At 39.8% G+C, this 72,089-nt stretch overlaps 1 long non-coding RNA gene across 1 annotated transcript; it reads left to right on the forward strand.

Annotated features, from left to right (window-relative positions):
* The first annotated feature begins 35,039 nt into the window (after window positions 1-35,039).
* LOC144377993 (uncharacterized) lies at window positions 35,040-41,024 on the forward strand. The gene is made up of 3 exons (XR_013439377.1): window positions 35,040-35,765; window positions 38,459-38,526; window positions 40,218-41,024. It is a non-coding gene; the product is annotated as an uncharacterized LOC144377993 (long non-coding RNA).
* Window positions 41,025-72,089: the final 31,065 nt, after the last annotated feature.

Genomic DNA, 72,089 nt, shown 5'->3' on the forward strand with positions numbered 1-72,089 from the left:
TATTAAAACAATTTCTCTTCTGTTCATTTTACCCAGCAAAGATGTAGATACTTCTTCTCTGTGACTTGAAGTGATGACAGCTCATGAATTTTTGGAGTTTTCCCAGAACTTCTGTAATTATTACACAAAAAGTAACACATGTTGGGTACGTCACTGTTGCCGGAAAGAGGAATGAGAAACAAATCTGGGACAAGCCAACTGGAAATTCAAGGCATTTTTATAAAGCAGTTTTCTCTCTTCTCCCTCAGATACTTAGAGAAAAACAGGTGTGGTCTCCGCCACCCCATTTCCCCCCACATCTTTAATACTCTACATCACATGTTCCTTCTGTGTTTAAAGAACTATAAAGTCAGGCAGGTGTGGTAGTGCAGGCCTGTAATCCCAGCAACTTGGGAGGCTGAGGCATGTTTGAGACCAGTCTTGGTAACTTAGCAAGTTCCTGTTTCAAAAAGAAAAAAAATTAGAAAGTGCTGGGGATGTATCTCAGGGGTAGAGCACCACTCGGCTCAATCTCTAGTACCAAGAAATAAAAATAAATAAAATAAAATAGAAACTTAATCAAGTCATCATTAGAAGAATCCAAAATTGAAGCATGTATTGACCACAACTCTTTGCAAAAGTTCTGGCATTGGGGTTAGATGAAGTTCAAGTGGCCTAAGAGGCATTTCTTCCTAAACCAGGAGACATGCATGGTCCTGGGGTGGATGACTTGCTCAGCTGTCATTGGGAAATAAATGGACACACTTGATGGGATGACTTGGAGGATTTGATGTATGCTAGCACGTGGTATAATTTTTGGCTTGCACCCAGCCTATCAATTATATGCCACCCCACTATGTGTTCATGTGAACATCTTGTTTTGTAGCAAGATGCAAGTGTGTGTGTTATTGCTCCTGCTAAATGTAGAATCTTTGAGGACAATGGTTATAGTTTAGGATACCTGGCTTCTCCTGCTGTGTCAGAACATCTCCTTTTGTGGATATTCGGGGCACAATTTTCAAATGGACAGAGAGATGGACAGATGGATGAAGATCTTGACAGTCTGTGCTGAGGCACTCACTCTGGGGGGAGAGGGTGGGAGGTCCTGCCATGAGCTTTTGATACAATAGAGGGTGATTCTCAAAAGCTTTCCCTGTTGGATTCCTTCGAGTAACAAGCTCCCCTGGTGAACTTAAAGATATAATTAAAATTCCTTAAAATTTTATTTCCATACCTATTTTTAAGAAGGTCTGTGCAGGGTAAATCAAAATATGCATGCCTGCAGATGTCTGCCTTTGTCATTAGAAGAATGGAAGGCACGGCATGTTTAATGTTAATATTGTCAGATTATTTGCACCCCTCCAAAGCCTCCTACGAAGTCTCTTAAGGGAATCATTCCCTGGAGAGCTTCTCTTCTTTGCAGTAGACAAATCTGCTCCAATGGAGCCACATCCCTGGGTAGAGATCAGCCTTGCATTCACTTTTGACTATCCCAGCCCCAAAGCTATCTTGGCCCTCCTTGATCCATCTTTCCCGGGTCTCCTTTATATGTTACTTTCCATCTTCTTTCCACGTCCATATTAATTCGATGACACTTTGTAAGTCAGAGTTACTTGTTTGTCATGCTTGTTAACTGCTTATTCTCTGCCAGGTGTGCTATCACAGGAGGTACCAGAGCAGCTACTTTGCAGAATTGCTTCTTCCAAATCTCTACCTTTAAGGGTGGATAAGGAGGCTCACTGGCCTTTGAGACCTGAAACGCTCAGATGGTGACAAGGGAACTGGAAGTAGCTTAGTATATCCAGAGCATGTAGCAGGCCAAGGAAAGTTCAGGAATTAATGCAGAATATTGGATTTGGGATATGGAGAGGGTTGCAGTATTCCAGGGACCTAGAATTTCTTTCCAGAGGTATTAGGGAGTTATGAATGGATTTCATGGACAACTGTTGCTTTGGGGTAAGAACACCATTTGAGGATTGGTTGGAGGAAGGAAAAGTGTGAGAAGAAGAATGTTGAGAACTAATCATATCCCATGGGGATTTATTATTGCTTGTATGTGGAATAGAAAGTAAAAGGAATTGTCTAGCCTAATCCCCGAGGGTGACTGAAGATGGTACTGCATTTAATTTAAAATGAGTGAAAGGGAACAGGAGAGTGGGATAGTTGTACAGTTTGGACTTGAACCAATTAAGATGCGTTGTAGTGTTCTGCCCATCCTGTGTTCTTGAGTCTCATCGTTTTTTGAGTACTACCTTTGTCTGTAATTAATCTTCCTCGATCAGTGTTCCTATCTCCATGTTTTGGGGGTAGGAGGCCCTCAAACTAGGGAACACATTGTAGGACAAACTGTCTTCCTGTTGGTATTCTTCTTCTTTTGTGTTCAATCTGTGTTAATAGGGATAAAAAGAATGAGTCAAAAAAACTACATGTTCCCATATTCATCAGGGCTTTCAGTATATAAGGGAAGAAAAATGTGCCAACATTGGCTTTGGGGACCTTGATCTTGTCTCAGTACTGGGCCACTTTGCCTTTTTTTTTTTCCTTACCATTTGATAGAAGTTGTTTTCTCAGCTCAGGTATTTTTTCCCTTTTTTCTCCCGAGCTGTATTTGAATCCTTGCTACTGCTGGAGCTAGTTTCATAAGCGTTTGTAAAGTTCACAGATGCTGATGGGTAGGAGGACGAACTATTGTCCAATGTGGCATTGGTATCAAGGGCTTTGCATCTGTGATGATGCAGTGGTAATGGGGCTTTTGGAACACCAGCGAATGGAAGGCTGAGAATTTTGATGAAGCCTTTTTGGAGGGCTTTTTTGTAACATCTGTGAAAAAATTAAATGTTGATAGTCTTTCCTCCAGCGCTTCTTCTTTTAGGGACTTATATTTTAGATACACTTGTGCATGTCCCCAAGTGGCACTGTGTTGAGCAATTTAAATGACCATCAGGAGGGATTTGGGTACTTATAGTACATTCTTATGGTGAAACACTTACCTAACAGCCACCAAAACAAAGTAGGTCGAGCTAGAGGAGGAATTAAGATAATATGGATAAAATGGTCCTGTTCATGAATACAGTTGAGAATTTTGGAACTGGCTACCAAAGTTAATTGTGGGGGTATTACTGAGAAGTGAGATATATTGCATCTTTACATTCTTATTTCTAAAATTGTTCAATATTTTATGAAAGTATATCAAGAATCAAGTTTCTTATTACCAATATATCCATAATATGAAAACATGTATATATATTATTTTAAAAAATACATAATATATTTCATTTTATTAATATATAAAATAAAGTATGTATTTATAGTGAAAAAATTTTTAGTTGTACATGGACACAAAACATTTATTTATATGTGGTGTTGAGGATCGAATCCAGTGCCTCACACATGCTAGGCAAGCACTCTACCACTGAGCTACAACCCCAGCCCCCATGTATTTGTGTGTGTAAAATGCATATATTTTTTTGGGGGGGGTACCAGGGATTGAACCCAGAGGCACTTATCTTCTGAGCCACATCCCCAGGCCTTTTAAAATGTTTTTATTTTGTAAAAGGATCTCACTTAATTGCAGAGGGCCTTTTTTAGGGTTAGGGCTAGCTTTGAATTGTCAGTCCTTCTGCCTCCCAAGCCCCTGGGATTACAGGTGTGCGCCCCTGTGCCCAGCTTAAGAGGGAAGCCAGAGGGAAAGCAAAAGCCTTTTTCTCTCTTTAATTGGCTGTATCTAGTTTTTTTTTTTTTTTTAAGGTGGATGTTTTCACTGGCAATTCAAATTTTATAAAATGCTGATACAAACCATGCAGAAATTAATGAACTGATATTGACTCAGTGTGAAAATGAACATGGAGATTTATTGGGCAAAGAAGTAAATATTGACCCAGGCAGAGATAAGGTCAATATTTACTTTGACATTACATAAATCCTTATATTCATTAATCTATAAGTTTAGTGGATCTACAGAAGGCACACAGAGAGTTATATCTAAGTATATATTTTTCATATCTGTGATGGATCAAAGTCAAACATCTTTCTTTTTTTTTTCCTGGTTGTAAATTTGAAATGATGATTTTTCTCTCATCTTTGAAACTGAGTTCTTTGGGAGAGGCCTGGAGGAAGTGTGGCAGGGGGGAGGATGTGATTAATTTAAATGTTGGGAGGGAAAGTATACCTGGCCCACTACGTGCCTAACAGATTCCCAAATGCTGTGTGATGTCCTTAAAGGCTGCAGGTCTTACTTTGTAACCTGACAAAATGTACTCGTTTATTGTATCTGATTTGGTTCACAAAGCCCACTTTCTGCTGATATAAAACAAAGGAAAATTTTGTCTTTCCCTCCAGATATTGTTAAGCTACCTTTTGTAGAATTTTCTTTTGACAAATAAAATATCATTGGTATGTGTCATGTTGGGTACCACTTTGTTAGTCCTTGTTGAAATTATTAAGTTGAAGTCTTCCTACATTTCCTGGCAAGGTAGTCTTGGTGGTAGTGTAACAAGTTAAGGGAGGGCCAGCCATAGTGACACACGTTTTTAATCCCAGAAACTTGGGAGGCTGAGATAGTAGGTTCCCAAGTCTGCGGCCAGCCTTAGCAACTTATTGAGACCTTGTCTCAAATACAATGGAAGGGGCCTGAGAATGTGACTCAAGGTGAGTGCTTGCCTAGTACTGCCACAAATAAACAAAATAAATAAAATTATGGGGGAGCTTTTTTACTGGATTGTGAACTTTTAATATTGCTAGAATGTAGCTGGATTTAAGCATCTAATGTATGCATAAATTTTTTTCTTCTATTTCAATGCAGAAACTAATTTAATCACAAGGTTAAGTTACTGGGATTAAAAATGTGTCTTACGTGGTCTGTTCATCTGTTGATTTAGTCAGTTATCTGTTACTGTGACAAAAAGCCCAAGCCAATCAACTTACAAGGAGAAAGGTTAATTTGGTGCATAGTTTCAGAGATTCCTCTGTTGTTCTGGGCCCATGAGTAGACATTGTATCTTGGTGGTGGTGAGTGGTAAAGGAAGTTGCTTACCTCATAGTAGCTGGGAAGCCATTGAGAGGGTCTAGTATTCCATTCATTGGCACTCCCTTAATGAGATAACTTCTTCCCAATAGATCCCAACTTCTTCCCAATAGATCCATCCATCCATTCATTCATCCATCCATCCATCCATCTGTCTTTTGATGATGATCAAACCCAGGGCCTTAAATTTGCTAGGCAAGCACTCTACCACAGAGCTGTATTCTCAGCCCTTAGACCCTCTTCTTTTAAAGGTTTTACCTGCTTACAGCAATGTCACAGGTTAGTGACCAAGCCTTTAATACATCAGCCTTTTGGGGTGTTCAAGATCAAAACCATAGCACCTGGAGTCTTCTTTGAGTGACAGTGCTATGCTTCAGGGGTTTGTTGACTGATTCTAAAATGATCCTCACCTTTACCTCTCATCCGGTGATACTCTTTTATGACCAAACCTATTTGAGATCAGCAGCCTTCAGACTTGTATATTTGGGTTAATTTTCATGCTGTTAAAACAGAAATGTTTCTTTTAATTTAAACCCCATTTCCTATTACATAACAAAGACCTATAGATAAAAAAGAAAAAAAACTCAACAGTAGTATGCACGTAGTTTAGAATCTTCCCTTTTTGTGAAATACTTGGTAGTAACTTTTGAAATACTCACTTTTCATTAATTCTTCTCTACCATATATTTTCACTAACTTTAACATTGGATGTGACTATTGTGCTACAAGGATTTGACATAATAAATGTGATACAGTCATTTCTTCTTGTAAGGATTTTTAATCAAAGAGAAACTCTGGTAGGGATACATCTTTAGCACCTTGTGATTACTTGCTAATAGCTCTTTCCACCAAAAAGCAATTGGACTGGCTCAGAGTCTTTAGCAGGGAGAGGATGTGAAATCTTGACCATTTGCATTGCATCATTTCCTGGTACTCCTTCTATTTAGCAAGCCCTGCTAGTTTTCCATTTTGGGTGTGCTCTGTTTCCTATTAAAGTCTAGTTAAGACTTTATTAAAAGTGGGCCATTTTAAAGACAACATCTATCTAAACAGTTGTGCAGCTGGTATTCTAGTTGGGTAGGCATAGGTTTTCTTCTGTGGAAAATCTTCTCAGCATCTTGGAAGGACTTGGGAAAGCCACCTGTTTCCTGCCATGCAATCCAACTGGTTTGCAATATAAAAAAATACAAAGGGTATGGAGATTCCTTGAATTGGTTTACAAATTAAGGAAAATATTTAGTGTTCTGATTCAGAAACCACAGCTCATTGTAAGTCCTGGCTCTAGTATGTGTAAATAGGGAATAGTTACAAATCTTAACAGTTTACATGTGACCCCCTCCCTTCTGAATTGCTGCTCTGCCACTGCTCAAGAAAACTGCTTCCTCTATGGTGGGGGTCTCCTCAGGGTCCTGTAGTGGATGCCCACAGGCATCCCCACCACCCACCCCAAACCTCTGGTTCCTCAAATGTTTTAAATGTCATCCCTGCATGTCACGATGGAGGGAATTTCAGCGAGCAATAGGTTGAGGGTCCTGGATGTGTTTCTAACCCTGTCCTCCACATCTGGGCTTGAGATTGTCCAGGAAGTTGGGCAGGCCCTGGATACAGGTTTCTTGTACATGTTGCTTCACATTCTCCCAGTTTGCAGGCCATTCCCTGGGAGGAAAAAATAAGCTCCTTTGGAAGCTGTGTGAAACTTTGCTGCTCCCAAAGGTACAATTTAGTAGCTCTGCTGGTTATCACTGGCACTTTTCTCTGTCCCATCCCTTCCTGTAGTTCCAAACGTCAGGATATTGTTCTTCCTTTGAGCAGGATGTATGTGCCATTAGTACAATCAATATCGATTGGCTATTGAGAAATTTTTAACAGGGAAATGAAACACAAACCTCTGCTGAACTGCTCAACTCACATCTGTTAAGGATGAGCAAAGCCATTTTGGGGCTTGTTTCTGCTTCTGCAGCTCACAGTGCTAATGGGGGGTACTCTTTTCTCACTGTTGTTAAGTACATAGTCCCCACTCTCCTCTTGGGGAGTAGTTTTGACACTTTTTGAAGATCCTGTGGCTTTTATGTTCTTACACCACCTCCTAATTAGCTGTCTTATAAAAGCCTCTTCATGTACAGATTGCCCTTGTTCACACCATCCACTAGGGTGTGAAGAGGAAGTTTCCACACTCAAAGCCAATTGGGCCGCTCACCTGCTGTGCCAGGAAGAACTAGTCGAGGTTTCACTTCCCTTTTGTCACTTGAGTACACTGTCGCTGGCAACACGACCAGGATTTTTTTTTCTCCTAAAATCTCACAGAAGTCATTTCCAAGAGCAGGTTCTGAAAAAATAACCCTGACAGATATGGCTTAACAAGGCCCTTTGTTATCTCACATGTCACAAGGAAACTCTGGGCCACCTCTTTATCCTGACTCTGTCATCTGTAAGGTACACTGTCGTCTTCTGGATACTTGGCCCTGCTTTCGCAGATATGCTTGGTCTTTAGGATCACTTGGCTTTAGGAGTTCTAGAAGTTAAGTAGGTGACTTATCAAGTCCAGTGATAGAAAAGTGTCCCTTTCTTGGTTTTAATTTAAAAGCAAGTAATAAGCATTCCGCCCCCTGTGGAGTCAACCCATTGGCCAGACCTGCTCAGGCTAAACTATACCAGTTTCTGTCAAGAAGAAGGAGATTAGCATGACTGGCTTAGGCTGGTCAGGACTTAACTCCAAAGTCAGAGTAAATGGCTATTGGATAAATACCCTCTGGTTGCTGATACACTTGGCAACTTTTCCAGGTCTTTAAGGTTAGGCAACCCAACAGGGCTTCAGAATGAAGGAAGTTATAAATAAAGAAGCTTGTTTACTTTAGAAATAGAAATTTGATTTCAGAAGGCTGACCTCCTCATTGCAAATAATTTAAATCAAATCTCTGAATTTGGAGTGCTTTATACTGTTCAAGTTTCTCTGTCTACTTATGTAGCCAGGGGTCATATAGGTTGCTATCAAAATTTAAACTAATTAAAGTGAAATGAAATTTAAAATCCAGTTCTCCAGTCACACTGGGCACATTTCAAGTGGCTACCCGACTGCCCAGCCCAGGTGTAGAATGTTTTCATCCTTGCAGAAAGTTCTGTTGGACAGTGCCCTTCAGAGGATGTAGAAATTACAGAGGAGCCAGTAGGTAAACAGTTACTGAGCACTGACTCAGTCCCAGGCACTGGGCTGGTGTGCTGTTTCTTGTTTTTTCTTTTTTGAGACGGTTCTCTTTATGTTGTCCAGCCTGTTCTGCGACAACCTTGTGAGTAGCTGGGGCTTCAGGCACGGGTCACCACTCCCTGGCACTCTGTCTAAATTGATGTTCCTATCAATCCCCAGAGCTGTGCTCTTTTTGAGGAAGGGAAAGTGGCTTCTTGGGGAGCAAGTGAGAAGCCTCCCACCAACTGTCCACTCTACCTTCCCAATCACCAAGACTGAATTTGGGGAGTAGAACATTCTGCTCAATGGAAAGCATGAGGTCCAGATGTTGCTTTGTGATCTTCCCGAAAAGCTTGCAAAATGCCCCAAGTATGCAAACTTCTAAGATCAGGGTGGCCCATGTTGACCCCCCACCCCCCTTTGTGGGACTCAAGAAGTGAGGCTAAATTATAGCTCCTGTGCATCATTTTCACCAAGGTTCTCCATCTTGGGCTAAATAAATCAGCAACTTAACAGGAAGTAGGGTGTTTTGGGGGATGGCAGTTTCTCTTGCCCATCTTCATTCATTGAGTCATTCACTGAGAAAGTATTATGAGGCACTGGCCAGGTGGCCAGCTGAGTTCTAAACACGAGATGGCAACAAAGAACATAACATGAATTCCATTTCTACCTGGTGGAGATGGACATTGAAAAATACACAAAATTAATGTGCAGTCTCCTCACATAGTGCTTGAAGTAAGTCAGGTCATCCTATAGAGACTGGCAGAGGCCAGCAAGGTGCTCTTGTAACCTGGAGAGATCTCTTTAATGAGAGCAAACACCTAAATGTAATGAGGGACTGAGCCCTCTTATGCATCCCATGGGGTGGGCATCCCAGGCTAAGGGAAGGGGGACAGACACTGTGACCTTGGAAAGATTAAATTTGTTTAAGTTTAGTTAGGCCTCATTCTGGAACCCTCTGTCTCTGGAGTTTGATTGAGCAAAAAGTTTTCTTTTGTGCTGGAGAAGTAGTTCTCAATTAGGGACTATTTTATCCCCTCTGGTAACAAACATTTTTTGTGTGTGTAGGAGGTGCATACTGGGGATTGAACCCAGGGGTCTCTTGCCACACAGATACACTGCCAGTCCTTTATATTTTACATTTTGAGGCAGGGTCTCACCAAGTTGCTGAGGATGACTTGAACTTGCAATCCTTCTGCCTAAGCCTCCTGAGTTACTAGAATTACAGTCATGCTTTATTGAGGCCGGCCCCTGAAAATATATATATATATTTTTTGGTTGTGGCAATTGGGGGTAACTGAATAGGTAACTGTTATTTTGTGGTAGAGGCACAAAATCCTATTCAGCATCTTGAGATTCATAGAATGGTCCTTGTTCGAAAGGATATGTGGTCTCAAATGCCTAGAGTCCCAGGGTTGAGGAATCCTGGTCTAGAAGCCCACCAGAATTCATCCCTTCTGTGCACTTGGTCATCATGATGTTGTGAGAGTTAAACATTGACTAACCAGTTATTGACCCAGATTTTTCCTTGAGTGAGTGTTGTGTGGCAAGAGCAGAGCAGACTATATTGTGCAGGAGGGCTGATGCATTACAGTAGCAAGTGAGTGGCCTGGGATTCAGTCCAGTCTCTGGAGAATGGAGAATCCAAATGGAAAGTTGATAAGCTGAATATTGCAAAAGTCACTGCATGAAACCATCATGGCATGAATCACACTTCTGATCACCATGAGAATCCTTCATCTCCTGTCACGTGGAGGTGACAAAGGATGGTAGTGGTGAGATTGCTTTTATCATTGTTGTGTTATTTTTGAGATACCTGATGACTACTCATGTACCAACTCTTTGATCTAAGAGGCTGTTAAAAAATAATATCCATTTTAGTATCACTAACCATGAAGGACCCTAAAGAATCAGCTTACCATTTCATTGCAGTACCATGAGATAATTTATAGTCATCCAGTGGTAAACCTTGACAAGTCACTTCAAGGTTTCGAGAGGAATAGCACTTCTTAAAGGATGTCTTTAACAAAGGGGGTGCATTGGAAAATAGAGCTATGAATGGTGATTGACAGATCATTTTTTTTGGGGGGGTCATGTGCCACCACCTTAATATTTGATGAGTTCCATAAATGTAGTAATGGCCACAGATTCCTCTGAAAATCAAGTTTTCAACTTTGTGTCCAGGTTAGACCAAAATTGCATCTTGCTGGGGTTTAAAGGCAAGTCTGTTTATCTCTTCCTTTTTTAGTGCCTTAACTTTCCACAGCGCAGATTGGTCGTCATTGCCAGCCCTCTTGTACATGTGTGATTTTAAAGATGGATTCATCTGGTCACTGTTCCCGGAAGCTCAGAGTCTCTTTTCTTCTGAACGTGAAATTTTATTATCAGTGATAGCCACTGAAGGTCAAACATACCAAGACCAAATATGTTTATCATGCTGTTAATAGATAGACCCATAGGTCTATCTATTTCCAAGAGCTTGACAATGTATAAGATCATTCATATACCAGGGCCACCCAGAAATACACACAATACACACACACACACACACACACACACACACACACACACACAGAAACCACATACTTAATTGGAAGGATAGTATTATACCCAAGGATTGACATGTCATCTTTAATTGTCTGTAGATGTGTTATTCTAGCTCTCTCTGTTCCTGCAGTTAAAAGCTGAAATCTGGAAAATTGATGATGAAGGTTATAGGAGATGCATCTTTCTCATGCTCTGGATTTTTTCCCAATCCAAAAATTATGGGACAATTTAGTTTGTGCAGTCAATACTGTTAAGGAGACTTCATTTTTTGGAGACATTTTTACTTTTAAGTTTCTCCTTTAGATTTTGAGTCTAACATCCCTGATTGATACTGCATTTTTCAGGTCTCCATCTGTATAGAAAAGGGTTAAGTTTGGGATATCCCATTTCTCTGATAGAAATAAAGACTGCATTTTCAAAAGGAAAGATGGTGGCTGGGGTTGTGGCTCTGTGGTAGAGTTCTTGCCTAGCATGTATGAGGACCCTGGTTCAATCCCCAGCACTGTCCTTCACCTCCACTAAGAGGAAAACACTTGCTTATCAAAACTGTAGTGTTCAACATCATTAGTATATAAAAACATTTTTTAATTTAAATGCTAATAAAATAGCCAAAGATTATTAAAGCTTGCTATTTCAAAGCAAAAAGAATCACCACACTTCATTTCTTAAGTGTTAATTTTTTAGTGGTCTGAGAGCTATCTCATGTTATTTTATTTTGCTTATATTTCCTTTTTGCTTATTTAAATACATGGTGATTTTCTTGTACTAAATTATTTTTTTAAAATTCTCCTCACACAGATGATTCTAAAATGTATAAGATTCCTATGTAAATAATTTTCCTTACATTGGTTTCCAATGAGTTCTGCCATTTGTAGAATGCTTTACAAAATATTAAGAGCATTTGTAGTGTTCTTTAGTATTAATTACATGATACTTAGGTATTCTATTTTTAATTAGGTAAAGCTTTGATAGAAAAAGTGGAACACACACACATTTTCACTGTTCAAAGACGCTTTAGTGTATTGTGGAATACTTAAAATGGGAGTAAAAAGGAATATTTGATACTTTATTTCTTTTCTCATTACAGAAAAGAATAGATTTATGTGTCAGGACAGGCAATATGATAATTAGAAATATATTAATTGATTTTAGATTTTTGTCTGTAAAATAGTAGTCATAAATACAGTTACTAGAATCCATGTTTATGGTCTTGGAATTTGATTGAGACAGAGAGTTATTCATCAAAAAAGCCACCAGTCTCACCATTTATCACAACTGATCATGAATTTATATCTCTGCAACTCACAGGTGTGATGTATGTCTTCTTTTGGTAGGGACATTTACGACAGGAATTAATTTTAGACATTGGGAGACTTTTACAGGCATTTTAACTGTTGAGCCACCTAGATTTCAATAATTTCATTGGTTTCTTGGCATTCGTCTCCAGGAGGAGAGTCCTCTATACAAAACAGATATCATTAGTGCAGAATTGAGTCCTTCTCTGATGACCCGCCCTGCACTACTGATTCTATGTGGAAGTTTCTGGCAAGGAGCTGGGTACAGGTGGTTGGTTGCTCAGGGTGATTTCCCCAGGTCTGCACCTGAAAGATTAGTGGAGTTGGCTGTTAATAGGCCTTTCATGGAAGGAAGGTTTGGTGACTGAGGAAGATGAGGAAATGCTGAATAAAGACAGTAATGCTGCTTTCTTTATTGGAGGACATCTTGGCGCCTTTATCTGTACTCCTCATACAGAATTTGATGCTCTCCTTCACTGTGCACTTAGACATTCTTTTAAGAAAGAAAGGAGGGCTGGGGTTGTAGCTCAGTGGTAAAGTGCTTGCCTAGCATGTGTGTGTCACTGGTTTCAATTCTCAGCACCACATATAAATAAAATATAAAGGTCCATTGACAACTAAAAAAATATTAAAAAGAAAAGGAAATAAAGAAGAAAATGTGTGTGTGTTGTTTGTGTGTGTGTTCAAGTGTGCAGCAGGTGGGAGGTAAGAGGTTGATTCTCCTGAGCTGGGTCAATGTCTGCTTTCATTAGTGAATTCCCAACAGCTCAAAATTGTCCTACCCTTGAGGAGTGTGGTGACCAGGAAATTTCAGTCTGAAAAGATGAGTTTCCAGTGATTCCCACACTTAGCATAAAGAAGCTATAGGCAAGACTATGCCAGTGTACATCAGAAATGTTTTCCTCTTTTATTTGTTTGAAATGGAGCATTTGTATATTAAAGAATTCTTTGGGGGGTGGGACGCTGTTTAGTTTAATGTGATGAAAATCTGTGTTTAAATCACTATAAATGAAAACATTTACTCAAAATGACTATATTCAAATTTATGGACATATTTTTATGTATTCTCTTCCTTAAGAGTGTGATGATGTATGAGAGTTTTATTTCATATTGATTTTGGGGATCATAAAATCATCACCCCAAATGACTAGCTGAAAGGAATAATTCACCCCCGCACCCAGTTGAATTTCTGATAACTAGAAATTAAAGACTTTAGTGAAGCTAGACCATGTGTGATTGGCTCTTAGTGGTGAGGGTCCCAAGGAAGATTAAGTTTGGAAATTTAATTTTCCTAGGGAAGAAATAGACTTGCAGATTATTATAGAGGAAGAATACAGTAATGTGATTCTCTAATTTGTCCTTTCATTCTTTGTGACTGTGAAGAGTAGCACTTGCCTCCGTTGGGAAAAGTGTGTCTGTTGCCCCATGTCCCTCAGAGAGATAGGGGCAGAATCCCTCTTGGTGGAGAATCACAGGTATGAAATGCTAAGGGGTAACAATGACACAGGATAGTGTAGAATTTCTAACTGGTCAATGTGGCCATGATGTTTGACCTCCCAAGTTTTTGGAGATAATTGTAAAAAGCTCTTATTACATGTGGGCCAATTTTAACCCTTTCTTATCATTTGTCACAGCAAACGAGGTAGGTTGGTTTTTATTTCACTTTAATTTGTGCTATGTCAGCCGTGGGAAGCTTGGGTGAGGTGGATTATAGTTTAGATGGAAAAAAACTTTCAGGTCAGAGGTGTCAGTCTGTGTAATTATCATTTGAGTTTAATATTGTGGGATGAGTGAGTGGATGTGTTTTTCGACATTGGCTATGTTAGCAGGATTGTAGTTGATGGAATTTCTTCCCATTTATGGAAGAAATCTAATATTAATATTATAATATAATTAATATTACAATATAATTAATATCACAATATGGTTAATATTACAATATAATATTACAATATAATTGATATTAACATTACAATCCTGTTTTTTTAAACTATTTGAGTATGTTAGATGGCAGAATATGCATTTATATATACACGTGTGTATATGATATCCAGCTATGTGTGTGTGTATGTGTGTGTGTTTGTGTGTGTATACATACATTTGTTTTTTGTGGAGATTGGGGCTTATTAGTTTAATGATTTTCTTAAGTTTGCATAAATGTTCCCTGCCTCCCACATTTAATCTGTTTTCTTTCAAATCATCTCTAATATCGGGAGGAGTGGCTTCTCGATAAAGAGTTGGAAATGAACTGTGACTGGAGATATACTTTTAAAAATGGAAATTGCATTTGTCTGGGTTAGAATTTTATCTGGAATTATAACTTAAGAGCTCTTAAATTTATTTTCAAATTCTTATCTATCTCTTTTATCTCTCTCTTTCTCTCTTTTTTGTACTGGGGATTGAACCCAGGGGCACTTAAACACTGAGATACATCCTCAGCCCTGTTTTTGTAAATTTTTTTAGAGACAGGGTCTCAATGAGTTTGTTACAGCCTCACCAAGTTGCTGAGGCTGGCTTTGAACTCCAGATTCTCCTGCCTCACCCTCCTGAGCTGCTGGGATTACAGGGATGGGCCAACATGACTGGCTCAAATTCCTATCTTAATGCAATCAAAAGTTAGCTGTTTCAGGGCACAAGGAAAGCTTCCCCCCCCTTGTCACAAACTCTTCTTTGTCTGCCAAGGGGTGCTACCCCCTCCCCACCTGGGCATGGCTAGGGGTGCCCTTTGTCAATAATCTTTACTTAGGATCTTTTTGGTGTTCTGGGTCTAAAATGATGTCTGGCACAATTTCTGCTTTCTCCCTTTCTTTCCCTCTGGTGCAGATAAAGTCTGTCTTCTTCTGGCCCCAGATTGTATTCTAGCTCGGCTCCATCTCGCCATTGCTATGGTTGCTTCTGATTCTTCTGGACATTTTTCATTTGGGAGAGTTTGGCAGGTGGGGAGAGTTGAATTCAATGAAAAGAAATTGAACTCTTACCTGTTTTACACTAAGCAATGCCTTTAAAAATAAAAGAAAAAGAAAAGAACAAAGAAAATACAATGCATTATAATGAAGCTTTGGCAGTTTCTCATAATGAAGCTTTTAGTTTCTGTAATGTGGAGTTGAGTTCAGAAAAATCTGCCAAACCTCTTGCTCTTTGTGCAGCTTATGTTTATTCTGGCTTCTAATGAGACAGAAACAAGGGGCTGCAGAAACTTGAGAGCTTTCTTTTTAGTTATTTTTGTCGTTTAAAAAAAAATCTCTGACAAGAGTAAAAAATGTGCATTAATTTTATATTTCAGTAGTTATTTGAGTTTCCTTTAAACCTCATAAGCTGAGCATTCCATGTGACTTCTGTCTGTGTGTTAACTCACATTTAAAGATCATTAACATGCTTGGGCTCATTACTAGAATCCTTTGGCATCCTCATAACTTGTTTTTACAGTTTAATTGCTGCAGAGTTGAGATATACAGCCAATACCAAAAATAATTATTATGCCTCCACATCTCGTATTTCCTCTCTCAGTTTAATGGGTTTCATTGTGTTGTCTTTGTTTAGAGTAATTCTCCTTCTGGACCCCAGTAGACTGGAGGCAACTTGAGCAGGTGGGGGGTTGTGATGGCCTCTGAACCATCTTGAAGTTCCCTCTTTCCAGCTTCTCACCAGGACCCATCAGGGAAGAACCAGGATTTGCCTGAAGATTACACAATTGAAAGAGGGCGAGGAAGATAAGTAGGGAGGAGAGAAGTGTTTCCTCCATCAGAATCTATGAAGCACATCTGGAGTGTTTTGTGGGAGTTGGGGAAAGCTTCTGTTTTATTTCTGACCATCATTAGTGATAGGATTATCAAAATGAATTACAAATATGCTTCAGCATTACATCACTTCTTTTGCATAATGCCTGATTCTTGGATCTTTAATTTTTCCCCTTTTTTGGGGGGGGGAAGGAATACTAGGGATTGAACTCAGGTGCACTGGACCACTGAGCCCCATCTCCAACCCTATTTTGTATTTTATTTAGAGACAGGGTCTCACTGAATTGCTTAGGGTCTTGCCATTGCTGAGGCTGGCTTTGAACTCACAATCCTCCTGCCTTAGTCTCCTGAGATGCTGGATTTACATTTCTTTATATTTTATAAATAACATGCTTCATTTAATGAATTAATCAGTGGAATAATGGTTGATGAAATTGGCCATCCCCTCCTCTCATCCTGCCTTCTTGGGATAGCCATTCTAATGTTGGTTCATGCATACCATAGAGCATGCTCCCTCCCTCCCTCCCTCCCTCCCTCCCTCCCTCCCTCCCTTCCTTCCTTCCTTCCTTCCTTCCTTATTATTTGTTCTTTGATAGCATCATTCTCATATCCATAGAATCTGTAGTCATCTGAGTCAATACATAAAACAATCCTTTTGAAAAAAATAACTCTGAATATTTCCTCTTGATAGACATTTAATTGTCCATAATTCTTGGATATTTCCAAAACTCTGCAGTGTGCACTCTCACACACTTTATTTATTTATTGTTTGATTGATTGCCATTGATGGAGAAATGGTCAAAATGAGATTCCTGCATTAAAACATGTTGCTTTCTCCCCTGCCATTCAGTATTGGGCTTTTCGGATTTGATGATTTTCTCCATCAGAGAATGGGAGGAATGAATGAATGGTACAACTAATATTAGACTAAAAATGGGAGAATTGATCAACCATGAAGGAATTGCTTTTATAGGCAAAGGTAACATTTTAAATATCACATGTTGGTGTGCCAAGTTTAAAATCAAAACACACAGGTGTGTGTCTTATAAAGAAGAGGAGCCAGGCTGGTGTTAGAGGGCTGGGAGGTTTATCTTTGAGGGACTTGGTTGTACCCCATAAACTCTTCAGAAGGGTATCTGACAGATGTAGTCAGCCATGGAAATTTTTCAGAAGAAACTGACAAAGACTCTGTAGTTACAATTAACTAATTAACTAGAGAGATAGGAGATAGGGTTTTTACGAGAGAGAAAATTCGAGAATTGGAAGAGATCCTCTGGTTTGTTGCGTGTCTTATATGTTATTCATCTTTTTTAAAACATTTTTTTACTTGAACTGAAGGAAACAAGGGAGCAAGAGGAAAGATTAATACATAACTCATGACCAGTGAAAGCAAGGTAATAAAAAACTTCAGTTTGATGGGGGAGGAAGTGGTAGAAAGTTCTAGGGATGCTGTGGATTTGAAAAAATACGATACCATTTGAGTAAAATGAGAGGCTTTTGGGATCAAAGACAGTTATTGGATAAATAATTTATGGCTTTGTGTAAATGTATTTGAGGTGAATAATGTCTTTTAATATTTTCCGGCATTCTTAAGACAAAGATGTGGAAAAGTAAGACTCATAGAATCAAGAAACCTGCCCAACTATCGCTACTTTGGCTGAGAGCATTTAGAAGGGCTTAGCACATAATGTGTGCTTAGAAGGAAAAAAAAATTAGTTTGAGAAGGAAGGTTTTATAAAAGCAAAATCCAAAGCCAGAAAAATAACTTGAGCTGGGCACAGTGGCACAGGCCTGTAATCCCAGTAGCTCAGGAAGCCGAGGCAGGAGGTTCTCAAGTTCAAAGCCAGCCTCAGCAACTTAGCAAGGCCCTGAGCAACTTTCTCTATATAAAACATTAAAAAAAAAAAAAAAGACCGGGAATGTGACTCAGTGATAGAGTACCCTGGCTTTCAATCCCATGTTTAAAAAAACCCAAAAAACTCAAAGGTCAAGTGCAAATGAGTTTGGTTCCTAGAAATCCCTGAAGTATGAGACATTCATGCTAATCTTGCCAGTGTGTTGGGAAAGTGTACCTGGGCTTAGGTTGTGTGGTTAAGTGTTTATGTGCTTTGGCTAATCACTTTTGCTGATGATTGTATTAATACTCCATTTAAAGCTTCTTCACTGGCACTTAAACATTTGGCTTCTACCTAAGTAATGTGATAGCGAGGACTGGAACTATTGCATAAGAGTCCAGATGGGTTATGAAGTCCAGAGTGACACCTGAGGATGGACAGGCTCTGGGATGCTGGCAGCCTGGATTCAATGCAAATCTGTTCATTTCTGCCTTATTTTCCGATTATAAGGCTTGATATATCTTGACTACTCTCCTGGGAGATTCAAAGTTAAAATCATTGTTTTATAATTAGGCAGTGTTAAAATCGTTGTCAATTATAATAGAGTCAGCATAAAAGATGTGTTTTCTGGCTCTGTACTCACAGGCAGAGGGAAGTGAAGGATGCTTGCTGGCTGGTTTCTCTGCCTCACTCCCCACCCGCAGGTGGCTGTTGAGTTGCTTCTCAATTTATTAAGAAAACAGAGCCCTAAAAGGGTTTTTGGTTGAAACAAGGTTAAAATGGGTGACCAAGTGACCCAGGGATTGCATAATGTCAGACTTGTCCTCAAAATGGAGCATCTATTCTTTAGTCAATGTCCACTCTGTACAATTCCAAATTAAACCCCTTTCTTGGGCCTTCTCTAGTTTCAACGCCAGCAGAAGAATGGTGTTCCCCACTCCCAGTTAACATGGTTGATTAGTTTGTGATCCCGTGACATTTTATTTCTTAATGTTCTTTCAACATTTTCAAACTTGCAAGATGCTAGCAAACCTCGCAAAGAACCGTGCCTGCCTTCCCTGCTGATGTGTCCCTGTCTTGTGTCTTTAGTACTGCTAAAATAATGTTGCCTGAAAAATATGTTCCTCAGAATAGAAATCTCACTTTTTATCCTTTAGAGGATAGTAAAAATAGTCTTATCAAATGCTCAACCATCTTAAAAATAGCTTCACATCATAGCTCATTGCTGTCCATGACAGACACTAAAGGTATAGGCTGAGAATTCGAGGTTCCGATACCATCTGTGGATTAGGTTGGGCTTACAACTTCATATCTTCAGATTTTTATCCCCCAGTCTGCATCATGGGGAGTGATGTAGAGCCTCAAAGTCACAATTCGCTCAGAGATTGGTATTGCTGGCCATCCCCAAAGTGTCCTGCCAGTGCTTTCTTGGCAGGGATGTGAGCCACACAATGGATTTTACTTCATTAAAAGGTTGGATGATTTTTTCACCCCAAATTCTCATTATTACTGGGATTTTCAATTTAATTTCCTTGAACAGATCGTTATCAACACAGGTGTTTTCCCCTTCATTGCCAGGCATATTCAGGAATCCAAAGAAAACCCTTCATATTTATGAATCAGTTTGTGTCTTGCTCTTAAATTTTTTGAGAGTCCAGTTCCTCAGGCTCAGAAAATTTAAGTGGAGAGGTTACGATCCATACTGAACTAGGGAGATACCTTCTCTCCTAGGAATTTACAGGCTAGTATCTGTTATGGTTTGGGTGTGAGATGTCTCCCCAAAAGCTCATGTTACGAAATGCAAGAGTGCTTAGGGGTGAAAAGATTAGATTATGAGAGCTGTAATCTAATCATTAGATTAATCCATTTGATTGACTGATTTGAGTGCATTACTGGGTGGTAACTATAGGTAGACGGGGGCATGGTTAGAGGAAGCAGGTCACTGGTGGCATGGTCTTGGGGATTCTGTTTTCTGTTTCCTGGCTGCCAAGAGCTGAAAGCTTTTTTCCCACTGCTTCCCTCAGCCAAGATGCTCTTCCTCCCCTTGGGCCCAGAGCTATGAAGTTGGCCAATCATGGAATGAACCTCTGTCAGTGTGTACCCCAAATAAACTTTTCCTCTGCTCAGTTGTTCTTGTTTTAGGTATTTTGGTCACAAGTGACAAAAAGCTGAATAATACAGTAACCAGTTTCCTGCACAAGAAATTCTATCCTTTAACCAGAGCCTGTTGGAGACTGCCTGGTTGCAATGAACTGTAAACTCCTATTTTGCCACAATTTCTCTTGTACTTCATACTTGAGGACGAAAAATATTTGTCTCTTGAACATTCTTGATTTTTTTTTTCCTGCAGCTGAATCTTAACTTATATAGACTTTTTGAATCTTGGTTGGCTTCTTATTTTCTGTTAAAATCCTCCCTATCTTCAAGGAGTATCTCAAAAACTGTTTCCTTGCCTGAATGTTGCTAGAATTTTAAGTTTCACTCCATTCTCCATTTTGATTTAATAATTGCTTGTCCTCATAGCTTAGGAACTGGTTTTGTACTGAATTGTTGGTGACTTTTGACTAGTGTATGGTGCTTTGCATATAGGTGTGAGAAATTCTATTTTTTAAATACTGGGGATTGAACCTGGGGCACTTAGCCACTGAGCTACATCCCTGTTACTTTTTTATTTTTTTTAAGACAGCATCTCTTTGTGCTTCTAACGATGGCATGGAATTTGCAGTCCTCCTGCCTCAGCCTCCTAAATCCCTGGGAATTCAGGCATGTGTCACCACACCCAGCTCGTTTGTGAAATTCTTGAGGGTCAAGGTCTTACTCCTTGGAATCTCTGCTGGGCCTAATCTGGTGCGGCACATAGAAAAGTTCCTCAATATATGTTTGAAACATTTTTAAGTATCTCTGTGGAATGTTATAAATAACAGCTCTTCTACATCAATAACTAATAAAGTGTTTACTTGTGGGTTTATTGTATAAAGATCCATACCAACACTGGTCCAATAGAATTCTCTTTCATGAAGGAAATGTTCTATTCTATGCTAACACCATAGCCACTGGGCACGTATAATCATCAAGCACATTCAATATGGCTAGTGTAGCTGAGGAACTGAATCTACTTTCATTTAATTAACTTTAAATACCCACATGCTGCTAGTGGCTACCGTGTTAGTAAAGGCAGAGGAGTAAGCTTTTTCGATCTTGATCTTTTCCTGCTTTATTTCAGTAATCTTTATGAAGCACCTGTTAGGTGGCAATCCATTTTCTAAGCCCTGGGCATACTGAGAAGCATTCCAGGACTGGAGACATATTCATAGTACTGTAGAGGGACTGCCAAGATTTTATCGCTCCTTAATGTTAGACAGTAAATGTAGTGCTGTCAGGATGGACAGGCAGTTTGGGAGACATAGTAGAGACTGGTTTAAAGCCAAGGATTCTTTGTGGCGCAAACCTTGGAACTCAGGCCATGACAGGACAGGTCAAGGAGGTCTTCACAGAGAACAGTGAATACAGTTTACTGGCCATGGTGGCAAAGTCATTAGCTATAGGTTTATGAAACATGGCAAGTGGCAATCCAGTTACCTGTTTGTTTGGAAGAAAGTCTCCTGTAAAAGAGCATTGAATTGCTAATACTTTGCCCAGTACAAATACCTAAAATCCTATTAGTGCAGGATTTGACTCTCAGCCAAACACTTTTAAATATGCAGAGTTCCAACGATGTTATAGTTGGATCTCCAGTGTCTAGTGCAATACCTGTCACATCCAACTTACAAAGGAAATTTTCATTTACTTATTTCTATAGCAAATGCTTACTGGCCTGCTCATTAGCACCTCAGCTGTACTGGAGAATGTGACCCATTTGGTCCCTGCTGACATGACACACATCTCAGTGAGGCAGTCAGGCAAAGAAACTATTGGAACACTGTCAGCTTTGAGTCACTGTGACGTAAAGACCTGACAAGAACAACTTAGAGATGGAAAAGTTTATTTTGGCTCACAATTTCAGAGGTTCAGTCTATGGTTGGCTGACTCCAATGTTCTTGCTCCAAGGTGAGGCAGAGCATCATGGTGGAAGTGCATGGAGGGAAAAGTGGCTCAGCCCATAGCCACCAGGAAGGAAAGAGAGCTCAACTCACCAGGGACAAAATTATGAACCCTGAGCTCAGTACAAACATCTAAACCCAGTGACCTTATTAGTTCAGTTACACCCTACCTGCTTGTATAGTTACCACTCAGTTAATCCAGATGAGTGGATTAATCCACTGATAAGGCTGAAGCTCTCAAAATATAATCTTTTCACTCAAGTGAGCTTTTGGGGGACACCTCATATCTAAATCCTAACAAATGCATCAATGGATAAAACTCCTGTATTCTAGCCATAAAGGAAATGAATGGGTCTGTGATAGGTGGCAGCACTGGGAACTAGTTTTAGATGATGACCCACAGTCACGTGATCAATTAAGGGGAAAGAATTCCATGCAGAGGGGATGGCAAGTATAAAGTTTTGGCCGTGGTGGGGGAGGTCATTAGCTATAGGTTTGTGAAATATGGCAGGTGGCAATTAAGTGACCTGTTCTCCTCATCTTGGTTCTGAAGAAAGTCTCCTATAAAAGACAGAGCTCCGAAGTCCATGACTTTCCCAGTTCTGTGACTCTCAGCCAAATGCTATTAATTATTTAGGGTTTCCCCAAAAAGCTATATTTATCTGACAATTGCCACCACCGAGGCCATTGCTAAAACTTTTGGGGAAAGCACATGATGTGTTCCAGCATTTGATCGAAGACCTGGGAGGCTGAAGTGTGATGAAGTAGAGGGGAATAGTGGAAGATGATATCTGAGAAGGGAGAGGAGGAAGAAGGAAAGACCTAGGTCTTGCAGAGGACCTTGGAGGGAAGAAATTTCCAAAGTTGATAAACAGTTATTCAAGGTAAGGACCAGAGTTTGCATTTCTATCAAGGATGTTTGCACACATGGGCAACTCATTCTAAGGGAGGAAAGTTTGTAATGTTATACTTCATCTGACAAGTTACTGACCACTTCTTAGGGTTAGTCACATTGCTATTTTGAGGTACCCTCATTTTGGCCATAGTTTAAAATCCATTAGGAAACTTCAGAGTGCTACACACTCCTGGGAGTGCTTGAAGCTAAGTATGCTGGGGGGAACATTTGATGAATCCTTGGAAAGACAAAAGTGGAGGAGATAATGCTGCACAAGTAGGTTTTGACTCCACGTCTAATTTTAAGAGTTAGCCTCCCTGTGAGAGGCAGTAATTGGCCAGAAGAGTGTGATTGCTCCTAATTGCCTTCCTAATTACACATTGCCAGTGTTGGGGGCTGGAGGCCTGATGCTTGGCACTGTACATCATGGTTTACTTGTCCCAGGAGAGCTGAGACTAAAATATCTCCCAAAGATGAGTCTATTTTTACAACTCTTTGGCCATTGAAAAGGTAGGTCGAGATTGAGAAATGGAGGTTACATAAATATTATTTTGTTCATATGCACGATCCAGCTCTGAGAGGAAACGTCCCATCAAACCTTCTGGCATTAGGCATGGGGACTTCTCTTTTTTTAGCCCTTGCTCACGGTCACTAGGGTATACCCAAAGTCCATATAGAATATATTCTGTTACTTCCTTACCCATCTTTTCATTTCACTATCTTTCTTGTGCATGCTGATCTGTTCTGTCTTTGAGTTTTCTGGAAAAATAGGAACCTACCTTTTTTAGTTTAGGAGGGCTGGGGAGATCCATGTCCCTTGGACAACAACTTTGAACCAGTAATTGATCAGAGTTGGAGATCACTCATTTGCCTACTATTGTGGATTGGATTAGAGGTGCTCTCCAAAATTCTTGTGTTGATGCAGAAATGTTCAGGGGTAGGATGATGGATTGGTGAGGGCTCTAATCTAATCCGTTCACTCTAGTTTGAATATATAAATGGTAAGGATAGGAAGGTGGGGCATGGTTGGAGGAGATGGGTCCCTTAGAGGTGTGCCCCAGAACCATGTGTCTTCCCTGTGTTACCATTCTGCTTCCCATTCTTCCATGAGCTGAAGAGTCTTCCTCTGATGGCCCCTCCCACCATGGTGTTCTGTTTCACCAGTGCTCAGAGAAATGGAGTGGGTTCTCTATGCCCTGAGTCCTCTGAAACCTTGAGCCCAAATAAACTTTTCCCTCTAAGTTGTTCTCGTCTGGTGTGTTGCTCACGGAGATAAAAAAGTTGACTGGAACTCCTACCTCGTCTAACCCACCCCTATTGTTTTCTGGGTCATCTCATAATCAGGTACTGGTACTTGAATCTTTGTTTCAGACCCTGTTGAGGGGGGGAATCCTGCCTAAGGTGCTCTACTTCAAGAAAAGTTGATTCAACAGCTTCATGGTCCACAAAGCTTTATTGAGAGCCTTGGAAGTCACATGTGAAGCCTAAGTGTGTTTCTCTGAATAGGACAGCCACAGTATAATCAAGTGGTGACAAGTGGCTTCAAATCAGTCATTTAATCAGCACCTCTAGGTAATGATGATCACCCTTTGTTTTGTGACAGGATCCTTTTAAGAAGGTGGAAAAATATTTTGACTCTTGGGTTGGGGACAGGTGGATACTCAGAAGCTCAGTGAAAATTTTGGGAATGCTTAAGGAAGCCGTTGTGAATTTATGCATGGAACTAAATCACTACTGGTAAACTGTAATTGTCTTGAATTGTGGGCTGCATTTGCTCTGCAAATATTTTGTGTGAGAGTGTTTCATGTTTTAGAATTAGTTTCCCACATTTTAAAAAAATTGGGAATGTTAATTTAAAAGCTCAATATTAATATCTCGTGTCAAAAAATCACCGTGCACCTTTTCATAAAGGAGATAAAAATCACAAAGTCGAACAACAGGGAGTACATTCCTGCATGTCCTCAATTCCTTCTACCCAGTCCCTTCTTCTCAGGAATATTTTGAAGTATGCCATTCATACTATTTGCCTGGTCCCGTGAGACAGTAGAATTTGCATCTGTCATCTCAGAATTTGTTTTCAGTTCATTAACTCTTTGAAAAACTTAATTCTGAGGCACTGCCAATTAGTTTTAAATATGAAGAGAAAAGATCTTTGGAATTAAAATGTGAGCCTGTGTCCATCCTTTTTAGTGTAGAGGGTGGTCTACTTGATGAAGTGATATTAGAAGTTAATGGGATTTTGTTAACCAAACACGGAATTAGCTTAGAGCTTTCCCTGAACGTGCCCTCCAAGGGAATGGGGAGGAAGTTTTATAATTATGTCATTCTGACTTGGGTCTCCTTAGTTATGTTAGCTAATTTCAGATGGCGTGGAGTATCTGGCGAAATGTTGAGGGGATCCCATGGATTTGAAAAGGATTTGGGTAGGAAAGGCTCATGGAGATCTCGTAGGAGGAAGGGTGCCCCATGAGTGTACCTGGTGTGGAATTCAGTATGGATTACTAAGCTCCCATCCTATTCACCAAGTTCATAAACCTTAGCAGCAGAAGAGCTAATGAATCATGAATTGTTCCATATAAAATGATTTTAGTTATATGCTCTCTGCAGATGAAACATTAAAGGATGGTGGGATATGAACATTTAGTCAATTTTTCTAAAACTCTAATGATAGATAAAAACTCTAACTCCAGTTTGATGACTGTCTGATTGATGATTATTTCTAATCTATTTTTTTGAAACTCATGGGGAATACTCTGTTGTGTGGATCAGTGATTTTGAAATAGTTTCCATTCCTTTATGTATCCTGAGCGAGTCCTCCGCTCAACAAAATTTTCATTCATGATTTTTGTATTGCTTCTTATCAAGCATAACACTAATTCCTACTATAGATAACAGTTGATTTTCAGTTCAACTATTATGTCGATTACTGAATGAACTGAGTACATTATGTAATTAGTCATTTTCCTCTATTTCTTTTTTTAACATTTATTTTTTAGTTATAGTTGGACACAACACCTCTATCTATTTATCTATCTGTCTGTCTGTCTATCCATCCATCCATCCATCCATCCATCCATCCATCCGTGGTGCTGAGGATTGAATCCAAGGCCTCACACGGGCTAGATGAGCACTCTACCACTGAGCCACAACCCCAGCCCTCCTCAATTTCTTAATAAACATGATTTTAATTTATAAGAGCTTCTACTGAGCCCATGATGGTCAGCAGCACCTCACTGAATGATCGTCATCCCAGCCCTAAGCAATGTATTTTATTTTTGCTCACCATGCATGACATTGGGAAACACCACTGTAGAGTTCTGGTATAATTCATAACTGAGCCACTTCTTATTTCCATCTTTCCTTGGCTTTCATTAAAGCTTGTGTTAAGCCAGGCGTGGTAATATGTGTCTGTAATCCCAGGGACTTGAGAGACTATGGCAAGAGGACTGCAAGTTTGAGGCCAGCTTGGGCAACCTAGTGAGAACCTGTCTCAAAATAAAAAAAGGGCTGGGGATATTGCTTGGTGGTAGAGCAGTTCCCAAGAATACCCCCATCCCCCTTCCCCCTGTCCCACCCTCCCCAACAAATGTAAACTTGTGTTAGGGTACTCAAATGAACCTATCTCATTCAGCACCTCCTCAATCTTGGGTGCTCTTAGTTTTCCAGGGTGTCCCTGAGGTAATTTGATGAATCTATCAGTGCTAATTTAATAACAGATGAAGACAATGCTCTATTCATTGGTTGAATCATGTGTTAAATCTGTCCGTAAATTGAATATGAATCGTCAAGCCCGCCTGATGAATCTACCTGTGGCAAAACATAGTTTGTATGAAAGACAAGAACCAAGTGAGTCTTGTGATCATTTGTTGACATAAAAGTGTGAGGTGTGCAAAGAAGAATTTTGGTGAACAGCTCAAATCTTTCTTGGCTGATGTGATCTTTAAAACTGAGGGGTCTATTCAGCATCTGCTCTGTCTTCCCAGGTAATAATTGCATGAGTATGGTTTTATTTTCCTTTGTAATTTATTTTTTAATGTATATATACTTATTACTTATCCACTTTATGCCAAGCGGTCTCCTGGGTACTAAGGAGCTGAACAGGCAAGAGGAACTCACTGAGGGAAATCTAGGGACAGGGAAATGCATCCAGTAAAGTCAAAAGAGTATCTGGTGAGCCCCAAACTGTCTTGGATGCTTTAAATAGGACTTTAGTGGATGGGGTGAGTGGAGCCACACTCCCATTCCATTCCCAGCAGGTGATCTGACCAGCAGCACTGCACCATGGGGCCTGGGATAAGGTTAGGCAGAGCTGGATCAGGCAAGAAGCATCTGTCAATCAACAAATTTTTTTTTTCTTCCATATTTTTTGAAAAGATAATTTTTTTCTTAATGTCTATGATAATATGTAAACACATTTTTGATTCTGTAGAGACCTGTTTTTAACCTTGGGAATCCTGGGGTTTGTTCCTGGAAGCAGTACTGAGATTGAGGAAATTGAGGCTGAGTTAGATGCTGGCAGCTGATTCTCTCTAAATCCTCCTGAGGCATGTGCTACTTCTAGGTGGTTGTTGGCTTTTAAGTTTCTTGTGCATGGTACTACGTAATTAGGGGCCCGATAATTTCATTCAGTGACCATGATCTGTGTCTTTTGCTTTTCCATCTTCATGTGTAGAATCAAATATCATTAACAACCAAAATTATCCATTTGCTCTCGTTACGCGATACAATTCTTCTCGAGAATTTAGTATGCATATCCTTGACCTTTTTGGGAATTAAAAATTATCTTGCAAATTTACCTCTACATCTATAATTTCTATGGTGTGCTCAAGAACAGCTTAATAGTCTGAAAGTGGATGAATTTAAAATTAGAGAGTTGAAGGTCGTCACCCAGCCGTGATAACTCAGCTAATTAAATATTCATTTCCAACTACAAAGTGGCACTGTATATCAATATGTTGTCACTGTCTGTCATCGTTACGTAGAGCGCAGGTATGTTTATGCATTTATAAATAGCTAAGGGGAGAAAAAAAGAGGCTAATTACATGCAGGAATGTTAAAGAAATTTCCAAGGCCCTGCTTCTCATCGCCAACCACGAACCCATTTTTCCAACCCATGTTTATGAATTAAGTATGGGTTCTGCACATTAACCTCTGGTGTAATTGGTTTTAGAAAGTTGCAATTACAGGAAGGACAATTCAGGAGATATACTACTTTTTTTTTTCCAAGTTGGTCCACATCAGGGGTTTGTTTATACAAATGTAAAATTAAGTGTGGAATGTAGTGCTTACCTGGAAAAAAATTGAACTGAAAACTCTGATTCGAAAAATCTAGAATATTGTGGAAGAGATATATGTTTATATAATTAGCTTTACCAATTAAGAATGGATCCACTTTAGCAAAAATCAATGTGATTCTCCAGATAATTCAGGCTAATTAAAGTCCTTCTTACATCCGTAGACCTTCATTTGCCGTGTGTTTCTGGTAGCAGTCAATTTTTTGGTGTTAAATTAGCTTTATAATTTGTATTCGTCTTGCTCTATTTTGCTGGTGTAGACCTGGGTTCAACGGATAGTGCCTGTTTGATCAATAGATATCTTCAGGGGAGAAAAAAAATGGGAAGTATAAGAGATTGAATATTGAATTGACATCATGAAGGTCCCTGTGGACTCCTCTCAGAATATGGGGTCTTTAGATCCATAGACACATTAACCACGATGGAAAATTTTTAAGAAACCTTGAAAACCGGATTGAACGTATACATAGGATCGTGAGAACAATACTTCAATGAACAGTTTGCCTTAGAGATGAACAGATGGACAGATGGACAGACACACACACACACACTCATATGCGTATACATAGGATATACTTCAGGGAAGCATTGCCACTTTCACCCCATACCTTCCCTTTCTTTAATCCTATCCTTTCCCCGGATCTGAAAGTAACCAACCCTTCTCCCCAATCTGACTTTTTGGATAGCCCCCTGAAAACTGAAAGTGACAGCCACTGAAATTATAAATATATGCCACCTTAAGTAAATGTCATACGTAAGTTCTCTAAAAGTCATATGTGCCTCTGGCTTTTCCTTACCCTTCACTGTGGGATTTTTAAAGCAATCCACATCGTACCCCATGATGTGAGGCGGGTGGAGTAGGTGGTGTCAGATGTGTGCATCACGGTGGTGGATCAGAAATGAAAAGATGATTTGCCTTGGGCAATTGGCACTTCTCATTTGAGCTCCTGAAAATTTTATTTTGCTCCCCCCCACCCCACCCCTTGGCTTTACTGTTTCTATCTTTTAATGGGAAAAAAGAACACAGATTATGGTGTGGGTTTGCTTTATGGCATGGCTTGATCACAGCTAAAAGATCTGAGTCCACTACCCGGCTATGAGCTGACATGGTACCAAGGGCTGTAGAGAGAAGTCTTTCCTTATCAGTCACACTTATGGCTCTTTGTCTTTAGAGGGCTTTGAGAGAAATTCTCAACCAACTAGGCTGGTTATTATAATGATTGTAGGAATTCAAGGGTGGTTGGAGAGACAGGGTAGGAAGGGAGGAAAGCAGTAGATTCCAAAGCAGAATGCATGTCACTGGGAGTGTCAAGAACATCTTATTTGGGGGAGGGAACAAAAAAAGCCCCCTTTTACCTTTGGTGTCCTTCTATTTTTAGTCTCATGTCTCATGATTTTATTTTTAAACACCAGAGATGACATATGTCTATCAAGTTTTGGGACTAATATATTTTAAAATAAGTATTCTCTGTCTGATTAGATCATGTAGATTTTGAATATGCTAAAAACTGAAGAAAATTAGGATTGTGTCTTTGAAATGTCCTGCTGGGAATAGAAGCTGCATTCAATGCAACTGTGCTTAAAAGACAGGGACAAAACAGATGTGTTTGAATCTTTTCTGAATTATACCTTGATTGTTCATGTCTCACTGCAGGCCTCCCTGATAATCTAAGTGCACTTAGAATTTTTAACATAGCCCACTATTTCAAGGGGGAAATAGTAATCTAATATGCTTCTTCAAGTGTGCTTTATAAAATAGGCTAAAAGAATCTCTAATATTTTCCTTTGTAAGAATCTGGATCCTTTGTTTGAAAGATTAATTGTATATATATATATTGGTGGGAGGTTTTACTGGGATTGAACCCAAGGGTGCGTAATCATGAGCTCAGCCCTTTTTCATATTTTATTTAGAGACAGTCTCTTGCTGGGTTCCTTAGGAGCTTGCTAAATTGCTGAGGCTGCCTTTGAACTCAAAACCTCCTGCCTCCACTTCCCTAGCCACTGGGATAACAGGCATGTGCCACCATGACCAGCTGGAGAGATTGATCTTTAACCTAAGAAACAAATACCTTGTGGAGTTGACCTTTTAGCACATTTTTTCCCATTACCCCAGAGGCAAAACACACTAAGAACTTAAACATAATATATAATATTTAACATTGTATGTTAATTAATCACAAAATTATAATAAAATATTAATTGATAGATTAATAATACAACCTCTAGATTGTGATTTCCAACCTATTTTAAACCATTCATGTCAATTTCTTCGAAACATTCATAGAATTGAATACTTGGTGGGGTGGGGTTGTGGCTCAGCGAAGAGTGCTCACCTCGCATGCTTTAGGCACTGAGTTCAATCCTCAGCTCCACATAAATGTAAAATAAAGATGTTGTGTACATTTAAGACTAAAAAATAAATATTCAAAAAAAAATAAAACTTGGGACTTAAATAAATTAAGCTCACCCATGTCCCCTCACCACCCCCTCCCAGTAAGGTGATTGGGAAAGAAGGAATTATAGCATTGAATAATTCCTGGTGGCCTCTTAGTGTTCATTTGTGTTTTCCAAGGATGGTTAAAGTTAAGGAAAATTACTTTGGAAAGGGTCCAGCAAAATGAAAAACACCATACTTAGAATCACTGAATTATTCTCTCAGTTGCTTTTCTGACTTTTTTTCTGAATGCATCTAAGGCAGTTTGTCAAAATTACATTGTCCCTGCTGGAAAAACTTCCCTGTGATTAGTTTTGGTGACTGGATCATCATGTGGGTGTTGAAAATTTTGATCCCAAGTGATGTCCTTCCTGTTCCATTTTTGGTGGACTGTGACCTCAGAAGCTCCTGAGCAGCACAGACAGGAGCTCCATCAGTACAATCTGCTTGATTAGGCCCTTCTAGAAGGCTCCTCTGACTCCCATCACTGACCTCGTGGACCTTCAACATCCCTCTTTGCCCATTCTGCACTTTAATGTCCATTCCTGATTTCCTGAAAGCCTGTAATTTCAGTACGGCGAACATTATATCTCAATAGTTCCCCTGGAGTTGTTAAAGTCAATTTGTTCTTAGAAACTTCTTAAAAGTCCAATTTATTGACTTGATGGGCTGTAAAGCTGTTTCCCTTCATTAAGAGAATTACCTTCTTAGCCAGGCACTCATGGTCACCACGGCTTTCATGATCATTCTCTTTATCCGGTGATGTTCCGTTAAAATTCTCAAAATGGGGCCACCTATTCCCTAACGAAGGCGTCTCCATGACTGTTCTTTTGTTTTTGAGGATACATCCCAATTTAAGGGAGATTGTGAGTTAATCTTGAGCAAAAGACTGATGTGCAAACTATCCAAGACAGAGGCTCCAAGTTTGAGAGCTGCCTGTCCCTTGGTTCTTCCTCTGTCTTCAGGATTAGCATGTTTGTAACCTTGTGTCCCCACCCAGCTGTCACAATGATTTACCCTGATGGTTCAGACTTGCAATTTCCAGCTTCAGCGTGCTCCACTTGGGGCCTTGTGAGTATCAAGGCAAGGAGATACACTTCACTGCTAGCTACCAGAAAGAAGTCCAGGCCCTTAGGATTATTTAGATTTATTATAAATATTTTTTAACTGTATCAACTAGAATACATGGGATTACAGAGGGAACTAATTATATTGAGATTGTTATCCAAACATTTAAAGTTTGTGACTGACAATACATAAATGTTTTATTAACACACTACAAGATTCAGTAGCCGGGCTAACAACTAGCCCCACATTGAAGTCATCATGAGCGCCTGTGATATTTTGAGATTCCTGTTGTAGCTGTAAAGTAATGTCAAATGAGGACAAATTCTCAAGTACTGCTAGTAGTAGTACTTTGCCTGTTTCTACATTCATAATCTTAAGAAATGCTAATTGCCATAAGAAAAATTAGTCCTTATCTTCAATAACCTCAAATAGGTCTTGTTTAAGATAAAGACTAACTCTTTCTTATTGCAAGTTCATAGACCACTGGAATTTTAACTGCAGTTTGTTCTAGATCAGGAAGCACAAATTTTTTCGGAAAAGGGCAAGGTGGCAAATATTTCTGGTTTCCTGCATCTCTGAAACTCTGCCCCATGAAAGCAGCCATAGGCAATTCTGAATTTATTGGTTTAGGCTGGGTTCTAATAAAACTTTATTTAGAATCACAGACACAGGGCTGGACTTGGGCCATGGGCTATAGTTGACTGACCTCTTTGTTAGGTGAAGGTTGTTCTTGCCAAGGCTTATTCCATGTCCTGACTGGCACATTCTCATTTGGGGCCTTAATTAGTGTTCTTTTTCAGTCTGCTTAGGCCTCTCAAGTTTGATATTACACTTAATTTAAAAAAACTTATAACTTGAGTATTCATAAGCTTGGTTTCTTAGAATACAAAGGTGACTATGACTGATTCTCTCACCTTGCAGAACCTCATACTAGTTGTGTGGACCAACATAGAAGTGCAACACGTGGTTAAACAGATTATCATTGCTGTAATAGTTAAGCATACAAGGTTTTTGAAACAATGGTGACCCCCCCCCCGCCAAATACCCTCATGACGTTCCTTTGTACTTTGCATTCAACACTTTTTATAGAAAAGTGTTTTTCTTTGTTTCTTTCTATGACCCAGTACCCCTGAAGGTCATTATGAGTATATATTGGAGTTAAGTATTTTATTTGAATGGGCAAAAAGCTGAGAAATTCTCATTGTTTAGATTATGATAATACAAGTTTATGTGCAGAAAATCATGGATGTCCTTTCTTTCAAATGAGTTGACCCTTATTTTAAGCTTCTATTGTTAGGTAGAGGAGATAAAGATAATGCTCAAAAATCCTAGTCCTCTAACCTCAGGGGAGTAGATTTTGTTCTTGGAGGGAGTGTTTGCATCTGGCATGTCTACCCTGGTCGAGCCCTGTACAATGTATTATAAAAGATTTCATTTCCAGCTTCTAGCTACCATCAGGGTGAGCATGCCCAGTGGGTTTTGTTTCCTTGCTTCTTCTAATAGATGATGCCTTTCCCCATGATTGGCGCTTCCTGGCTCATGATGCGTTTATTGCATTTCTCATAATTTAGAAAATCCTTACCTGCTAATGTTTCTGGATACACTGCTTGCTGGTGGACTCTTGGGGTCATTGCCTTTGTTTCTTCCCCTTTTTTGTCCCCTCCTTAATCAAGCATGAGGTACACAGGAGAGCCATCTCATCTTCGTAACTGTCTCAGTCACCTATTCATTCTAAATTTGCAGTTGAACAAAAAGTGTTTTAGTCCAGTGGTTTGGAATAAAATAAAACTTGGTGACAATATTGAAACTGTGTTCTTTTATTGAAAACATCAGTATTGAATTTCTTAGAACTTTGTAGAGCTAAATTATAGAACCATCATGAGCCGGGTAAAGTGGTACAGGCCTAGAGGCTGAGGCAGGAGGATTGGAAGTTTAAGGCCATCCTAAGCAATTTATCAAGACCCTGTCTCAAAATCAAAAGGGGCTGAGGATGTGGCTCACTTATAAAGCAGCACTGGGTTCAGTCCCCATTACAAACAAACAAACAAAACCAAAAACTAACCTTTGTGGAGGACATTGTTGCTGTGGGTGGTTTGCTGACCTTCATAGGTAACACATTCTTTTGCTTTCAACTAAGTTTATATATAAGATTATAACTTTCCTTACATGCTCGCCAAAGTGCTGGAGCAGAACCTTTACAGCTATTTACGTTGCCCTTGGTTCACAGCATAACATTACCCAAACCCCACATGCCAGTTGCAAAAAGTCACTCCCTTTTCATCTCTAAAATTCTTTGGTTTTTGAATATTTGGGTGGGGCTATAAATTTTTCATAACATTATGTAGTCACATCATGATTTAATTATTTCATCTAGAAAAGTACATCTGAATCAATCATTTCACTCTCTCATAGATTGGTGATTGATTTGTTGATCTACCTTTAAAAATCAATAAGATAAATTATATGTAAAATCAGACTTTTTGAATTATTGTTTATCACCAAGGATATCCTTGGTTAAAATGGATCAGAGGGCCTGGGGACATAGCTCAATGGTAGAAAACTTACCTAGTGTATGCAAGGCCCTGGGTTCGATCCTGAGCACCACACACACACTCAAATAAAATGAATTATAAATCAGTTCATTTTTCTCCTTTTACTGTGTTAAGATAAGACTTTGGCCATCCATTTAAAAAGATAGTCTAATCAATTGTTGTCATGTTGCTAAGTTATTAACGAACAGCAGAGAAGTGTGGTGTCATTTTTTTTTTTTTATTTGACTTGACTTCTCCACGTATGTTTACACATAATTGGTCTTCAGCTGGTAGATCTCAAAACTTTGAGGACAGGTTTGGAAAGCCAGAAACCATTGTTTCTCAGTGGGCTTTCAGGAAAGACAGAGTCAACATTTGGCTTGAGTATTTAGAAAAAGTTGTTTCTTAGATTTCCCATGGAGGCTGGGGAATATCTCCCATTTGCAACGATGGGTTCCCAGAGATGTGGTGTTCCAGCCTTTGGTGTCACATCTCCAAGTTACTTTAGGAACAGAAAAGATCCTATGATCCTGTGACTTAGATCCCCTGTTTGAGGTCAAGATTGGTGAAGTATTTGTAACAGTTTTAGGTTCCCAAGCCCGCTCTATTTGCAACAAAATTATTTTTAATACTGAATGAGTGTTCTGTACATTATAAATCTCTGTGCTGAATGTGACAATTTTTTAAGGCATTCTTTTGTTTTCAGAGGTATTTAAAGTATCAGGCTTCAGGTACAACTGGCTCCAGGGGCTGAGTTGGTATCATCATGGCTCTCAATCTTTTTTTTTTTTGGCCTTTTAGGCTAACACAATAATTAATGGTTGTCATGCTTGTTGCTAAATTATTAATGAAATAGGGAAAAAGTGTGGTATATTCTTTATTCATGAATTATCTAGGAACATATGTCTGAATAAGTCATACATTTCTGTCATGGGTAGTTGGTTGATTTATTGATACATCTATGAAAATCAGTAAGATAAAGTATATGTACATTCAGATTTTTTTGACCTATTGTATATTAGCAAGAATATTCTTGGTTAAAATGAATTTTAGGTGTTGCAGATTCTTTGTATGAATCTCATCTCATGGTTTAGGTTTTGTTAATGATTTTGTAACTTTAAGTGCTTTGGGGTTGCACAGCAAGTATAAGATCTACCGCATGGTTGTGAATATTTGATAAACCCAACCTGATCTTTTATTAAATTGGGAGCCCTCTCACCACAAAGCCATGAAAAGCTAATTTCGGCTTTACTATAAATTACTGCAAATTCTGAACCTGCTTGGAATGCCTGCCCGTGCCTTGAACTCACCCATGCCTGGCTCTCTGACCAGATAGCAGCCCTCTCTGAAACTTTAGTGACACCTCATAAATATTGGCCTTCCCTGGCCAGACAACGACCCTCTCTGAGGCTCTAATGGTCTTCATAAATTCTGATGTTGGAGCCAGCAAAAATTGTAAACTACCATTAGTGTGATGCTTGTCAGAGTTCTGTTATCTGTAACCCCCCTTTTGTGTAACTTTCTGGGCTATAAAGCTGGGCTGTAGGAAAGCTGGGGCTGCTGTCTTGTTCCTGCCGTTTTGGGAGGAAAAGGCAGTCCGGCCGGTCGAAATAATAAGCTTGCTTTAATTTGATTTTATTGGAGTCAGTGGTCTTTTCTTGCGTCCTGGTCTAACATTTTGGAGTTCCCCAGCGAGATGACCCTGCCCGACCAGACCACAAGACCAGACTGCTGGAAATTCTGAAGCCGGCCTTCGCTCCAGGGCTCCGGGCTGGAGAACCACTCTAGGGGGTGCGCAACTTGAGACGTTCCAAGGCCTCGGAGTGAGCCTTCGGTCCCCGGAACCCTGCAGTGAACTGCCGCACTAAAACTATTAGCAAGCACCTGGTGGAGGAGGCCTCCATAGGTAAGTGGCGCCTTTATAACATCTGATATCCGGTTAAGGGAGATCTCTTCTGATGACAGAGAGGTGGCCTGGCGAGGCTCACATATACTCCTGTCCGGACAGTACGAGAAATCGTTCTGTCTTCTGTTCTGTTCTGTAGGGAATTCCTCTGGAAGGGTAGAGAGGTGCCGACGGGCACGCACGCACTCCTACCCCGGAGCTTTGGCAAGACGTTGCATTGCTCCTCTGTTTCTGTTTCGGCGCCGGGTTTCTGGGGTTTCTGTTTTCTTGTTTTTGTTCTGTGTTCTATATGTTTTTTGTTTGTTTGTTTTTGTGCGTTTTGTTGTGTGATTTCAGTGATAAAAACTTAAGGATATTGGACGTGAAAATGGGTAATAAAGCAAGTCAGCCTGACACCCCTTTGGACTGTGTTTTAAGGAACTGTGATGAACTGTACCCCCCTTTGTTAAGCAGGAAGAGAGAAGCCCCTAGCTGGCTGCTTGAAGCACCTCCAGTGCAGAGGGCAATGCCTGCTGGGGACCTAAGAACTGAGTATCTCCCAGGTTAACAAGTGAGACTCCTTTAAAACCCCTTATCCCTCCAGATCAAGAGAGTCACAACCTTTGGGCAGAGTCCCCGGTGTTTCTCCTTTGTTAGCAAAACAATAAAACTCCCTTTTTCTTTTTCTCAAAACCCTGTCCTCATTATTAAATTGGCATTAATTGGCTCTAAGGTCAGGAACCGAACTTTCAGTTACAAATTTTGATACCCCCCCACCCCCAGAACTTTTTGAGAACTGACTACTGAAATGTTAGGAGATGAAATGTGCTTGGGGTGGAATCCTGTAAGTAAAAGGAGGGACTGAGGGACTCCCAGCAGCTGCCGAAGCCCTGTTGCTTCGGGGATTCCCTCCTTCTTTCCCTGCACTGTAAGGATTATGCCACCTCTGTCTTCTTGAAAAGAGAAAAAGAAAAAGGAGACACTTAATGCAGTAAAGTCGCCATGGAGACCCTTGATTTTATATTTCAGATTGCCCCTCTGTGAAAATATCTGGTCCCCTTGTGGGGACATCTATGGTGCCACTGGTGTAGGAGATTTTTCTCTTATCTGCTCTGTTTTAAAAGGTTTCTGTCTGTCAGCCATAGTCTGGAGCTCCTCTCTGTCTGTCCTGTGTCTTTGTTTCTGACCCTTTAAGACATGTGCAATAGTGTGTTGATATTATAAATTGTTTCTTGGCAATGATCTTGGCTGAATGTGTATCTAAAAGATGATGTTTTATTGTAACAATCTGGTATCTGAATGGGTTTTTGATGCATTGCACAATGCTGCAGTTAAAAGTTGGGTTTAGGTAGTTGTTTAGTTTATGATTTCAGATAATTCATGCCAGAGAACTTAAATACTTAGGATGGAAAACTAAAGAACTCTACTTCCAAGTTGGCAAGTAACTTCCCAATCATTCAGTCTTTTTTTTCACCAATTTTGAATTGGGTAGCCTGGGAAAATGTTACTGTGTGTACCAGTGCATTAATTTGGACAAGGATAGTAAATCATAGTATGGTATCTGTTGACAAAACAAGATGTAAAGATATAAAATTTTGTGAATTGTATCTTAAACTTGTATCATAATTTTCAACATTGGAACCTGAAAATTATGACTTATAGTTAAAATGCCTTAGGCCTGAGGTGTCTGCTCAGAATAGCAGTTTTCCCCTGCTCCTTCCAGACCTCAGCCAGGACTTATGTTGAAATGCAAATGAAAGAAGCCTGCAAGCTCAGTAGGAGACTGATCTGAGACCTAAGGAAAAAAAAGTAAATTGTATGGTATTTACTAATTACTGGCTAGTCATTTTTACTAGGACTCTTGTTTTTTTCCTTAGATTCTGTATTTTTTTGAGCTCATGATTTTGACCCTACAGACCTAGGTTAATGTTTTTCTGATCAGTCCTATCTTTGACCAACTGTGGAGTTTTTGAAACATTGCAATGGAGATTTCACCTGCGAAAAGTTACTAAGGCCTTTACTATTGTTATGTGTGCACACTTTTGTTATGTGTTGTATGTCTATATATACATATGTCCGTATATCATATATATGATATACAAATTAACATATATAAGGAGCGCTCATAAAAACAAATTAAAAAAATGGATCCAAAGATCTTTAATTCATGTGATTTAAATGGTTCAATTTAAATTGGATAAACAGATAAAAATAAATGTCTTTAAATTTAACTTACAAGTTTTTCTAGGTGTTCAAAAAACTCATAAAATATTAATGTCTATAAAATGTCTAATATGCCTTGGTTCTAGGACTTTTCCTTCAACAAAAAATGGTTTACACTGTTCAATACATTTGTCTAATATTTTGATAAATAAGTAAAAAAATTTGATATGGGATTATTCATGAGTACTTTTGTTAGATATCTGATTGATTTACTAAGGTCTGTATAAGTTTGTACTAAAGTCTGTATAAGATTGTAAAAATCAGTCATGTGTTAAAGAGACAAAAATTTCTTAAAATATAAGTTTACCCATAACATTGTGTTTATTAAGTTTTACTTTTTTCTAGAGCAAGCAACCATAAAAATTAAACAACTGGTTAAATAAGAACTGTTATTTTAGAGCACTGTACTGCCATTTCTTTAAAAGCTAAGCTTGGTTAATGTAGAAACATCAATGTAATTGTGATGCTATTAATGTGCTCATATCTTCCAGGTATACAAGTCTGTAAGGTAGAAACTTTGAAAGAACATTATATCAAGCTGGTGTTCGGAAGTTATATGGTAAAAAAATATATTGGGGATTTATTTACCTGTTATCAATAAGATATGTAAAGTTTTGTTACTTCTTACATTGGGGAACAATTTAAATGTATTTTTAAGTTAATGAGAGCCTAATCTATGTAAAGGTTAAAACTTTCAGCCTTTCTTTAATTCATGTTTTAAATGTGATATCAAATGGTGTTAGCTAATGTTCATGTGACCTCAAACAATTTATGTAAACTTTGTAAAATGATAATTAAAAATACAAAGATCAGCTTTAGAACTAAAACACTTAAGATTTATAAAGAGCCCTGCCTTACCTGAGATGAGGCTCTGTGTCCCATCTTACTACATGTGAGAAAGACTATGAAAACAGTAGGCCAGATTTTAGTTCATTTAAAGTTATGTTCAAAAATTTGTTTTTTGTTGTTTTTTTCTGTCAAGATTACTAGGATCTCAAACAGGGGATATAATGTATAACTCAGCCAAAAATTCAGGGTAGCTGTTACACGAACTAACTGTTTTTACTCTTGTTAATTTTATTTTGTAATTTCCTTATAAGTGATCTAAAGATTCCCTGTTAGTGTTTTACAGAAGTGTTGCTTTAAAAACACAACATGGGTTAGTTTGAGATAATAAGCCATCACCTACAAGACAGATAGGATAATACAGATCCCAATTAATAAAAAGATAAATAATTATAAAGTTATAGACATTAAAGCCCAGTACTCTTAATATAAGGCTGTTAAAATTTATTTGCTGGATGTTTAAGATTAAGTTTTAAAATTAAAGTTAAATTAAAAGGGCCAGAAAAACCAATATTCGGCTCTTGCCCTCTGAGTCAGTCTGAATCCAGGGAACAGGGGACTTCTCTAAAGAGCTTTGCAACTCTGGGCCACATAACCTCCCGATCAGGGAGACTAATGAGACCACTGGAGAACAGAAAGCCAATCAGTGCATTTGCTGTGAAGAGGAGGGTCATCAGAGAAGGGAGACATCCCTGGTGCTTCCGAGGGAAGCCACATGGTCAAGCAAGACCTAGACCCATCCTAGCGCAAATGGCACTAGCAGAACTGAGAAGTTTCCCCAGAAATGACTCCCATAAAAGCTCAGCTGTTAACAATAGATAGAAACAAAAGTCAGTTTGACTGCTTCATCTTAAACACTTAGCAAAGACAGTTAAAACCAAAATACAGCCATTCCTGGGCATTTTAAATAATAATAATGATGATAATAATTATTATTATTATTATTTAAGGTATACACTTTATGTTAGCCTCCCAAAATAAGTAAGACTGGAGGCTACAAAGAAGGATTCTCAGACAGAAATGTCTGATAACTATAAAAAGAGACTATCAAGAGGAGCTGCCAGAGACAAAAGTTTTTAGTTTAAGGCCTACAGTTATTCCTAACCTACACAGGTAGGCTTCGTGTTTGCTAGTATGATTATCCAGCCCTGAGTAACAGAATTAAAGGTTTCTCTATTAGACACAGAGCTCATACTAGTAAAAAAATTTTGCAAGATCAGATGGCATTAAATTATTAAACTGTATCTTATGGGGAAGGACATCTGTAACACTAAAAGTTAAATGTTAAATTTACAGGCCTGATAACTGAAAATGTTAAAGCCTGGTGAGGGAACTTCTATACAGTGACACGTTCCAGCTGCTACAACATTTACTCAGTACTCATGGTTTTTGTTTCTCTCATAGAAGCACCCATCCCCAGATGACTTTACAACCTGTTCTTCCCCAACCAGACTTCAAACCGAACTGACTTCTAAAAGGCAACTCATGTCCCTCACGCCGTGCTCCCTCACGTCACCCTCTCTCAGCTCAGAAGAAGCCAAAATGAGTGACGCCTGTCTTCTTACAACAATGGAGCCAAAAATAAATAGATTATCAATATAAGTAATTAATTAAGTCAGGTAAAATCAGGGAGACCGGTTTTGGGTGAGTTCTAAAAATTTGGAGACTGTTACCTGAGGGATTAAAATTCCCTCAGTGCTCTTCCCCTACCCTATCAAAGATTTGAAAGGGACACATAAGAAAAGGGGGGAATGATAAACCCAACCTGATCTTTTATTAAATTGGGAGCCCTCTCACCACAAAGCCATGAAAAGCTAATTTCGGCTTTACTATAAATTACTGCAAATTCTGAACCTGCTTGGAATGCCTGCCCGTGCCTTGAACTCACCCATGCCTGGCTCTCTGACCAGATAGCAGCCCTCTCTGAAACTTTAGTGACACCTCATAAATATTGGCCTTCCCTGGCCAGACAACGACCCTCTCTGAGGCTCTAATGGTCTTCATAAATTCTGATGTTGGAGCCAGCAAAAATTGTAAACAACCATTAGTGTGATGCTTGTCAGAGTTCTGTTATCTGTAACCCCCCTTTTGTGTAACTTTCTGGGCTATAAAGCTGGGCTGTAGGAAAGCTGGGGCTGCTGTCTTGTTCCTGCCGTTTTGGGAGGAAAAGGCAGTCCGGCCGGTCGAAATAATAAGCTTGCTTTAATTTGATTTTATTGGAGTCAGTGGTCTTTTCTTGCGTCCTGGTCTAACATATTGAGCGTGTCAGGACGTTTCTTTGTTGGGCTCTCCTACACCCTCTCAGGTTCCTTGCTGGTCCTTACCCTCCACAGCCCAGGGAGGGCTGTCGATTATAGTGACCAGAACAGGAGCCGACCACGTGCCTCATCTGTTCTCTCACAAATGGGTATTCGACATTGGTTTTTTTGGAGTAACAGGTATGGTTTCAAGACGGGTCATGTGCCTTGGTAAGGCTAATGAGTATCTTCTCTGAGTTTGCTACTCCCCTTAAACAGAGCATGTATCTTCTTAAGAATTTATTTCTCAGACTGGGGTGGTGGCTCAGTGGTAGAGTACTTGCCTTTGTAAGGCACTGGGTTTGATCTTCAGCAGCACATAAAAATAAATGAATAAAATAAAGTTATTGTGTCCATCTATAACTAAAAAATATAAAAAATTTTATTTAAAGAATTTATTAAATTTATTTATTTAAATAAATTTATTTATTAAATTTATTAAAATTTATTAAAAGATTTTATTTCTCAGCCAAAGAAGAGTATGGCTTTGTGAAGGCAGCATATTAGCCTAAAAAAGGCACAAAAGGGACCTGAGCTATGGTGACACCAGCTGTACCTGAAGTCTTTTACTTTAAACACTTAAAATGTTTAAATTGATCAATTATTTTTTTCCCTTCTGTATACTTTTTAAAAAATTCTTTTTAGTTGTTGATGGACTTTTATTTCACTGAGTCCCCCTTATGTATACTTTTGACATAGATTTATGTTTGTTTTACTCAAAAGAGAAGTAATATCCTGGGGAAGTGGGTACAAAACACTGCTGATACAAAAAACAGAACACTCTTAACAAACTCAAGCCTTCACCTACACAATAACAGGAGTCTGGATAAAGACTTCAGGATGTTGTCTGCTTGAAGTCAATGGCACCTCATCCGCCAATCCCTGGTTCCTCCTACCACCCCTTGCTTGTCTTCTTTTAGCTATGAAGAGCAAAATTAATTCCAAGATGGGTTAGGTTTTGTAAAAGAAACAGGGGATCAGCTGTTCTGTTTCTCCCCACCACACAGAAATAAACATCGCTGCCTCAGTTATTCCGTTCCAGCTGAGCTGCTATTTTTCCATGGCATGTTGAGGTTGTTTCCACCGGATCTTGTTGGAGCAAACTGATTTTGCTGTGCAGGAGGTGATATTCCTGTTAGTGGGTGAGGCTACAGGTTTGGTGAATCTGCCTGTAGCTGGAGGCTCACCCCAGTTGGCTCAGCTGCCCCATCGTTTCAGCCCTGAAGATCCTTTTGCATTGATGCTTTTATCTAAATCCCATCTTTTCCACCACTTTCCAGTTTTCCCATCTTGCCCCCGATTTTGCTTTATAAAAATCCTAATAGCATTTATCACGATTAGTTATTATGGCCTGTATTTGGGTGTCCTTTAAAGGATGTGTTAGGATGACTATTATTTTTAAAAAATCCTCCTTGTCTTTATTTTCCCATTGCCATCTGTTCTTTCAAATATTCTCAGATTGTTTACGGTTGCAGTTTTTCCTCCATACATTTCCTGGCATTTGGCTCTCCTCTTCTGCCATGATAGGTCAGACTTTTAGAAATCTGGCCCCTGTGTAATTTGACTTTTTTTCCTCCGTCAAAACACTGCCTATGCCTTCGGGAATCTTTCATTTCTTAGGTCTTTGAGAAGATGTTAACTGTTTCAATATTTTGTTGTTTTAGTGTAAAGAAAATTGAAATATAAGCCATCAGTGATAGCATGCGTTGCTTATACCAGACCAGATTGCTGCTTACAAGTGGAATATGCAAACGTCTTTAAAACATGGAACATTCCCTTATGCATTTTAACCATCATCTACAGGTTGTGTGCTCTGAAGATGGAGTGAAGGCTCCAGGTTACGGTGACAGTTTTTGTTTAGCCACTAGATGTCTAGAAATGGGCATTTTAATTCTCTGAATTTAATTTTTAATTTTTTTTTTTTTTTGGTACCAGGGATTAAACCCAGGGGTACTTAACCACTGAGCCACATCCCCAGCCCTTTTTAATATTTTATTTAGAGACAGGGTCTCACTGAGTTGCTTAGGGCCTCACTAAACTGCTGAGGCTGGCTTTGAACTCTTGATCCTCCTGCCTCAGTCCTACCAAGTTGCTGGGATCACAGGGGTGCACCACCACACCTGATTCTGAATTGGTTTCCAATGGTGGGGTTTTACTTTGGAATAGACTCTGCCTTGTATATGAGAATGAGAAGGCAGTGGCTCTGTGTGTGTGAGTTATACCCCATAATTTCTGGTTCACATTTTGTCAGTGGTGGCATTTGGAATGGCATGGCCATCATTTTGGTATTGTTGGTATTGAAATGTTGACTAGGAATGTCCCATCGCACTTAGCAGCAGCAATAGCAGCAGTGTGTTGGGAGTTGTGGGCTCCAAAGACTAACTTCCTGATCCCCCCCTCCCCCCAGAAGAGCCATCCAATGGTAAGCCCTGCTGGCTCACATGATCCTTATCCACCAATCAGAAAGCACCTCATGCCAACTGTCAAACCTTTCAACCGTTAAACTGTCATAACTGTCAAACCACCCCCCGGCTCTATAAATATGCAGAGCTGTTCCTCAATAAACAGGCATTATCTCCGACAACAAGCCTTGTTTGTTCTTTCAGCTGGTATTAATGAACAGATTAATTGAACACTTAGCATTTATTGCTGATCCTGTCCCAATGTCTTATCTAGACTTTCTCTCAGCTCTGGGTGTCCATCCCTATGATGTTCCCATTTTTCAGACAAGAGGACTGAGGCTCAGAGTAGTTAGCAGCTTTCCTAGGACCACAGGGCTCGTTTGTAATGGGATTGGGACTGCAGTCTCCATGGTCCATGCTCATCGCTTATGGGCTTGACCCCTGGTGAAGGGCTTTGTAAGAGTCCAGGCTGTGAAGATCAAGATGATGCATCTTCATTATTTCCAGCTGTAAATGCAGACAGGAATTGCATCTACCTACGTTGAGAGGTTAAATGACAGAATGCCCATCCCTGGCTGGTAAGTGGTGAGTAAATAACCAGCTGCTGTTATTTTTGAAGCTATTGATTACTGTTCCACCATGGAACTTTAGGTGTTTGTTACCTTGCCTCCGATATGAGCGGGCCTCTGGACAGTCAAAGTTCATTACGGTGTTGAGTGTAATCATATCTTTGGGCGAGTAATGCTTCACTACCTCTGTCTTACATGATATATTAAGTAATTGAAGAATAGCAGATCTCTCCTTCACTTTATTCAGATTTCATCCTAAGCCCATTTCTCTACCCGCCAAAATGAGGAGAAATTTGTAGCTCAGGCCCTCATGTTTAAAGTGGACATTAATATTAGCAAATTCCCTTTAATAATCACCACATTAAATTTGATGACTAGAGGGGACATCCTCATAGCTTATAAGCAGGAAGTAATGTGTGTGGGAGACAAAGGAGCCTTCCTCAAATGCTAAGTCTTGAGCAAGATTAAAGGGACAGAGGACCCAGGAGGCCCAGGGTAGGCGTGTCTTTCCTTTAGTCTACACTTGGTAATTGCTGGTAGGTTTCATGAGTACCCTGCAGAAAGAAGGTGATAGAAACCCATCCTAGAGCAAAGATCACTGACACTTTTTCTTCTACATGACTCAGAACAAGAGGACTGTGATAAATAATGACTCTGACCTTGGGGTTATTAAATAGGAGTCCTTGAATTTTGCCTACAATGGAACTGGTAGTTGCCTAGGCAGGAGTCTGGAATGGCAGAGCTTGGTATCTGGAGGTCCAAGCTGCCTGAAAGAGATAAAATCTTGCATAGCACTCAGTGCAGGTCCAGAGGGTGATCTAGAACCAGAGGACAGTGTGGGCAACAGGGGATGGCTCCTTGGCACTTTGTGCCCAGATCTTTTGGCCCTGTGAGCATCTTCCCTCTGCTTTCTCCTCCTCCTCCTCCTCCTTCGATACTGCAGCAAGGAATTTGTCCATCTTAGAGCATAACCCAAAACAGGATGGTGGATGGTGGTGGGAACTTAGTTCCCAAAACCATTTAGAGCATGAACATCAATTACTATCTTATTCCATATGTAGTTAGAAAACCACTGTCTACATCTCTCTTCTCCCAGGGGAAGGAGTTAGTTTTGGGATCCAACTTGATCAGCTCGAAGAAGCCCATGGAGGGACTGTGTGAAAACTTGCATGTCACACACTGCCAGGTGCTGTCAGGTTCTTAGACCCAGGGAGCAGGCGAGAGATCTTCCTCCCCCCAGGGGCCAAGATGGCCCGCATCTTGGAAGTACAGAAAGGGTGCTCCCCGGGGTCATCAGTGTCCTTGGCGTCTTCAAGGATTGAGCACATTTTCTTGTTGCTGATTTTTTTGGATAATACTTTGAAATCCAGAAGGTAGTTTTCATTTCATCATGTTTAGGAATTGTTTTATATTTCATATGTTTAAACATTATGGAACTTGGGGCAAAGGCTGAATTCTTGAGATAAGGTAATGGTGGCAGGTGAGGTATGGGTGAGGCTAGATGTTATCATTTTATTCTGGAATAAAGGAGAAAAATTGTAGGTGCAAACCTTGCCTAGAGAAAGAAGGACACCTTCCCATGGAGGAGGAGCTTGGGCCTGGTCTCTGAGGCGAGGCTCTTTCAGGTCTAGGGCTGGCACTAACCTCTCGTCATTTTACCTCCCTGTATCCTCTATTTATCAGGGTTTTGGGTTTCGGGCAAGGGAAATAGGTTTCATTTCAGGTGCTGTTGATTGACAGCTGCTTATTGGAGCCTGGTGTCCAGAAAGATCATGCTGCCAAGCACTGAGGTTGTAGGCCCATGTTAGGATCATTAGTGCCTTGGGACATGGCGAGGCACACCTGTAATCTCGGTGACTTGCCAGGCTGAGGCAGGACATTTGCAGGTTTGGGGCCAGCCTGGGTCACTTTGCAAATCCCTGTCTCCAAATAAAAAGGACTGAGATGTAGGCCAGTTGTAAAGTGCCCCTGGATTCAATCCCCAGCATAATAACCCTTACGGGGGGGGGGGGGGAGAATAAGAAAAAGAAAAATCTGGAGGAAGATGCAGGGCAGGAGAATGCCTTACATTCCACTCCTGAATTAATTAGGAATTAGCTCCAATTTCTAGTGTTAAAAAGAGAAGAATGAGGAAAGGAAGGAAGGGATGTAAGGAAGGAGGGAGAAAGAATAAGAGAGAGAGCTATCAGAACAAAGAATCAGTGGCACTCCCTTCCCAGCATAAGATAAAGGAAAGCAGCAATTTTGAGTCTTCCTACTGAATCCTATCATGCAGTCATTCTCTTGGAACAGTTATGGGCACATAATTTTGTCCCTTTTTAGAATACATGTCTGCATTTTAATGAAGATAATTGTATTAATTATCTCTTACAGGAATACACTTTTCTCATAAAGACTATCTGTGCCCACATATGGTAGGTTTTGTTTTTTTTTTTTTTCCCAAAAAAAAGTTTTTTTTGGCTGTGATGTAGAAAAGAAAATTTCACTTCCACTGCAGAAGGTTATGGAAGGTAGTGGACACAAGTGTAACAGAAATACTAAAATACTAGCTCAACATTTGATCCCCCAGATTCACTCCCTCCCTGCAAAATGTTGCAAAATATAATCTAAAATGATATCTAGTTAATTCTTTTGGTAGATTAAGAAAGACTCTTTGGATATTGAAAATAATATCAGGCATGAATTTTTCAGTGTCGTGTCCATCAAAATTGTCTACCACTCATTGCTCTTTGAGACTTGTATATAAAACATTTCCCAGAATGAAATAAATTTTTTCAATGTCACTTGGCTTTAATAAGCCTGTTTATTACCAACATACTAGGGCATTCAAGTGGTATTTCAGCTGCTGGCTTTCTTTTTTTCTTCTTTCCATTTTAAATCTCTATATGATTTGAATTGTTTCCTTTTCACTTTTGCTTTGGCAAGGATGGTTGATGGAGGTGTTTTCATTTCTAAGGGTCTTCCCATAGTTCTTGGATCAAAACAGCTGGTCAGATGACTTGAGAGTTTGAGGAATAGACTTGACTAGTGAATTAAATGATCTGCTTTAATGTTTCAGTAGCAACTAGAGGGTGAAAGGGTGAAGTGGTCCACAGACCAAACCAGAAGCATCATGGGATTTTGACTGATGGGTGCCTTCCATTCCCTTCATTGTGAGGCCCAACAACTTTGAGGGTTTCTTAGGTCCCCTCTAGCCATTCAGGGACTTCCCCCCCCCATACTAGGGATTGAACCCAGGGGAACTTAACCACTAAGCCACATCTCCAGCTCTTTTTTTTTTTTAACTATATTTTATTTAGAGACAGGGTCTCACTGAGTTGCTTAGAGCCTCACTAAGTTGCTGAGGATGGCTTTTAATTCACAGAGCCTGAATGTGGAACCTAGAATGCTGGAGTGGCACGGGTGGCTTCAGAAGCCAAATTAGATTTTAACCTATCCACCTATGTATCTCAAGAAGTTAGTTCACCTCTCTGGGCCTCAGTTTCCTCCTCTGTTAATAGGCATCTAATAAAAAGACATAGTGAACAGTAAAATAATAGTCTAGGAATAATCTATGGAACTGTGCTTAGGCCCCTCCCTGTCAAATTAGAACTGCTTATTAATATTGAGCTTATGTAACAAAGTGAATTGGCATGCGGCTTGGGTGGATGTCCTACTGATTCTCAATTAATTTGTTTTCCGATTGAACCAGTTTTGGAGAAGATGGTGGGTATTCCAAGTGAGTTAAAGACCACTGATACCTGGCTGGAGAACCAATTCCCCAAGTGGGTCAAAGCTGCCCTGAGCACTGGTAGAAATTAAAAAGTTCCTCTTAGAAGACTAGTGGCTATAAGGATGGAGGAACATTCTTAAGGATGCTTCTGCATATCTTTGTGGGTTCAGAGGTTGATGCTGGCTCTGGATGGGTTGCCTCCAGGGCCTAACGTTCCCTGTGAGTTAGATGGTGTTCTTATTCCTCTCTTGGGATTAGTGTTTCAGGTTGATTTTTGCTAGGGTAACAGGAGTAGAGGAAGAAGAGTGAGTGGAGTGGCCACCAAACTCTGTGCACAGGTCCTTTAGGAGGGAGAAGCCTGCTAGGAAGCAGAATCCATGGGAAAAGCTTTGTTTGCTATGTTCCTGGGGTGAGGCCCAGCCTCAGGCCCTCTTGCTCCAGCTTTCCTCTGGGAAGTGACTTCCTGGTGAAGGGAAAAGTGTGTAACCAGATGCTTCTGGGAAACAGATGTCCCAGCAGCTCAGGGGAACACTCCTGTGGAGGGAAATGGCTTCTGACTGCTTAAATTTGCTTCAAAAGCACACACACATTTTCATGATTATCCCCCAGGGGTCGATACAACACACTGAGGGACCCACAAAGGACACAGGCAGGTTATCCACATATACCTTCCAGATAGAGACCCTGAAGTGTGTGCTTGTGTATCATCTTATTTTTTTTCACACATATACATAGAGAGCTGAAGGGTGGAGCAGGGGAGGGGAGTTAGGAGATGAGGGGGATAGTTCTAGAATAATCAATGTCTGACACCAGCAATAGGTGCAGTTGGTTTCAACAATACAACAAAAGACTTAACTTTGGCCTAGTCTTCCTCTTGGTAGGATTCAGCACCCCACGACTGTTAGGGTCCCTGTCTTCTTTCTGTTCAGGGCTTTGCTGTCCATAGTACAAACACCATTTTAACTCTGGCTCTGCTTCCTGATGTGCATGTTGCTGTGTTTTGTTTGGAAGGAAGAACTTTCTTGGGAGCCCTGGGGTCTCAGTGTGTCAGAGGGCATTATGGTGCCATGGCGCTGTTTTGGTGTAGCTGGCCATCTTCAGGGTGAGGTTTGTGGTGCAACCCTCCAGTTTGGGTGGAACCTGAAAATATCTTTTTAAAAAACTTTATAGCAATTATCAGTAAAATATAAAAGTAGTTTTAAAAATACAGTGAGCTCCAATATGCGCAGTGCTCCTGCCCCTGCCTGGGTTCTTTTTTTTTTTTTTTCTTTTAATCATCAGTCCATTATTCAGACAAAGAAAGTATGACTGCAAAATCAGGATTGTGGCCCAGGGATGCTAAAATAAAGCTTCCAAAGATGAGGAAAGAGAAGGTGAAATGAATGCTGGGAATGTAACCATGGTGTTTATTGCTTGGTTGTTTTGGGAGTCTATCCCTGATGGACGTGTTAGAGGAAGGGGTTTTTTTTTTTTTTGGTATTTATTTAGTGTGCTATAAAGAAAATATCATCTGCAGTTTCCTTCATTGTTGATGTCAGTGTTTTGGGGAAGCTTGACCAATATATTTATTGCAGATTTTATTTCTTTTATCAATAGTATCATTGGACTCATTGTTGTTGAAGTGTGTTCTCCAGTTATAATCATTAATGAGGCCCCTCCTTTTCTTCTCAAATTTGATTTCCTTTGGAGCATAAACTGTCTGGTCAACATCTTTCTAAGTCCCTGATAGGAATGTCCACGATCAGATTTCCCGACTGCCTGTCACCTTGGGGTGCCTCTTTCTGTCCTACCAGCTCTACAGCAGAAATGCTAAGGCAGGCACAGGATGTATCACTTAGTTTTCTGTCATTTGAACAAATACCTGAGAAAAATTACTTGGAGGAGGAAAGATTTATTAGGGCTCATGGTTTTCAGGGTATTCACTTTGTGGTTGGCTGACTTCATTGTTTTGGGCCAATGATGAGGCAGACATCATGACAGAAGGGTTCCACAGAGCAAAGCTGCTCACTTCATGGTGGCCAGGAAGCAGAGAGGGAGAGAGAGAGACAGAAAGATACTGGGGAGAAAAGGCATTGTCCCTAAGGGCATGACCTCAGTGATCTATTTTCTTCACCATTTACCATTTTTCTCTATCTCCCCAAATACCATCAAATATGAATCTTTCCACTGATGAGGTCAGAACCCCTTTGATTTAATCTCTTCCCCAAACGACCACCTTGAAACCCTGTTGCTTTGGGGACCAAGCTGTCAATACCCAACTTTGACAGACCATCTGGATTTTTTTTAAAGAGAGAGAGTATGTGTGTGTGTGTGTGTGTGTCTGTGTGTGTGTGTGTGTGTGTGTGAGAGAGAGAGAGAGAGAGAGAGAGAGAGAGAGAGAGAGAGAGAGAGAGAGAATTTTTTTTAATATTTATTCTTTAGTTCTCGGCAGACACAACATCTTTCTTTGTATGTGGTGCCGAGGATCAAACCCAGGCCGCAGGCATGCCAGGCTACCTCTTAAGCCACATCCACAGCCCAGACCATCTGGATTTGAACCATCACACATGGCCATTGCTTGGAAGACCACTTAGTTTTGTGAGTGACAGGCACTCTGGGGACCAGAAACACTAATGCCCAGTCCAAAGGCTTTTCTCATGTAGATTTGTCCAGAACCCAAGCTGGATACAAAAGTGTAGTTGCCAGCCACATTCAGACCATGGATCCCTGGTATGTCCATTTTCCTCTTTGTAGGAAAGTGCTAGTAGACCCCAGGTCAGCAAATGAGGGCACAAAGGCCAAGTTTAGCTTTCAATCCCTTTTGCAAATAAACCATGATTGGAAACCAGCCACGCCCATTCATTGGTGCCTTATCCGTGGCTGCTTTGGCACCATAGTTCCAGACAGAGGCTAAAATTTGTTTTTTTGTCAGATGCTTAGAGGAGATTGCTGACTTCTGTTCTGGAACATTGCTTTTTAATAGCTACATTCTTTGAGCCATCAGTGTGAGTCACAAATGTATTTTAAAATTTTCTAGAGGTCACACTTAGGAAGTGAAAAGAAACAGGTGAAATGAAGTAGTATTTGCTTAAACCCATTATGTCCTGATTATCAATCTAGCCTGCCATCAATGAAACATCAAGAAGTTGTAGTTCTCTTTTTCCTGCTTGCGTGTTTGAAAATTCAGAATAAACACATCTCAATTCTGACTATGCCACGGGTTGAGTGTTTAAGTGGTCACAGTGGTGAGGAGCCCACTCTGTTGGACAATGTGGTTTATAAAGATTGGGCCTGAATCATTACTCTGAGTTACTTTAACTTCTATTGGCTTTAAACTCCTATTTGTGTTTTATTACATACATTAATTTTCTCCCAAATGATGTCTTTTTTTAATTTTATTTTTATTCTTGTGGAATGATGGTGGTTTACCCCACTCCAGTGCTGGGTTGTGAGTGTCTGGAGATCGGCCCGCCTTTCCCACTGGGTGACAAACCTCCATATACCAGATTTCTGGGGCTCTAACTTGTTTCTTCTTCAAGAGATTTAAAATTACCTATTTGTCTTGGCTTTTCTGGGCCTGTTAGAACAATCACCAAGCATTTTAAAAGTTAAAAGTTGCAGAGCCAGGGTCTTTTGTGCTTCCTCTAGGACATAGCTGTCAGGTATGAAAAATCTACCATGGCAAGATCTATTTGTTGTATTAATCACTATCTTTCCCTTGGAGTTGATTTACGGTTCAGTGGGAAATTCTGGAAAAATGCTTCGTGCAAACCACGCTAGGTTCCTTCGTGGACTGGAAAATGCATGTTCAAAGCGAAGGAAAATTCCAATTTCCCTGGGGAGGGAAAAGTTGAAATTCCCACGATAGACTTTCTCTAAGTTTACCTATATGCTGTCCTTCCTTGGGTCTTCTAGCAACTCACACAGACATGTAAGGGAGCAGTGTTAATTGCACAGGGTCAACTCACTACCAAATGTTCTTTTGGATTAATCTCAGGTCTCTATTGGTATTTGAGGCTGATAAATAAAGACATAAGGTGCGAGATTTCCTTCTCTTATTGGAAAGGTGCTCACTTGAGGGACAACTTGGGGTAAAGGGTGAGAACTAGTTAATATCCTCTTCCGGGTATGTGAGCTATGTCACCTGAGTAGTCCAATTTCTCAGGAAAGGGAAGGTAATTTTAGGTCTTAGCTTTAAAGCTGCCAGACTTGGTTTGCTTTTATATCTCCAAAATGGAATTGGAACCCTTTTTATCCCAATGGTACTTTGCAATAGACTGTATTTGGCAACCTCTCCGGCCAAGGGGTTAAAATAAATCTGTCTCATCAGTGTCTTTTTGTTTAAGGATAGCATAAAAGTGCTGATGGTTAGCTTTACTTGTTCATATGCTCATTTTTTATTTTTACTGCAGGATGTACTGACTTTCCCCCCCTTTTCTCTCTCCCCAAAAGAAAAGGAAAGACACAAAAAAACCCTTCATTTATATGTCAAAACCATGAAAAGATATTATAAACATACTTTGATTTTCTTCCGTTTCTTTGCCCTCCACCCCTCCTTTAAAAATAAATCTCATAGCATTAGACATTTGCCAAAACAGCAGTTTTGAAGCCCAGATTTTCCCCTTTCCTGATGTATAAATGCCAGTCTCCTTTCCCCTCTGCAAATGCACACATTTTATGTTAAGACATTATGAAGAGTTTGACGGATTCTTAAAAGTCTGTTGTATTTCTTGTTCGTGGTGGTGATGGGAAGACAGGTGACAGAAACCCAGAGAGGCAGGACAGATTGGCAACATTCTTCCTTACAACATCATCAGGGCCAAACTTAGTCATTTTTAAGGGGCTATTTTCTTTGTCCAAAAGCAGTGCTTTATTGCCTTAGGAGTGATTGTTACCCTTGTGGGGACATTTGGCAATGCGTGGAGACAGTTTTGGTTATTATAACTGGACTGAAGCCAGCAGTATACTAGACCAAGGTTCAGGATGCCACTAAACATCCTTCAGTGTTGAGAATTGTCCTCCCAGCAGAGAATAATCTTCACCAAGTTGTTAATAGTGCCAAGGTTATGAAATGCCACTATCAGGAGTGCTTTCTAGAATCAAGTGGTGGCTTATATGGCTTTTTTTTCCTTCCTTTTGCTCTTCAAAATGTGCCACGAAGTCAAGAGCCATCATGTATATTCATAATAAATTGCCTCTTTAATAAAATCTCAAGTCTACTCTTCCTGAAAATGGGAAAGAAAAATCCAAGTGGTCCCAGGTTGCCAGATGGTGGCATTTCCGGAAGAGGGGGTTTAGCTTAAAACTAAAAGGTAGCAAAGTCTGTGTTCAAGGTTGTCACCAATTCAGCCCCCAGGTATGAGATTTAACTGCAATTACACATCCCACGTCCCTTCATTGGGACGTGGGATGTGTAATTGCAGTTAAATCTCATATTGCTTTTGTGATTTGATTCATGTCAATCCAAATAAAAATAAACTACTTCACTTAAATCAGTGGTAATTTTGGATGGAGAAGCTAAAAATTTTGAGAATCTCTATTGGATTTGTTATTCTTGTTGTTTATTTGTTGGATTATTTATAAATGGATGTGTTTTAGAGTCACTGTTAAGGTGTGGTATGAACTGGAATGGACTGGTTCTCAAATCTTCCATCTCACCAGAAACCTCTGGGGAGCTTTGTAAGTGGCTTCTAACTTTATTCTAACTTGGACGCCTCTACCTTTTTTTTTTTTTTCATCTATCAGGATAATTTTTTCCAGGTGTGGTGGTGCACACCTGTAATCCCAGTGTGTTGGGAGGCTGAGGCAGGAGGATAATGAGTTCAGAGCCAGTCTCAGCAAAAGCAAGGTGCTAAGCAACTCAGTGAGACGTTGTCTCTATCTAAAAAAATACAAAATAGGCCTGGGGATATGGCTCAGTGGTCGAGCACCCCTGAGTTCAATCCTCAGTACTCACTAAGAAAGATAATTCTCATGGGACCTTGGTTCACTTTGGGAATCCTAAAATAGGTTATCCACCTCATCATAACCCATCCAAGTAGGAATCAATTTCCTTGAGCCATTTAAATTTTATGATGCAATATTGGCCCTTACAGCAGATTTTATTATATAGGACAGATGATCCTTGTTACAATACATAGATATCAAGTGAGGCTTGAAGTCTTTGGAACATATAGTACATTGGGCACAGATCCTCTGGCCTAGATAATACTGAATTAAACTCCTCCCTTTCCTTCCCTCCCACATGGAACTTGGCAAGAGAACCACTGTGAAGGCTATTCTTAAAACCAAGCCTGTTGTTCAAATCTGGCAGTGAAAAGGGCTTTAAGACTTGGGTCCACTCCTAATGGAGCCTCTTGATCCAAGTGCTTTAATGTCTAGACCTTTTGTGTCTTTGTTGATGAAGACCGAGGTGTAATATACCATTTTAGAATGCTCCATTCTTTCTCCTGGTTCTGTTGGCTTTGAATCTGTGTTTGCTTCCTATGAGGGAGGGGTGTAACGTGGAGCAGGTGACTTTAACCTTGCCACACTTTGTTTCTTTACGAGCTGAATGGGTTAAGTGGAATCCATAGAGTTATTGTAGGAATAAATGGAAGCACGAGTAAAGCGTTAGCTCATTATTTCCATTTGGCAAAGGCTCCATAACTGTGGTGTCACATTATCATTGTGGGCGGGGGTTTGGGGGGTTACAATGCAAATAGAAAGCAGCTATTGTCTTGCAGTGTCAAATTTGGGATAAGGTGGAATTATATACCCTAGTGCTGGTAGGCAGGACGACAGGCTCTCAGAATAGAACAGAAAAATGATTGCATTGTCCCCAAAGGTGATGTGACTGCTGGTGGCCTTTTGCTGACTCTTCAGGGGAGACATTTATCACCCAAGGAAGGACTTTCTTTTCAAGCTGAAGGTAGAAGGGGAAAGGGCTGGGGTCACTAGAGGAAGAAACCGGAAGAGGAAATGATATGATGTGACAGTATCTGACACACAGAAAGCCCTGCAAACAATGGCAGAAAAACATGGGGCTTGATGGGGAGAGAAACTAGTCTTTTCTTATAAATTTCTGAAAAATGGTCATTATGATGAAGACCCTCGAGGGGCAGAAGCACCAGGTGAATATCATATGTGATGTGCTCAGCAGGATATTTGGCACACTGTAAGGTTGAAAAGACATTAATGTCATTACTCTTTGTTTCTATGATGGGGAAGAGAAGATATAGGACTAGAAATAAAAGAGTGGACCAGGCAATGGAAACATTTTAATACTGAGATTTTACTCATTAGGACTTGAGATCCAAGGAAGCTCTTAGATGGGGTGTGTAGACAATGAGACTATGCTCTCTGGTGATTTCAAGGTTACATCCTCTGGGAACAGCAAGAAGGGACCATGTTCTCCCCCCACACCTCCTTTCCACGGATTGGATCCGTGCTCATCTGATAGGTGCACAGGGATGCCAAGGAGTATCCTGATGAGCCTCTGTAGCTGGTTATGAGCTCTGTGTCCACTTCATATGGCTCCTGGCTGTGGCCAAGCAACCAGAGACATGTGGGAGTGTACTTTACAGGGATTGCAGAAGATCAGAAAATCCATCCAATTGGCTCAGAGAAGAGGAAGGAAAGACATCTGTGTGGGAAGCTGGGGCCTTTGGCTTGTAGGCTCACAGTGAGTTCAGGTGCAGGTCGGATATGGTGGAGGAAGAGATCCACAGGTAGGAGTAATTTAGGAGCAGAGTACAGGTCTGGAAGTATTATTCTGACTATCATTCACTTGGACGGTTGTCAAAATCCCAACTAAGGAAAGATTATAGAAAAATGAATAAGAAAGGAATAACAAGCCTAAGGAAATAATTTCCCTAATGTGATCTCAGTAAAAGCAGCAGTTTGTAGATGATGCAAAGCCACTAGAAGGCAGGTTCTTGGGTTTGGCTGCCCACCCCAGTTCCTGTCTCCTTCTCCAAGCAGAAATTCAGTTGCTTTCGCTGGGCCTTTGATGAGAGAGTAACAGAGACCAGCTGAAATGAATCAGGATAAACCAAGCATTTCTTATAATTTAATGTAAGCAAATTCAAGGATGAATGAAGATCTCCATCCGCAAGAAGATACTGCAAAGAGGGCAGCTGTTGGGCTTTACTTAACTTTCCACTATCAAGGTGACAAAGCAGGGAGAATGAGTGTCTGATTGGCCACCTACCTGCCAAAGAATCATCTCCCCTGCATGAATCATCTGCAAGAATCATCTTCTCCTTAGCCTACCTGTGGTGAAGCATGGGTGAGTATTAGAGGAGGGTAGGTTAGGTGGAATTTGGAAGCCAAGGTGTGCTGAACCTGGTGGGTAGATTTGACACTCAGGAGTAGTCCTATTATGATTTCCTTATTGAATGACTGTGCCATTTCTCTCACCTAGGCCTACTGAGAACATTTTCCTGCCCTGTTGACCTTGGACTGGGTTCTGTGATTCTCTTTAGTCAGTGGAAAGTTGTGGAAGGCATATAAATGGAGAGCTCCAACGTGCTTTCTTGGCTTGACTCAGCCTCTCTGCTTCTGCTACCTGCCATGAGAAGACCATGACTTAGGGTCCCTGGTAGCTGCTGGTCCCCGAATAAGAGAGATGTGGAATTTCCAGGACCCATCCTGTAGCACAGCTGTCAATCACCCCAGCGTATCCAAATACTAGCGAGCAAGAAATAAATGTCGCTTTTTGTCCACTACCAGTGTTGTTTTTTTCTTTGCCCATTCATTTAGGCCACACTGCATTATCCCAGCAAAAATCTGACCTAGACAGCAGGCAAGCTGACTCTTCTATCTGTTCTTCAGCCAGAAGATGGAGAGGAGCCAGAATGGGCAGTGACGTGAGAAATGAATCCATCGTGTCTAGGGTCACAGAGCCCACCCTCCACTGGACCACTACTGATTGTCAATCATGCCTGTGCTTAGTATTCAGTGATCATTTTCTTTTCTTTTAAAATAAAACCACAACTTGTGCTTTCATATTCTGATTAACAAAGGCAATATATATCATTAGTGTTAATTTAAAGGTGTAATCAGCCATGTCAGTCAGGTAAGGGAGAAAATGGTGCCATGGACCTTTTCCAAATTCCCACAGGCTTAAAATAAAAAAAAAAAAAACCTCCTTTAATAGTGCTGACAGCACACCTTGCCTGTTATTATAGCTTGGGTTTTGTTTTTGTTCCTGTGCCAGTACGAGAATATAATTAGGTTACAAATCAGATCTAAAGGTTTCGATTATTGTTCATCTTGAGCTCTGTGCTTTCTCTCCATTAGTTGTGGCATAACAGAAATAATTTAATTTATTAGTCGGCCCATCTTCAAAAAAGGCTTTATTACCAAATGTGCTTGAGGATGTGGCGGGGGGGGGGGGGGGCGAACCACAGACCTGTCTTCACCATCTCAGGAGGGAAAATTGCTAGGATATAACAGGTTTGCAGATAGATGTGTGGTTTTGCCCAATGAAGAGATACTTGTTACCTGATATAGCACATCCTTGCTACAAAGAACAGATTTTCTGGCACCTTCTTTCTGGTAGCTGCAGTTGGTTGTTTTCAGCACGTCAAAACCATGATTTTAGATTTATTGTCTCAGGGGTAATTGAGCAATAATTACTGGCACTCATGCATCTCCTACCCTTTGTGAATCCATTGGCCGGCCAGCCGTTCAGAAAATATTTATTCTCCATCTTTTCAGGGCATGGCCAATTTTTCTTTTATACCTAATAGTCTTTTACACAGGTTGAAGATTATTCAAAACGGATATGTACCTTTCAGCAGTACAATGAAAACTCACCAATTGAAGCTCAGATTTGTTACTAAATTTCATGTTGCCTCCTAGTGCCCGACTTAGTTGCTTTCCATAGTGGAGCCTGTGGCTCTTTCTGAATAGATATGGGGTGCCTATGTATACCAATTTAAATTCAGACTTGTCATTACATTTCCATAGGATTCAGATAGTTTAAGCTTCTTTTCAAAGTAGAGATTTTGAGGGGATGGCAAGATTAGCTAAATGTTCCTGGGTCTTTGTGGGTTTTGTTTGTTTTCTTTGAAATACTAGGGGTAGAACCGAGGGCCTCTTGCATGCAAGGCAAGTGCCCCACCACTGAACTTCATCACCAGCCTGCATCCAAATTTTTAAAGAAGTACAAGTGCTCTCAGGGTTTTCCTCATTCCCACTCTCTCCATATTGGCTCATCTGTGAGTTCCTTCAAAGATGTGCAAGGAGCACGGAAAGTGTTGGAGGACACCCAGGTAGACAAGAATGCTGTGAACAGCTGTTTTGCTGGTTTGACGAATATTTAATGTGGACCTACTGGTTTAGGATCCTGGATTCACCTAAATGTGCATAATTGCCTGTAGGATCTGTAGAGCTGCCCCTGTGATTTATGGTGACAGGTTTCCGCCAATTACTGTTCCACAAAGACCAGTGTGTGGAGGTACTTGGACAGTTGAGTGAGGTGGAATAGGGAATTTTTTTCTAGTATGAGATTTTGTGTTTGTCTCCACTTCCTGGTAAAGGATAGGGTCTGAGGATACAGAGACACTATGGAATTTAAGAAGTAAAAATCTTTTTTTATAATTTGTATTTTTTAGTTGGACATAATATCTTTATTTATTTATATGTGGTGCTGAGGATCAAACCCAGGGCCTCACAAATGATAGGCGAGCGCTCTACCACTGAGCCACAACCCCAGCCCAAGAAGTAAAGTCTTATTTGTGTTTTTCTATTTGTGGAGGGGTTTACGTTGGTTTTTGTTTTGTTTTGGTTTGGTTTGGTTTTTTGTTTTGTTTTGTTTTTTAGCTATCCTGGTATGAAGAGTTATGGATGCCTATAATCATGGTAGTTATAGTCGTAGTAATAGTAGCTATTTATTTATTTTTATTTTATTTTGGGGAGGGGGTTTGGTGCTGAGAATCAAACCCAGGGCTCTGTACATACTGAGCATGCATTTTTATCACGCAGTATTTGACTGGGTTGTACTTCCAGCACCAATAGTAGGCATTTATTGAATGCGTAGTATGTTCCTGGTTCCTCCCATGGAACATCTTGTTTGATTTAGCCTAGTAGACCTAAGATGAAACAGTTTTTACTTTTCTCATGTGGCAAAAGAAGCAAAGTCCATGTTTCAAGAAAGGTTCTATATGTTCCATTTATATGTTGCTGTAACACGCCCTCTTCATGTATTACTTTTTTATAAAAAAATTATAGCTATAGATGGACAGAATGCCTTTATTTTATTTACTTTTTTATGTGGTGCTGAGGATCAAAGCCAATGCCTCACACATTGTCACTGAGCTCCAGCCCCAGCCCATATTACTTCAGTTTTTACAGAAACATCAGATACTATATTTAAAGCAATGACATCCAAGTGCAGTAAGTTTAAGGACCTGTTGAAAGTGGAGGAGCAGTATTTGAACCAGACCCTGTATCTTCTTGGTTAAGAGCACCTGCTCAGTAACTGTTCAATAAAACTTGTAAATAAATTATCAAACTGAGGGATGGGCTTTGACTGCTTTGACCCCAGACAGCTTATATGAAATCTACCAGGAGACCTAAGTGTAATGGTCATTTGCATTGTTGGTATGTGACCTTGCTGGTATACAGTGTCTCTAATAAACACACAGTTTCTGCTTGCGATTGATTGATTGATTGATTTATATGAAGTGCTGAGGGTCGAACCCAAGGCCTTACACATGCTAGGCAAGCATTCTACCACTGAGCCTCAGCCCTAGCACCACTTGAGTTTTTCTTTGTTTGTAACTTCAGAACTGCTATTGAGGTCTCCTCAGACCCCAGGGAAATGTGAGTTCCAGAGAAGGTTGCTCACAATTATAGAAAGTTGGGTTTAGATACCTCAGGTGCCTCATCCATTAGCAACATAAAAAAAGTATATAGAAAAATGTGGGTGCCCCTGTAGGGTGTGTCTATTACTTTCTACCCATGTCTCACTTTCTTCTTCTTTTTTTTTTTCATCTAGAGTGAGTGGAAAATTAATTTTCTTCTGGAAGGGCTTGGGAAAATGCGTTTTGTTCCATGGCTCTTCTCTGTCAGGTACATAACAAGAGTGCTTGGAATATCTGATCTCATTTACCCCTGGTGGCAACTGTTAGGGAACTAGCAATTTATAGTTTTATAATGTAAATAAAGACACTGAGGCTTAGACTAGCCAGTGGTAGAGACAGTATTTAAAGTCACATCTGCCTGGCTTTCAATGTGGTCCATTTTCCCGTCTGCAGGTCGGCCTCAGATTCCGATTCTATGATCCACCTGCTCATTAGGCAGATAATGGCTACTGCTTTCCCAGATTTAGTTTTGTTTAGTATTAAAATAAATCTCATTGTTTCATTTTTCTGTCTCTATGGGCTGCCACTCTGTTTCCAGGAGATGGAATACATTATGATGGGGATAACCATTTCCCTGTGTCACCTCTCATTTGAGCTAATCAGAGAATATGAGCTTATATCATGGCAAGATTGTTGGGACCCAGATCATGGGCCTTCCTTGTTTTACTGAGCAAAAGTAGTTTATCCATTCTTTATTGCAAGTGCTTTTGGAGAACCATATTGCTCTGTGGTTGCAGTTATTACTGAGCAAGATGAAAGATACAGTAACAATTTATTAGGTTAAAGGAGGTTCATGCAGCCATCCAATACATATTTATAAAGCTCCTGCCGGTCCATGCTGGGCACTGGTATAGGCACTGGAGATGCAGGAGTGAACAAAGCTGGTCAGGATTGTGATTTGTTATAGAAGCCTAATTAGTCTTTGAAAATTGTACAGGAGCATTTTCATTCTATTCATTTTTATTTCAAGTTAGGCTGTTTTATGTCCTAAGATCCAGATGACGACTGGCCACCTGGAACCCCTGAAGATATTCTGTGAAGAGCAGAACCCATGAGTGTCCTTGTGGGTGGCTGAACACCTATTTTAAGCTTGTTGGTGAAGTCTCTAAGGAGACTTCAAGATCATCTTTGCCAAGTTTCCACATCTGTGTGGAGAGCATATTGAGGTCATGTTTAAATAACAAGGCTACTCTGTTCAGAGAAGGAAGGTTGACAGGCTACTTTGGTAGGCTGACATTCCTGAGCAGAATCCACAATGCAGAACAAATGGCAGACTCCATTGGTCATTTACTGAACATTTGAGCTTTCCCGGTTCTGAAGGTTTTGAGGGCCAACAACTCCTTGGAAAACTTCTCCCCACAGAAATTGCCCCATGAATTCATATATTCAGATTGCTTATACAGTTTTTGAAGATGGTTTGAAGAGGGGTGTGGAGGGTTGTTTCTTTGGTAATTCTAATGAGAGATGATGACAGGTTGAGGATGAGGGGACCAGAGACCAGATTTGAAGTTTGGGTGGTGGTGCTGGAAGAACATATTCACTTGTAAATTCTCATTGAAATGCAGCTTTTGGAGTAGAGATATTTAAATTTAATGGTAAGAAGCTTGTTGTAGTTAGTGTTTTCAGTGATCAATTTCCTTATGTGTCTATTTGGGGATATATTTACAAACAGCTATTGATAATGTGAAATAAAAGTAATGCTTTTATTTCAAAGTAATGCTTTTATTTCAATCACTAACTTTTTTTTTATGGAATAAGCTCTTGAACAATTTCACAGAAAACATTGGTAGGTGGTGGTTTTTTTTTCTTTTTTTTGTCTTTTTTAGGCAGTTGAGACATTTTTTAATGTACTTTTAAATAGTTCTAAGAAAAATGAAATATTTAGTTGATTGTTTTGTCTTGAGAAACATTATAATTTGAGTTGTCAGTGTTTTCTGAAAAGAGAAGAGCCCTGGTGACAGTTTTTCAATCTCAAATTCCTCCATTAAAAAAAAATTGAAACAACTAGGGAAGCTAAATTATAAAATCACAAACATATCTGCAATACAACTAGGTTATGAGGGGATGGGGTGGTGGGTCAATGGGAGAGCACTTGCCTAGCAAGTGTGAGGAAATGGGTTCGATTCTCAACACCACATATAAATAAATAAAATAAAGGTCCATCAACAACTAAAGACATATTTAAAAAATTTTTTAAATCTGGGTTATGAGGTATCTCTATTCATCTCACAGTACATGTGGATGGAATAAATCACAGACAGCTATGGGACTGTGTGGAATCATCCCTGGAGGGAAGAGACAGAAGACCTGCACCCCCAGATCAGCTGCAGATTACAGGCACCCATGGAAAAGTGTGGTGTGTCCATATGGAATGTTTGTCTGAGACTGGGAATGGTTCCACAGGATGCTAAGTTCCTGGATCAGGGCAAGGAGATTGTCTGTGGTATACAGCAAGGTTTGCTGATGCCAGGCTTTCCCCATTTTTAAACTAACAAACTGACTTTCCCTTCTAAGGCAAAACACCCCACCCAGTAGGAACTGTTGGGAGTTGAAGCCCAGCTGAACTTTTAGATGGAGGCTTAGGGTCCAGGGAAGGGAGAGTTCTGTCAAGAAGGGTGTTGAGACATTTGTGAAAGCAGAAGGTCACAGGTGTTAGAATCATTTTGTGAAAATAATGAAAATGCAGATGTAGATATTTGCATGTTCAGCAGTTGTTTTGCAATGTTGTTTTACATTACCTTGAACAAAAGAAAAGGAATCTAATTGGACCCCCAACAAAGCTCCTATAAAGAAACAGTCTCTTAGAGTTGAAAACTACTTCTCTGATATATGAGTCTTAGAGAAGTGAAGAGACAAAAAAAAAAAAAGTTCGAATTCAGGCAAGGCAGAGAAATAAAAGAAAACAATTTTAGAAAGTGAAGAGTAAACTTGAAAAAAAAATTACAAAAGGAAGTAAACACAAGTGGTAATTGTGTTAGTAATTTTTCCATTACAATAATAAAATACTTGAGATTGGGGGCTGGAGGTTGTGATTCAGCCATGGAGCGTTCATCTAGCATGGGAGAGGCCCTGGTTTCGATCCTCAGCACCACAAATAAATAAATAGATAGATAGATAGTTAGATAGATAAGTAAAAAGGTATTGTGGGTTCGATTCTCAGCACCATGTATAAATAAATAGATAAGTAAAATAAAAAGGTATTGTGTCCAACTACAACTAAAAAATAAATATTAAAAAATACTTGAGATAATCAGCATATAAAGAGGCATGGTGCATTCTGGTGCACAGTTTTGGAGGTTTGGTCTGTGGGTTGTTGGCTTCATTGTTTGGGGGCTTGTGGTAGAGCCCACTTTAGTGGGGCAAGCTTCTAATTTTGTGCTTGCCTGAACTGAAACAAGGAGAAAGGAACGAGTTGGGGTCTCATTATTGTCTTTGTGGATGAGCCTCCAGATGTTCTAAGGCCTCACTGCCTCCCGATAGTGTCAAGATGGGGGCCAGGTCTTTAATACATGGGCCTATTGGGGACAATTTAGATTCCAACAGTAGCACTACTACAAGAAAAGTCAAGGAACTGGTTCAGTAGCTTATATCTGTAGTCCCTGTGACTCAGGAGGCTGAGGAAGGAGAGAATCTGAAACCAGCCTCAGCAACTTGGTAAGACCCTGTCTCAAAAAACTAAAAGGTCTGGAATGTTGCCCAGGGGTAGACCACCCCTGGGTTCAGTCAGCACCCCATATCCCCGAAAAAGAAAAGAACAGTAGAGCAAACAGATATAATTTCCTTTTTCTGTTTCCTCTCCCTGTCTCTCTAATTTTGATGGTATATACACTGCATAAGTGAGCTACATCCCAACCATTTTATTTTTATTCTTTTTTACTAACATTTTAATTTACTATTTTTTATGGAGTGCTGAAGAGTGAACCCAGTACCTCACATGTGCTAGGTGAGCACCTTTATAGGTCTATGCCACCACACCCAATTATGATGGATTATTTTAATAATCAAAGAGAAAATAGGTGCAATAAGACTATTCAAAAGAAAAAAAACTTGAAGATAAACAGGAAATAATAATAATAATACCCTAAGAAAACCTGATTGGCATAAAAGTCTGTTTCTGGGAGTGGGGTTTGACCCAAGGGTGCTAAACCACTGATAGCCCCACAAGATAGTTGGCACTGTCAGGGTACCTAGCCCTTTTTTTTTTTTTTATTTTGAGATAGAGTTTCACTAAGTTGTTTAGGTTCTTGATAAGTTGCTAAGACTGGCCTAGAACTTCAAATCCTCCTACCTCAGCCTCCTGAGTCACTGGGATTACTGCACCCAGCTGAAATAAAAGTCCTTGAAATCTACATGGAAAGGTTTATTGTATTCCTCAGAAAATCATCTCATATCACTTCTGAGACAGTATAGTGGAGGGATGGATCATTAACAAAAGGCAAAAACAAACAAATTTTCTGAGCATCATGGGAAAAAAGACTATTTATCAGGAAAGGAAACTGAATTCTGATGAATTTTTTTGACAGTGTTGTAATACCCCAAAAAACAAGGACAATGCAATATCAATTTAGAATGAGCAAGGACGAAAATATGGGCATGAATTTCATAATGGTCCAAGCTATCTGCAATATAAATCAGGCAGGTGATTATGAATATACCAGCAATCAAGAAATTTTATTTCTATGTTAATTTATTTTAAATATACATTTTTTTTAGTTGTAGATGGATATAACACCTTTGTTTTACTTATTTTTATGTGGTGCTGAGGATCAAACCCAGTGCTTCAAACATGCTAGGCACATGCTCTACCACTAAGCCCCAGCCCCTGCATGTGAGATTTTTAGGGATTAGTAGTAGCTAATCATCATGGACTTTTCAGTGAACTGGGGAGAGGTAGTACTGAAAGCTACATAGTTTTGTAACTATTATAGCGAAAATCATTAAGAGTCACTAGTGTCACCACTAGGGAAATATATATGGATCTTACATATTTCCTGATAGAAATCTTCAACATTATCTGTTAAATAGTTCTGCCAACAAAATGTGCATGGTCTGATCCAGCTTCTGAATCTTACCAATTAACAGAAAACAAAATGGTAACATGTTTCTTGAAAGGATGGGCAGGCAATTAAGCAAACTGGCAAAATCCTGAACATGGGAAGCTTCACAAAACAACGGGGGTATAAGAAGATAAAAAGGGGACTTTTGGGTTAAGAGATTGAAGAACACATCGATTTATCATCATGCATGAATCTTATTTGGATTTTGATTCCAGCTACTGCAAATTGAGAAAATTATATAATTGAGAAAATGTGAATAATAGATTTTAAGGAAATGCTGATTCATATTTTTAATGTATCATGGTATTTTAGTAATAAGGCAAAAGAACAGATTAAGAAATAATGTTTAGTGTGATCAATTAAAAAGTATGAAATGATGACTCATTCACTTGAGATTTTAGCAGCTACATTAGCCAGAGAAACAAAATTAGCAAAGAAATTTATTGTTCAGGTTAAGCAACCCTGATCAAAAAATCCAAAATCTGAAATGCTCCAAAATCTCAAAATTTTGGACATTGATATGGTACCCCAAGTGGAAAATTCCACACCATGATATTGCTTTATGTAAGAAAATTATTAAGGATATTACATAAAATTACCTTCAGGCTATGTGTGCAAGGTCCCGATAAAGCAGAAATGGATTCTATGTTAGGACTTGGGTTTCATCCCTAAGATACCTAATTATGTACTTGCAAATATTCCGGAGTTTGAAAAAGAAAAAAATTCAAAAATCTTAAACACATCTGTTCCCACACAGTTTGGCTAAGGGATACTAGGTCTGTAGGAAATTGTCTCATGTGATTATGGAGGCTGAGAAGTCACACAATCTGCCATCCTCAAAGTGAACGTATCGGAGAGCCCGTTGTAAGTTCTTATCTGAATTCGAAGTCCCAAAAGGAACAATTTCTCAGTTCACTCAGGTAGAGAGAAGGTGAATTTTTTCTTTCTCTACCTTTTTGTTTAATTCTGGACATTAGGAAATCGGACAATGCCTACCTACATTTGCTTCATTCAGCCACCAGTTAAAATGCTATCTCATCCAGAAACACCTTGACACATACTATTTAAACCAAATACCAGGGTACCCCAGGGCCCAGTCAAGTTGACATATAAAATCACCCATCCTGGTAGAAAACACTCCATTTTTATTTTTCATTCCTGTGTTCCTTTGGTCCTTGGGGATATAAGTGATCAAACACTTATTTATTGGTCTTGAATCACTGTTGTCATCAAAATGGAAAAGCAGATTTTACAGTTCAGTAGTGAGGCTCCTGACCACTGGGGATTGTTCAGATAACAGGATTGATATTCATCTTCAGTGGATCTGGGTTTTTTTTTTTTTTTCACTATCTGTTATTGTGATGGAAAAGTGTATGTGAGTGGAATTTCTTGGGGTCCCTTGGACACTCTAGAGGACTTAAGTACTTGTTACCTCTAACACCTTTATTAAACTTGGTATGCTTTGATTCTCTGGGAATATTTATGGGATTATTCTGATCCCAATACCAAGTATTTCAAATACTGCTATCCTTAATCAGGCTTTTAAATTTAATTTTAATTTTGGGTACCAGGGATTGAACTCAGGGGTACTCGACCACTGAACCACATCCCCAGTTCTATTTTGTATTTTATTTAGAGACAGGGTTTCACTGAGTTGCTTACCACCTTGCCATTGCTGAGGCTGGCTTTGAACTCGAGATCCTCCTGTCTCGACATCTATAGCCACTAGGATTACAGGTATGCACCACCATGACTGTATGTATGCAATCTTCATTTCAGTGTCCGTTTGTTCTAACTATTGTTAACTGCTACTTTGTCGACATTTCTGACAGTAAATAATAGCAACAACAACAAAAATCATACTCGCTGTCACCAGTTCTTGTCTGTATGACCTACCTAGGTTGACAGAAGAATTGTTTTATATGATGTCATCCTGGATCATGGGTAGACTTTTTGCTTCCCAGTTGCATGCCAGAAAACTGGGGCTAAAATGATAAGTGACATGCTATGAATTGTAAAGACAATGAGGGAAAGCTAGGATGACCCGAAGGGTACAATAAAGAGGAGAAGGGTTAGGAGAAGGATAGACAGGTTAAGGAGGTATGAAGAGCAGTAAGTCATGAGCTGTGAGGGAGATTCATGAACAGATGTATGAGCGATGACACATTTAACCATGAGAGCGACAGCAAACATTCTTCTAGAAAATCGGGCTGAGATTTTCTACATTGTCCAGAGGAGTAAACAGTCATCTGGAGATTTTGTAAGTTGAACTGGGCAGGTGCTACCTAGTCAGTGCAGGGCTGTGACCCTGTAACTGGACTGCCTCTGGAACATACCTTAGTCTGTGTCTTACTCCTTCATCTCCCTGGGTTTAGGTAACTGTGGTCCAGAGAGGTGAAGCAACTTGCCTAAGTACTTAAAATGGAGAGGCAGAGCCAAGAAGGGAATTTCTTATGTTCTTTCTGGAAACATTATGACTTTGCTCACTGACTTTTGTTTGTGGAATAGCTTCTGCAAGGCAAAATTCTTGTCCCTTCAGTTCTGTTTCTTTGACTTCGTGGCCTGTTTCTTATTGTTTCACCTCTTGTCTTTCCTCCCACATTCCCAAATGTGAAATAGAGAGATTGGCTTTCATGTTATAAATGGAAAAAGTAGAAGCTGGCCTGAAGATAATTCTGGCCTGAAGATAATTCTGGCCCCAGAGAAACCTCAGTTTGATGTTAAGAGAATTATTTTCTTTCTCATCCCTGAGTTTAGATTTAACTTTTTCATTAAGGAAGACTCACAAGTCAGCATTGCCCCTGAACTTTCTTTACAATAGCTCACTAGTGGAAGCATCCAGAGCCAGTCCTGGTTGTGAATGCAGAACACCAATCTTCTGTAGAAAAGGGAAGGGGAAAAGAAAAAAAAATTATGTCTTTGCAGGGATCCTTCTTATTTGGAAAAACCAAATGGACAAGAAAAATAAATCAGACACTTGAAGGAAAGGAGGGACATCTTTGAGAGCATTATATTTTTGAACATTCTCATTATCCAGAGATTTCCTTGCCAACTGAAGCAAAGAGGAATTTTCCAGTGTGAGACTATTTTCACATGGCCATAAACAGGATATTTTTGGTGCAAAAGTAGTTGCTGGTCCTTAGTGTAGCAACCTTTTTACCCTTTGAGTCAGATACTTTGCTCTTCCAGCCACACACAGTAGGAGACTTTTCTCAGTCACAGCCTCTTCAGACCTTCCCCATAGAAGGAGTCACAGGAAAGGAATATTGGTTTTGAGATGGAATTTTCCAAGCCTAAGGGTGCTTGAGAATATGTTTTTGCTTCTGTGGACAGTGAAGGGGAAGGGAGCCGTCCATTCTCTAATGCTGTTCGGGATAGCATCCCTTAGTTCTTGTGCTACAATCCCTAGTTAAGAATTCCTGAGAGCTTTCAGTATTTGTTGCAACTCATGTATCCCCACAAAGGAGAATAAATGTCGGTGGTGTCCCACATAAAACACAAAGCACTAAATAATATAGAGAGAGCCTTGCGGAGCCCTCCACAAATAGTACATTAATGTCAAGGAAGTGTTGAGGAATTCCCAGAGAGCATTGTCGTTCAATAATGACGATTATTTATCACAGATGTGCATTCTGTTTGTTCATATTGGGTAATGAATGACCTTTCTGTTTCCACGGCCAGGGCCAAACAGGCCTCTGTCGACACCGATGCAGGCTGGGGGCCATTTATCATGCCTCACTTAGTGGGATCACTGCCTTAAAGGATGCCACCCCTTTAGGAGGTCCTTTTCTTGGGAAGTAAACATCATAGGTCGATTGTTCCTATTTTCTTTCTTTAGGTTATTTGTCTAAGAAGACATCTGCCTTGAAAATAAATTATTTATTATAGCGTCTTCTTTTGACATGTTGCCTCTCTGGAGTTGTTTCTCCACAAAAAATCTCCTGCAGTTACAGTGTTAGATGAAGCTTTGATAAAAATCCGTCTTGGAATCATCTGGAATATTTATACTGTCAAGTCAAGTATGATCCTTTTTCTTTTGACCTTAAGATGATTTTTCTCTCAAAGATATTCTCTTGGTGGGTGGGCAATTTACAGTACAGAACTGTCTTTACTGTTGAGCTTAATTTATTTAAAAATCTGGTTCTGATGTGAGGTTTGAATTTTGGTTTTCATCCTGAATGGCTTTTAAAGTGGACATACAGAAATCTGGGGCTCAGGATTTAGACAGTTGGGTTTTATTTCAGCTAGCTTGTCAATCCAAGCCCATAAAGGTTTGCTTTTGTGGGCTTGTTATTATTATGTTACTGGATTTGTTTCATATTTACAATTTTTAACTTTGCATTCCATCTTTAATTTGGCTAAACGTACAAGTAAAACCTAAATACACCCGAGATCCAGCAGCATAAATGTCAGGGCATTTGAGAGATGATTTGTATTTATAGTCCAAATGATGCTGTCAAGTGTGGAGGGTTCCTGGTGTCTCTTGTTCTGGGTGATAGGCCTTCTGCCTTGCTTTAGCTCCTTGTTGTGACTCTCTGTCTCTCAGTTCTCAGGAGAAATGGGTAGCCAGGCTTGCATCTGCTTCTGGTTATCCTTCTACCTCTTGTGTTTGCCTTCTCTGCTCCAGACATTTCCATAAATGGGGAAATCAGTATTCTTCCTTAATCAGATCGTGACATTGCCACCATTCATGTTCTTGATGATCAACCTTATTTGCAACCTCAAGTCAACATCTTGAGCCTGCCCTGCCACCAAGATGACATTGAGCATATATTAAAAAACAAAACAAAACACACACATGCACACACATGCACCTGGGCCCTGTTGTAAATTAATCTTTGGGTGACTCGAGCATTGAGCCTGGTCCATGCTCTGGGAACTGTTTGTGGGAACCACTGGTGGGTCTTCACCTTTACGGTCTCTTCTCTCCTTTCCAAACCATTGGTCTTTGTTTATCATAGAGTATATCTCTTATGTGTTTCATATACTTGCCCTTGACCTCTGTGGAGCGGGCTTTCCTTCCCTTTCTCCTTGCTTCCTGAGTGTGCAGCACATTTCACAGGTTTGGACATGGTTGACCTGAATATTTTCAAGGTCATTCCATTATGGGCAATGGTATTATTGTACAAGGATGCTCCATTCCTGAACAAGCCCCTCACCTCATTCACCGTGCTCTGCTATCTTACACACACATTGCTTAATGCCTCCAAGACATTGCTGAAATCCAGTTTTGACATGAAAGATATCAGATATCTATTGCCATCACTTTGTAGCTGAAGAAACAGAGGTGCAGGATGAATAACTTGCTCAATATGGTGCAGTTTGTACATAGGCGATGTGCAGTATGAATTCAGGTGTCTTTGCCTTTATTTAGACCTTGAGGTTTTGACAGTTACCCAGGAAAACCTCCTGAAATGTGAAACAGTGGAAGACAACACAAAGTGTGACTCAAAAGAGGGTTCCCATTTGCCCGCCTCTTGCAGAATACCAGGGTTGCTCAGGGTACCAGACTGTCAGTGGCTGAGTACAGACTTGCAGTCTGAAAGGAAGTCATCAATCTGGGAGGGCAGGGACATCTTTCAGATCAGATGAGAGTTTGAGTTTGGCCTTAGACTTTCAGTGTGAGGATTGTCAAAAATAAATGAAGGCTGGGTTTGGTGGCACACACCTGTAATCCCAGCAGCTTGGGAGGCTCAGGCAGGAGAAACGTGAGTTCAAAGTCAGCCTCAGCAACTTAATGAGACCCTGTCTCTGAATAAAATATTAAAATACAAAAAAAAGAAGAAGAAGAAAAGGGGGCTGGGGATGTGGCTCATTGGTAAAGTGCCCCTCGGTCCAATTTCTGTACCAAAAGAAAAACAAGTGAAAATATTGATACCAGGTATATTCATCTCCTAGAGCAGCTATGACAAAATACCACAAACTGGGTGATTTAAAGAGCAGGAATTTATTTCAGAAGGCTGGAAATTCAAGATCAAGGTGTTGCAGGTTTGGTCTTCTCTTAGGCCCCTTTCTTGGCTTGGAAACAACTACTTTCTTACTTTGTCCTCATTTGGTCTTTTTTCTTCTTTCTCCTTTTATGGAGACATCTGTCCTTTCTGACTCAGGCTCTACCCTTATGACCTTATTAAACTTAAATTATCTCTTTAAAAACCATATCTCAAAATACAGACGGTTTCTGACTTAAATGGTTAGATTTAGAATTTCGCAAACTTTACTGTGGTGTTAAAGTGATAAGCATTCAGTGAAAACTGCACTTCGAATTTTGACCTAGCCTCATGGTAAATCAAAGAGCATCCATAGATTGATGTTAGGGTCTGGGGAAGTGAAACCCGTGACCAGATAGGGTAGAACTGGGCCAAGAAAAAGCAAGGTTTCCTGACAAAGGATGAAGGTACCAGAATGATTATTCCACACTTAGTACCTAAGAAACTCTTGAGAAGTTTTGCTGTTGGGCTGCCTGTCTGAGCTCAATCCCAGAGTTATTTTTGGCATAAAATGATGGATCCTAGAAGTTGGGACTGACTATAGATTCAGGCCACTAAAAATACATGGATGTACATGCTTTTATTTTTCCTTTAATCTTTTTGAAAAATGCCTTTTGGATGTAATTGCAAAATCATATTGTCAAATTTAACTTTGAATTAATAAGTTTCAGCATGCCTTAGAGATTTCGATGTGCTAGACTCAGTAAATTTAACTTTCTGTAGATGGCTGGCCTGAAGTGAATGAACAGAACCTGCAGTGTGATGTTCTGACCCACATGGTGATTAAACCAGGCTTTTCTTTTAAAAAAATCAATTTTCTTTTAAAAAATTTGGAGTGGTTTATGGCTTTAAATCCTGTATATAAGTCTGATGTCTTAAATAAGGGATGCTTTCAATCTGTTGTCCTAGACTTTTTTTTTTTTTTTTTTTTTTTTTGGTCCTAGACCTTTTGAACTAAAGATCAAGTTAGAAAAACGTAAGAAATATAGGTGACCAAATTTTATCTCAAATCACCAGAATATCCTATGTTAAATGACTAAACCAGAGAGAGAGGCGGGGGTGGGGGGGCACTGAGTGTCCTCACCACTCTTCCTGAGTATTTTATTTTTCATTTGTTTCCTCCTGCTACAACTGTCATTTGGAATTAGTTCTTGTCTTGTGTTTCTGTAAATAAAATTGATAGCATGTTATTAGTGTCTTTGTTTCCAGAATTCTGAGAGTTTGCATTTTAAAAGGAGCTATATAAAATCTAAGCTTTTCATGTTTGAATGGGCTGGTCTTTATGTGAACAATAGTGTGAAGTTAGCAGATATTAATTAAAATGTCTGGAAAAACCAAAGCTTTATGAATTCAGTAAGGATTGAGAGAAATGTGTGAGTTTCTGATTTATATGCTATTAACAGAGAATTTTTAATGTTGTA

This window comes from Ictidomys tridecemlineatus, chromosome 5, assembly GCF_052094955.1.
Source record: "Ictidomys tridecemlineatus isolate mIctTri1 chromosome 5, mIctTri1.hap1, whole genome shotgun sequence".
Taxonomy (NCBI): Eukaryota; Metazoa; Chordata; class Mammalia; order Rodentia; family Sciuridae; genus Ictidomys; species Ictidomys tridecemlineatus.